The sequence below is a fragment of the Martes martes genome, assembly GCF_963455335.1.
Source record: "Martes martes genome assembly, chromosome: 14".
NCBI classification, from domain to species: domain Eukaryota; kingdom Metazoa; phylum Chordata; class Mammalia; order Carnivora; family Mustelidae; genus Martes; species Martes martes.
In genome coordinates, this window is record NC_137902.1 from 35,628,388 (window position 1) to 35,689,335 (window position 60,948).

General features: G+C 41.9%; 2 protein-coding genes across 4 annotated transcripts; one reads left to right on the forward strand and one right to left on the reverse strand.

Moving 5' to 3' along the window:
* The first annotated feature begins 12,283 nt into the window (after positions 1 to 12,283).
* On the forward strand, positions 12,284 to 21,482 carry ANKRD1 (ankyrin repeat domain 1). 2 transcript variants are annotated; one of them, XM_080822584.1, is made up of 9 exons: positions 12,284 to 12,611; positions 13,271 to 13,450; positions 14,340 to 14,477; positions 14,606 to 14,713; positions 15,930 to 16,028; positions 17,424 to 17,522; positions 17,695 to 17,793; positions 17,930 to 18,028; positions 20,600 to 21,482. In XM_080822584.1, exons 1-9 carry the CDS (start codon positions 12,396 to 12,398, stop codon positions 20,708 to 20,710), a joined length of 1,149 nt encoding a protein of 382 aa, XP_080678710.1. In that variant the 5' UTR covers positions 12,284 to 12,395; the 3' UTR covers positions 20,711 to 21,482. The 2 variants fall into 2 exon arrangements, with proteins under 2 accessions (XP_080678710.1, XP_080678711.1); XM_080822585.1 differs by lacking the exon at positions 12,284 to 12,611 and adding an exon at positions 12,620 to 12,709.
* Positions 21,483 to 28,012: 6,530 nt separating this feature from the next.
* RPP30 (ribonuclease P/MRP subunit p30) lies at positions 28,013 to 55,272 on the reverse strand. 2 transcript variants are annotated; one of them, XM_080822586.1, is made up of 11 exons: positions 55,155 to 55,272; positions 53,685 to 53,740; positions 53,041 to 53,097; positions 52,573 to 52,647; positions 49,431 to 49,502; positions 43,106 to 43,195; positions 34,436 to 34,552; positions 33,835 to 33,864; positions 33,389 to 33,426; positions 32,921 to 33,000; positions 28,013 to 29,013 (listed from the first exon to the last, which is right to left on the reverse strand). In XM_080822586.1, the coding sequence occupies exons 1-11, from the start codon at positions 55,234 to 55,236 to the stop codon at positions 28,904 to 28,906; spliced, it is 807 nt and encodes a 268-aa protein (XP_080678712.1). In that variant the 5' UTR covers positions 55,237 to 55,272; the 3' UTR covers positions 28,013 to 28,903. The 2 variants fall into 2 exon arrangements, with proteins under 2 accessions (XP_080678712.1, XP_080678713.1); XM_080822587.1 differs by having other exon boundaries at positions 28,371 to 28,977; positions 55,155 to 55,264.
* Positions 55,273 to 60,948: the final 5,676 nt, after the last annotated feature.

Below are 60,948 nucleotides of genomic sequence, written 5' to 3' on the forward strand. Positions count from 1 at the left end.
TTCAATATCCTGGCATAAATTCCTTTCCTGGATTCATGCCCATAGCCCTGGAAGAGTTAAGCCATCAATTCTCTAAAGTTTGATTGATTTGTCATTTTCTGATGCTGGAATGAGTTTGTTCAGGGAAATTTATGAACACATTACCCTAACTGGCAAGAGCCTTGAGTGCTTGAGGATTTCCTGAAGAGACACTCCAAGAATCTTCCGTGGCTTTTTGTTTTTCCTTAGGATGTGGTGTGATTTTCATGGTCTATTTGTCATAATGCTTCCCTGACGTAAAATACTCATACAGCATAAATAAGCTCTCCCCAAAATACTTTGGATCTTTTCAATCTGAGAATCTGAGCTTAAGCTCCCTGCCTTAAATATACTGCAGACAATTTATCCATTGGAAGAGACAGAAAGATTCTGTCAGGTCCAAATAGTACTTTTATTATGTGTACCTGTTTTTAGCATGCCTTAGTATACAGATTTGGTCTTTCGATGTTTCCAACGCTATGTTGTTGACTGCATACACAGTAATGATGTGCAGAACATCTTCTTGGATGTTGTTCATCTCTCTTTCTCCCATTTGGCACTTTTTGCCTCAGATTTATTGTGTCTGGTACTAATATTGCCCCTTCTGCATACTTTGGTAGACTTTACATGGCATCCCTCTGTCCATCCCTTTATTTTATTCCTCTCGATCTTGTGCTAGCACAAGTGTGTCTCTCATAAATAGTTGATAGCTTGGATTATATTGTTTCACCCCATATAAGAGCATTTGTCTTTTAAAAGAGACATTGAACTCATTCATATGTATCGATTTGGATGTATATCCTGCCACTTTGCTTCATATTTATATCCATTCATCTGCTGATGTGTTTAGCAAATATTTTCTCTGCTTTCTTGTTTCTCAGATATAGAGACTTTGTCCATTGCATCTGAGCTGTGGTTGTAACCCCAGTGGAGGTTGATGGATATGCAAATGTACCTTTTGATACCATGTCTTGAAGAAGGAATGCTTGTCTTGAAGTTAACGATACCTGAACTTGGCAAGTCTTCTCGGTGGTGACTGCCATCAGACATATGCTCAGTTCTGATGGGATTTAACTACAATAAAGGGCCTCTGGGCTTTGAATTCGAACTGGGCTTTGAATTCGAACTCTCCCCGCCCCTCAACATGCACACACACATACGTGCTTGCTATGTGACCCACTAATTTCCCCATCTGTAAAAATCTTATGGTGACTTACGGTGACTGAGGAGAGACCCTGGAGCAACATGAGGAAGCACGTTCCATAATTCTAGGCTCACTGTAACATCTTAACAACGTCTCTATAAAAATAAACCTCCATCTCTTTTGGTTTGTGGTGTGTTCCCTTTTCAGAGCTGGGGTCTGGTTGGTATGCAGGGAAGGGAGAAGGCATGTGAGCTATGTTATCTGCTTGTCATCACAAGAGGAGCCAAGTGGCAGGCCATGGGTTGGAACACTTCCGGAGCACTGGGGTGGGCCTCAGAATTCCTCAGTGAAGACTTTGCGATAAGACAAGGGGCCAGGGCCAGGTGGGAGAGGGGTGCTGAATGGCTGGGCTTCTGCTGACCAGGGCTCAGTCCTCATGCAATGAAAGATGAGGAGGGAACTTGGCTTCTCGAGCCACCAGATAAGGAAGGACATCATCTCTCTCTGCTAGATGTCAGCCACCAGAGCTACTCACCCCACACCATCCAGTGCCCCCTAACACGGGTTTGAGAAGACCTAGGTCAAGCTCTCAGCTAAGTAGGGAACACGTACACCACCAAGTCAAGCATTCCTCTTATTTCTCCCTAAGTGATTTCCAACCTCTCATTTTTTCTCCTTTTCCTTCATTTGCCATCCATAACTTACCTAGAAAAGAGGACAGCTGTACTCTGAAGGCAGGAGTTGCTTTAAGCATCACCAAGCTTCCCTAACCCTCAGCCCCCTCCTCCACCCCACCGAGTAGGGCTTTGTCCAGGTTGGTGGTTCTGATGGTTACTATCCCAAACTGAGTCCCCAGGGAGCAACCGGCTTGTGCCTCCAGAGGTCATTTCCTTGCCAAACATTCCTTTTCAGTGAGAGGACATTTTCATTCCCTGTAAACAATCCCCAGCCTGCACAAAGCAGAGAAGGGTGCCTAGCCCTCTTCCTGGCTCTCCACTTAGTACTGAGCTGATTCCAACCCCAGAGGCGTCAGTCTGCTCTATAAATTCCTTTGTGAAACCTGAGAGCCCCGGCTCCGAAGGAGAGCGAAGATCTTGGAGGGGTTACAGTTTCCCTCCTCCCTAAAAGGTCTGCTTGTGTTGGCAGCAGAAGAGTATGTTTTTCCAAACAGGCTCTTCCCTTTCTTACGTGAATTCAGTTCGGAAAACCCTGCCAGGCTCCTTCTGAGGGGGAGGGGTAAGAAGAACACCTTCCCTTGCAGGTTGACACAGGAAAGGGATGACATGCCTGGGGGGCGGGAAGGGGTGGGAGGGAGGCGGGTGTTTGTAGTTAAAAGGGTCTGAACCTCTTTCTGAAATAGTCACTTAATAGGAGGGCATGGCCCCACTTACCAAGTTTTAGGGAGGATGAAGGCTGGGGTCCTTCGACCTTCACCTGACTTTCGTTTCAGTTCCTCTGGTTTTTGAGGTGGCTTGGGGATAGAGAAAAGAGGAAGGAAGGAAGGGAAAGGAGGGATGAAGGAAGGAAAGAAAGAAACCTTTAGGTAGTCGCCCTTGGGCTGAGCCCCTCTCTAGTCTGCCGCACACCTGAGTCCCCCAGCACCTCCAGGGACTCTCCTCCTCCATTAGCCTCCAGGGCCATTTTTGTTCTATTCATCTTTTAGCCATTAGTACACATTCAAACCAGAATTTGGAAATGACGTAAGAAGCCATCAGCAGGTCGAATGTTCGACAACTCATCTTTTGAAAGCAATACACTCTTTTGGTGGCAGGAAAGGAGATTTAAGAGAGAAAGAAGTCAGCTGCCCCCTGACCATAAGACTTTCAATTTCACCATTTGCATGGGGGGACCTCACGACCCCTCATGACCCCGGAGGGTCCGCACATGCTCACGTTTCCCCTGGGATCCATGGGGTGTGCCTGAGCAGCTGTGTGAGGACAGAAGCCCCAGTTTTCTCCTCTCATCAGAAACATCTCCATGTCATTTCCAGCTCCACGGTGGCGTTGGAGGGAAAGAGGGTCACGGGTAAGCCCTTCAGGTTGAGGGACTCTCTCCCCAACCTGCTGCCTCTCTGGGAGCTCAGAGGCAATGCAGAAGGAGGGCTTGGCCAGAGGGGCCCCGGTGCGGGTGTTCCTGCCGCCAGGGTCTGCAAACCGCAGAGGGACAGGCACGACGCCGGCAGGCTCCCTGCTTCCGGCCCTTCCCTCCAGCCCCAAGCCCACTGCCTTCTTTGTGTTCGCTTTGCATTAGACCCAGGTTTACTGAGTGCCTACTATGTGCCCAGCGTACATCAGTGAGACAAGCAGGCAAACATCCCCTGCTTCATGAAGTTTATGTTCTAGGGTTCCTATTTTACTAAGAAGTTGTAGGTTTTTTATTTTTTTTAAGCTTTTATTTATTTGAGACAGACAGAGAGAGAGAGAATATGACCGGATAGAGGGGCAGAGGCAAAGGGAGAAGCGGACTCCCCGCTGAGCAGAGAGCCCAATGGGGAGCTCGATTCCAGGACCTTGGGATCATGACCTGAGCCAAAGGCAGATGCTTAACTGACTGAGCCACCCAGATGTCCCAAGTTGTACTTATTTTAAAGTTTGCAAAGGTACAGAAAAACAGTCAGTGAAAACCCCTATACTCTTCACCTAGAGTCAATTGTTAATATTTTATAGTTATGCTCTTTTTCTTTCTCAGTCTTTTCTCTCTAGATACAGATACACACACATAGAGTTTTTCTGTTGAACCATTCGAAAGCAGGTATCATGACATCCCACCCAAAAATAATTCAGAATATAAAAGGACATCCTCCTGCAGTACCTTAAAACCATTATAAAACATAAGAAAACTATTGTTAATAGTGACTAAAATTCAAGTTGTATTCAAATTTAATTGTTCCCAAAATATATTTTATGGTTTTTGTTTTTTTAAATTACAGGATCCAACCAAAATTCATGTATTTTGTTTGACTGTTATGTCTCTTTAAGTTTCTTCTAATCTAGAAAAGCCGATTCTTTTCCTGTTTGGCTTTTCAAGTTATTGACCTATTCGAAGAGCCCAACTGGCTATTTCGTTGTGGGTCTGACAGTCTGGATTTGTCTGAATGTTGCCTCATGACTGGACTCAGGTTAATCATTTTTGGTAAGGATATTGCATAAGTGATGATGTCCACTTCTTATTGCAACACTTTAGGCTAAATAAACATTGAGTGAATAATTTGCATATAAGATGTATTTTTTCCCAAGGTCTTATAGTCACAACTCTGAGACTGTGACAAGGGTGGCTCAATTGTTCACTACAACTTCAAAAATACATATATATGTATATTTACATACATATTCACATAAATCTCAGCCCTAGGATGGTATTCTCAACTCTAGATGGAAATTTTGAACAGATGGAAAGTTTTAAAAACTACTGAGACCTGGGGCGCCTGGGTGGCTCAGTGGGTTAAAGCCGCTGCCTTCAGCTCGGGTCATGTTCCCAGCGTCCTGGGATCGAGCCCCGTGTGGGGATCTCTGCTCAGCAGGGAGCCTGCTTCCTGCTTCCTCCCTTCTCTCTCTGCCTGCCTCTCTGCCTACTTGTGATCTGTCTGTCAAATAAATAAATCTTTAAAAAAAAAGAAAAAAAAACTACTGAGACCTGAGCCCTAGCACTTCTTTTGTTAATAAGTTTGGTCACTCCCGAAAATGGTGCCTGCTGGGTCTCTCCATTTTAAAGGTGCTTTTTGCCCCTGATTATCTAATAAATAATCTCTGTGTGATCCTTGTACTACGAGAATATCCTGATGCCCAGAGACCTTTCATAAAATAGTTTTAGCATTCATTGATAATTTTTGCTTGAGTCAATTATTTTACTGGAATAAACTTTCTAATTTTACCCTTCTCTCTACATTAATTAGCTGGCATTCTTCTGTAAAGAAGAGCTTCCCTTTCCCTTCCTTTCTCTATTTACTTGCTTACATATTTATATTAGTTATTTTATTATAAACTTCACAAGGTTTTTTAAAAATTTATTTTAGAGAGAGAGGAAGAGTGCACTGCATGCACATAAGCATGAGTGGGGAGGGGCAGAGGGAAAGAGTTTTCCAGCAAGCTCCCCAACTGATCATGGAGCCAGATCCCACCACTCATGGCATCATGCATACCTCAGCAGAAACCAAGAGTCAGAAGCCCAACCAACTGAGCCGCCCAGGAGCCCCATATTTATATTATTTATTTATTTATTGAGTATCACTATGGACCCAACAGATCATTTCATTCGTAAGTTACCATTATTCTTTTTCACACTCAGCATACATTAGTCATGAGTAACTGCTTGCTTTCTGACACAGAATATTCTAAGCTCATCTTGTACCTTCCTTGTTCCAAACCTGGAATCAGCAATTTCCCCAAGGGATAAGAGGCTATATGTATTTTTTTTAAGTGACAGAGCTATAACCCTCTGTATACAAGGAGACAGAAAACATGAAATAGTACCTGTGTGGGCATTTACTTCGAAGGGAATGGAGCACCAGATATCAGCTAACCTATCTTTGTGAAGAAAAAGTAATTTTTCCCATCCTCATCTGGGAATGAAGGATGGGCCTAGAAGTGGAGAGAGCTGGATTTGTACCCCGGCCCTGTGTGCGATGTAGGACAAGCCCCTTGACCTCTTCAGGTGTCACTTGCTCCGAGGTGTTTAGTTAGGGGACTGGGCTAGACAATATTGAAGGCTTTTCTACATTCCAAAATTCAGTATTCAAAAGAACTCGAAAATACCTAGTTATAAGAAGGGTTTTGAGCCAGCGGAAGAGGGGTAGTTCCAGGAGGATTTCAGTGGCTGGAAACTCATCTTTCAGCTCCGTCTCCCTTGATCTAGGAAGACTCACAGTAAAATGTGCTCCGTGGATGTTTTTGTTGGGGATGGCCTTTTCTGAAGCTAGAATGAGACAAACTGACTAAACTGCCAAGACTTAGGTGAGCCATGAGAAGCAATGTTGCGGTGAGATTTCACACGTCAGGATGTTTACAAAGGGAGGTTTTAGTCTTTAAAGTAGAAGGGTCCTGCCTGCCTCAGCCTGACCCTTCCTAATGGCCAGTGACTCAGTGACCACTCAGTGCTTTTACTGATTTTTACTAAATTTTTACTAAATTTACTAAATTTCTCTGCTTCCCAAAGAACCCATACTAAAGATGTCTTGCAGCACTTTCTTTTTTATTAGGAAACTCTAAACTATACCGAGACATTTTTTTTCTGATACCCCTTACCTGAAGTCAGAAATTGCATTTAAAAAATAATTCTTCCCTGCTTTAATAAATTGGCTAAAGAGGTTAAATGGATTTTCCTTCTATGTTTGCAGTCATAGAAGCACTTATCTCTCACCCCAAGTGGATGTCCTATGTAATTGGATGTGAAGTAATTCCAAAGTTGCTTCAAAATCTTTTCAGAGCGTTACTATGACAATTGGACTTTTTTTTTTTTTTCCAAACTGCTTCAATGCAAACTCTCTACCATGCCCTTGTCCATTCAGTGAAATTTCATTTTATGAAGTAAGTGTAGCTTTTCAGAAACGTTAGGGGCAGGAAGGGGAATCGTTATGCATTCACATTAGCTGATACTGAGTAAGAGACAGTCCCCTCAACCTTATCACTGGCTCAGAATGTTGATTGTTAAAGGTCCACCTTACTAAGACTATGGAAATTAATGCAGGGACCTAAAAAAGAATCCACTGTTCAGAGAAATAAGACTTTTAATATAAAGTCCCTGACAGCCCTTCCTATCCATTGATCAGTCTTTTTTCTACATGGATTCCAGCAAAGGCCAGAATTGGGGCAGAGATTCTCACATGGGAAGGAGGAGGGAAGAAGCCTTATCAAGATCTCTAAGGTCTGGGGGGAGGGCTTTGGAAAAGCATATTCAAAATGACTATTGCTTTGATTTGGTTTTGGCCTCAAGTTCCTCTTGACATTCCTATTCATGTTAACAGAAGGTGTGAGATTTTCATGGTTATCAAATGGGGGTGTGTCTTTAAAATGTCTGGGCTAGTGGAGGCTTTATGGACCATTTCCTCTTTTAGAGGCTTTGGAGAATCACCTCTGCCATCTGCATGTAATGCTGTAGTCAGGAATGTTTATTTCTACCTTTTGATTCAGTGGTTTGAAGACCTCCATAAAATTTTAGGGCCCCAGAGATCATTTCATTCAAAACTCTCCTTTGATAACTGGAGGATTTGAGGTCCTAAGATGGGAGAGGACTTGCTCAACTAGACACAGGGCAGGGCCAGGATTAAAAGCCAGTCTCCCTCTTTCTTTATTTCAGCTCTATAAAAATGCCTGACACATAGTAAGATCAAATATTGAATAAATAAAGTGTGTGTGTGTGTGTGTGTGTGTGTGTATTTTCCGTAATCATCGTAAAGGCAGAATTTTAACAATCAAGATTCAGAAACTGGGGTAAGGATAGCTTGACTGCCTCCTATACCTTCAAGAATATATGTACATTTATTTATATACATAGTCACTTAAATCTAGAGCCTGTGTTGGTATTCTCAAAGCTGGGTGGAAATTAGAATCAGCTGGAGAATTTTTTTTTAAATGCCAATACCTGGAACTTACGGCAAAGGTTCAGATTTCATTTACCTAGGGTGAGGCTGGAGTATTAGCATCTTTTAAAAGCTTCATAACCAATTCGAAGATGCACCCAGCCTTGAGAACCACTGCCCTGGGAAAGGTTAATGCACATCTGACCTGACCTAACTGGGCACGGTAACCTTGTGGTTACTTAGGGTTTATAAGAAGTCTATCAGCTGTGCATGTTCTGGAAGAGGCTACCACAAGCCCTCTAACCATCTTGAACTCTTATTAGTACTAAAGCATTCTTTGTTAATTAGCATGAACAATATTACAAATTATTTGTCATTGAAAGGATTCAAGATATGTGTTGCGGCTAGAAAAGCATATAACTATACTGCCAGGTGTTACTTAACTATTAAGCCCTCCTGTGTGTCAGACATTTTGTTATGCCTGTTGGAGTTCTAGGTCTATAGTGAGTACAAGGACTTTGTCAGATCTCGTGCTGGGCCATACATGGAATGTTCTGTCGCCTGATTAGACTAGAAACTTAGCTAAAATTTGCTACTAAGATGTGGTTTCATTGGCCTCAACTGAACCTTTTATGCTGTTTGTTGTATGAGGGCCTAAGATGGGGCCGGTTTCATTGAGTTTATAGAAAAGCCCGAGTGGCTGTGTTTGCCTATTGGCTGACATGGGTTCATACGTGTGGCAAAATTCAGGTTGAGACATGTAAATTAAATGTAAAGACATGTAAAGGCCCCTGCCGTAAGGTGTGGAGTTAAGACGTACCCTCTCACCTACCTCTCCCTCTAGGGGCCACCAATACCTGCAAAAAGAAAGCTTGTGCCCCATTGCTTACAGGCAGTGTGCATGAGCTTTGATTCCAGAGCCCTGGGCAGAAAACGACTTTAGTCTTACCTTTGTCTCTTGAGAGGAGATGAAGGCAGATACCACCATCCTGCTCAAACATGTCCCCAGTGTGTTCAGCTTTTCAAATACAGGTTATTCCATTCTCGGTTGGTGGGGGTGGGGAAACAACCTTGAACCTTCTTTGCTTCATTTTATGACCTGCCTTTGGCATTTTCAAGTGTGTAAACTGAGCCATGGCTTGGCCGTAAGGCTACTTGGATTCCTAGTCAGGCAGAGTCAGCCTCTTCTCTGAGCCAAGGGAGGTGAGTAGCAGCTGGCTCCGGGAAGGCTATGAAGAGGGATGGCAAAATGAGCAATTGTAAGTAGAACCTCGGAACAAGGTGTCTTCTGAGTCAGAATCTGGCTACGGTCCTTGGAGTCATTCCTTTTAGTATGGAGGTGGGTGTTCTAAGGACACGGAGTGTTAATAACAATAAAATGTTATGCGCTATAAGATGTCTTTGATTGGAGCAAATAAAGGGGCCTGTTTTGAAAAACAGCCTAAACATCCACAGATGGGAGAGTGGGTAAATAAGCAATGGTCTGTCCACACGTGGAAATCCATGCGGTTGATTAAAATAATGAAATAGATTGGTCTGTGCTGGTAGAAGACGAGGGCTCAGACACGTTATCAGGTGAAAAAAATCAAGTATCAAATCAACACTTGGTAAGATTGCAAATGAGCAACATTCTGGGTCTTTTTACTTTTTAACAATGACATGCACAGATTACTTACGTAGTTAAGAAAATATAATAAGAGAAATATCTTAGTAGAAGTACAGTGAAGTACAAGGTCCCCAAATTTGGAAAGACGAGATTGCCCTTGGAGTGGAGCTGTCACACAATTCCCGGGGTGGGGTCTGGGCATGTCTTTGGAACTTGGGGTGACAACAGTTAGTGCCGTGGGCTCTGTTCCTCTGCCTCTCACTCTCTCCAGCTGGAAACAGGGTGCTAATTCTGGTCCCATCGAAATGCAGAAATGCTGTGGAAACTGGGTGAAAGGCTCATGATGTAACTCCAGTAAAACCCAGGAACTATTTCCCTGCTCCCTCTGTCCACAGATGGCTGACGCTGGGTAAAGAGTGGTAGAACCACTGAGAAGCTTTTTTCTCTGAACTCATCTTGGTAAGGCAGAGTTGTGCCTAGGGTGAGAGTAAGATCCAGCCAAATATACACGTTTCAGAACTTCCCCCATGAGGTGCTTTTACAGGAGGGAAGTTTTAAAAACAAAACAAAACAAAACAAAACAAAACAAAACAAGAGACAGAACTTGCCTCTAGTTGAGAAGTTCCGTTCTCAATTTTGATAAGAACGATTCGAAAATACAATTTTGTCTTATGCGTTGTCAGGGAGCCAAATGCACCTAGAATCGCTTTTTGAAGCACAGATCCTGTCCTATGTTGTCACGCCTACTGGCCCAACACAGGGACAGTGGCGCGGAGAGGCCCAGCAGGGATTTTGCTGACCTGACAATCATGGCTGACCTGCCCAGTTCGCGCCTTTTCTCTCAGTTCAGCCCATTCCATGAACTGTCCTCCACTCTCACTCTCTGCAAAATTCCCTTCAAGACTTCCTGGAGGGGCATCGGGGGGGCTCAGTCAGTCAGGGGGCTGACTTTTGATTTTGACTCAGGTCTTGACTTTGGGGTCGTGAGATCAAGCTGGGTATAGAGTCTGCTTGAGATTTTGAGATTCTCTACTTTCCTTTCCCTTTGACCCCTCCCCTCACTTTCTCTCTCTCTCTGTCTCCAAAAAAAAAAAAAAAAAAAGACTTTCTGAAGCGTCCCGCACAGAATCGGTCATGTTTGAGAGGAAAAACTTAGGGAATAATGGGAGATTAAAGCTTGATGTGCCGTCTTCCACCCACTTCTGCTTGCATTGTTGGAGGTGATCTAAACAATGAGCGCCTTTTATCAGTTTTGGTTGGGCCCTGCCCTTTGAAAATCTCCTCTGTGCTCTGTGAGCTTTGGCTTCTGTTGGATGGGATCGAAACTCTTCAACCGAGTATCCACCAACCTGCTGTGTATCTGCAGCAAGTTACTCACTGTTTCTGGGCCGCAACCTCCTGTGTAAAATGAAAGCATGTGGGTCTTGCTTGAACTTTCAGGGCACTGATGGTGGTGGGATTCCATATTCAAGATCCTTAACCTGTGACCCTTCCCCAAAGATGTCTCCTAACACTATTCTCCGTTTGGGTCAAGCCTGGAACAAAAAGCCCGGAGAAATGGTAGGAAAAGCTAAAATGGCCATTTCTCACTTGGATGGAAAAACCAAGGAAGACGTAAGAGTTGTGTCTGCCTCAAAGAAAATACCAGGAGATTTGCTTTAAGTAAAACCCCTTTTAGGAAAGCACAGTAGGAGACCAGAACAGATAAAGGAGTTATTAGGAGGGTTCTTCTCTGCCAGTGTAGGCAGTCAATGTCTCATTCTGGCGGTTCCAGAAGATTTCCAGGAGCTGATCAGTTGAGGGGAAAAGAGGATGGCAGCCATGTTGGTGGGGCAGAGTAGTCTTGAGGGGTTACAGATACATAAAATCAACATAACATCCTAACAGTCCCCTCCATAAATACTCCCTCTCATTCTCCCCTTTGTTTCTCTTACTGAAAAAACTAAGGTTATAAATGGCTTTGAAGGTACAATCCTAGTCTCTTCCTGAACCGTAAAAAGACCTAAATATTGGAGCTCCTGGGTGGCTCAGTGGGTTAAGCCTCTGCCTTTCGCTCAGGTCCTGGGATCAAGCCCCACATCGGGCTCTCTGCTCAGCAGGGAGCCTGCTTCTCCCTCTCTCTCTGCCTGCCTCTCTACTTGTGATCTCTCTCTCTGTCAAATAAATAAATAAAATCTTAAAAAAAAAAAAAGGCCTAAATATTTTTAGATAATTTAACACCTCAGAATGAGAAACCAGAAACTGGGGTAGTCTTCACCCTTCCCCAGAGCAAAGCCCTCTGCCCCTCTAGCAATGTGTCTCAAACCTCGACGCATCAGAATTTTGTGAGTGCTTTGAAAAATACAGATTCCTAGGACCCACCAGAAATGGATTCAGAATGCCCCGGAATGGGCCCAGGAGATCTGCATTTTTGATAAGCTCGCACAGCTGAGTGTTCTAGCGATAGCCTCTGAGAACCTTGGCTCTATGACCCAATCAACACCATGCCATTTCTAAATAACTGATCTCCTCTAATCTTGGTGGGGACCATTTGTATCAAAGAGGCCCCAGTAAGTATGTCCTTTTAGATGACAGGAAGCGTGTCATGTGCTAATTATGGCCAGTGACACCATAAAATAAAAGTGCATTACTGAATGCTTTCAGTTTCTTATAACGATGGTAAGGTGGCATGTCATGGGGCCTTTTTAGCCCTAGACATCACTCCAGAGAATTCCAAACCGATATAGACAAGGGTCATTAGGACCCGGATCCTTTCCTCTCAGACTGTTTACCGATAGGAATAGGATGTCCTGAAGCAACACTTCCCCCAAGTGAAGTGTTGATAAGCCTGGTTATCAGCAAGATATTACTGGCAGTGTGCTATGCAGGGTATTTACATTTTCTTGATAGGGTTAGTCATATGAAAGCTGGCAAAGAAGGAAAAGGAGCAGCCTGTGGTGCGGTATCAACAGACAGCTGTCCCCTGGCTTCTCGATAAATAGGATGACTTGCATTGCTGAGCGGTGTGGTCACCGCCCAAGGAATGGCCCTCTCACATTTCTTCCTGATTCACACATTCAGGGGGGTTACTTGGCAGCCCCTCCCTCCTCTGCTTCCCAGACACTGAGTCTGGAATGAAAATTCACCTGCCTCTGAGTTGGCTGCGGGTGGGGGCAGGGGTGTTACTTGGGTTCCCAGGTTGGGAGATGACCTCACCCGGCCCTCGCTATATAAGGCGACCGGTGTGGAGGGGCTCCGCAGGGCTGACTCGAGGCACTCGTTCCACAGCAGCAAACACGCAGACGAACCAACCTCAGGCTGACATGATGATGACGAAAGTGGAAGAGTTGGTACGTAAGACACGTTGTTGTCTCGCCGTGAAACCTGGTTTAGTCTTGGTTTTTGTATGAACCCCGAAATGTCCTTCTTCTTCAGGCATAATGCACAGGTGCTCTGATGTCGTCCACAGAACAGGGTTGGCCTAAGTGATGAAATAAGTGGGACTGGGAAAACAAATCTGGCCGTCATGAATGTTCTCTGTATTTCCTATTTATTATCTTCTCCTTTGGTTTTCTTACTAAAGCGTGGATTCACAGGTAGTTATGAGGGTGCCTTAGGGAAGAAGTTCTATGGCAAGAATAGATGTCTGGAGACTTCCACAACTCAACGCCAAGAGTCAGTCAAAAGTACCTGAAATGGAAGAATTCTAAATAATCATGGAGGGGTTGTAGTTTTCTTAGGTGCAGTGTGATTAGGTGGATTAAAAGTGCATTTAAATGTATCAGCCTAAACTCAGCCTTGCTTTACCAAGAGAGGAGGACCATTGTCTGATGGCGTTCCTGGTCTCCTGCAGCAGCAGCATGTCCCAGCCTGGGATCGGAGAGCACAGCACACAGATGTGGCTGTCATCAGGCAGGGAGGACCAGGGCCCCCCCTGCAGCATCGTCTCTGGAGAATGATCCCAGGACAGGCCCTGCTACTTCTGACCTACAATTTTCTTTCCTCCCAGGTCACAGGGAAGAAGAATGGCAGTGGGGAGACTGGGGAGTTTCTACCTGAGGATTTCCGAGATGGGCAGTATGAAGCTGCTGTTACTTTAGAGAAGCAAGAGGACCTGAAGACACTTCCAGCCCACTCCCTGAGCGTAGGGGAGCAACAGTGGAAAATTGAGAAAGAGCGAGAGGCGGAGGTAAGGACCTTTCTTGGAATCCACTAGTGTGGGAAGTCAGGGATGGGGTAAGAGAAGGAGGTGCCAGGCAGGAAGGAGAAAAGAGAGGAAACAAAATAAATGCAACCATTCCAGAGGGGTTTCTTTGCCAAATTCAAGCCCATAAAGAGACAACTTCTATAGGACAGGTTGTAGGAAGTAATTCTGTAGCAAGACAATGACTTCTGGATTCTGAATCAATGATTCAAGGTTCTAGGACTACGTTCTGATTTAAAGACTTGGAAAGAGAAACATGACCAGTGAATTTCTGATGTCATACACTCTCTAGTTAATCCAAGGCAAGAGAGACTTTTTCTCAATCACATGGCTTTGGCTGTGTTCATTATCTGTGCTGACAAACTCTGTGGTGCCGTGTGAATTTTCATTCCTTACTAATTGCAGATAAAACATGCCTTAGTTAGCAGTAGTCCCAGGAAAGCCTACTTCATGAGCCCTGCTCTGTAGGCTGCCTGAAAGAGACTGGCATTGATAATTTCAGAACTTAACCCTTATTGTTGGATTCTTTTGAGTTAAATAAAGAAATTCGGCAGAAATCCCGGGTTTGTTTGTGGAAATGATGACTCGATGCTCAGTTACAGACCACATCCTAACTCCAATGAGTCAAAGGCTGATGCTACAGGCAAGGGAAGTGAAGATGAAAATGTAGACACCCAAAATTCTTGAATAAGAAGTCACTAAGTCAAAGTCAACGATTAGTTTTAAAGGTTGTTGTTGCTTTTTGTTTTTTACTATTTTTTTAACTGTTTTGCTCCAGCTGTTTCCCCCATACTTATCACAGACCTTGCAGATTTTGTTTAGACACAACCAGAATGCTGGTCACCATGTTTTGAAATATGGATTTCTTTTTTAGCTCAAGAAGAAAAAACTAGAACAAAGATCAAAGCTTGAAAATTTAGAAGACCTTGAAGTCATCATTCAGCTGAAGAAAAGGAAAAAATACAAGAAGACTAAAGTCCCAGCTATAAAGGAACCAGAACCTGAAATCATTGTAAGGACGGTTTGCTTTGGTAGTATTACATGTCTGGCATTAGGCTGCCGGGGAATAAATATCTGTGGAGGGTTTGATCGGATGTCGGAAAGCTCACGGTAACTCCCGCGCTCTGCTCTTGGCTTTAGACGGAACCTGTGGATGTGCCGAGGTTCCTGAAGGCTGCCCTGGAGAATAAACTGCCAGTAGTAGAAAAATTCTTGTCGGACAAGAACAATCCAGATGTCTGTGATGAGGTAAGGCTTCTACAAAGCGCTGCAAAATCCAGCTCATTCGTTTTGTGCTTCTTCTGCTTAACTTCTGCCTTGCTAACACGGTGCCAACAAGCACTCCACCTGGAACAGTCTCTCCAGCTGTTGTCCCAGATGCCACTAGCATATTAGGGTAGTGCAGCAGTCCAGAACAAAGAGGCTGGGTTCGTGCTGAGAATTGCAGCATTTTTTGCACTCCCATATTCTTCTGGCTGGCTTTTTAGTTTGCCTTTAGCTTTTTATGTTCTTGGGGTAGACTTTTAATAAGGCAGGACCAACAAGTCCCTTTTAGACAGACACACAATAGCATCATCCTTTAAAAGAAAAAAAAAGGATTTTATTTATTAGAGACAGAGAGAGTGAGGGTAAGCACAAGCAGGGGGAGGGGCTGAGCAGGGAGCCTGATGCAGGGTTTGATCCCAGGACCCCGGGATCATGACCTGAGCTGAAAGGAGATGCTTAACCGACTGAGCCACCCAGGTACCCCAGTAGCATCATCCTTGATTGGACCTAAACACATCACCACTACTCAGGGACTCTGTGACTTGAGTTCAAGTGCTGGCTCTATCACTACGTGACTATTTGATTTTAGCAGCTACTTTGCATTTCCTAGACCTCTGTTTCCTTATCTGTAAATAGAGGGCACTGGAGTGAACAATGCCAACAGTTGTTCTAGGCCAAATAGTCAATCCATTAATATGAAGCCTTTTTACCAGAAGCACTAATCCTTTTTGTATCCTTTCCCCCCTGAACTGAATGGAGAATCATTTCTGAAGTTGAACTGAGTCCCCCATTCTCTTAACAAAGAATTGAATACTTTTTGATATTCAACCCAGCAACAGTCCCAGATGGGAGAAAACCTTCTGGTCCACATGGCAAATTCTACACAAACAATGAAGGCACAAAATTCAAGAAAGGGAAATGTCAGCGTTGAGGTAGTTGTGAGCTTGAAGTTCACATCCCTCCATGTAGACCACTGAGCACTTAGAAATGTACCTGCAGGAAACTCAAGCCTCAGTTGCAGGATCACTGTTCTAGTTCTGAAATTTTAGTGAATTTGACATTTCTAATTCAAAAAGAAGTACTCCAGTTTCTATCAGTGAGGTTGTAGGAGTCCTCAGCTTCCTACGTCTTAGAAAGGATTTCTGCTCATTTTTATATGCATCACTATCTCTCTCTTTTTAAATCTCTCTTCTGACAGTATAAACGGACGGCTCTTCACAGAGCATGCTTAGAAGGACATTTGGCAATTGTGGAGAAGTTAATGGAAGCTGGAGCTCAGATCGAATTCCGTGATATGGTAAATATATTTCTTTGTTTGGAAATGGGCCAAAATAAGGAATCCATATGAAGCTTGAGAAAACCTACGATGAAAAATGGGGCTGATTGGATTGAAAATTGATCTGAGAAAACCAGGCAAAAGCTCATTTCTCCATACAAAGGGAAGTTGGGAGACAGGGCTAGGTCATGTGGAAAGTATTTTCCATACATACTGAAGAGGAGACGACTGTTCCAGGGAAAAGAAGGAAGTGAAAGCCACTGCATGCAATTCAATATCCCCATCAGAGAGTTGGGTCAGTATCAAGTCAGTAGCATTACTGAGAAGTAATATAGTCAGCACTCGCCTCTCCGTGTCCCTGTCCTTCCATTATACACGGCAGTCTGCTCGTGGCCCCTTGGCAGCCAGCGATGTGTCAGAATTCTCTAGCTGTACACCTTGTATGATAGATGCCATCAATGAGATCAGGGGCTAAACTGCATACGGAATGAACTGCATCCATGGAAAGTAGCTGCTATTCAGACCTCAATAATTCAACTACTGTGAGTTCTACAAAGACCAGCATACAGCATATTTTATGGACTGAAGATTGAGCTGGGAAATGTCTTATTTATTTAAATGCAGCTCAATTTGACTTTATAGCAAAGTGGAAGAGAGATATTAAAAAAGTCCAAAGAATTTGCACAAAATTGAACCCTGAAGACAAACACACCAGAAAGCAATAACAAAAAAAAAAAAGTTTGCATGAAAAGACACTAACATTCACGAATGCATGATTTGGAAGGCCAGGAACACGTCAGAGAGGGGAAGAGGGCATCTCCCAAGAGTCAGGGTAGTGTGTGATGACCTTGAGTGGGGACACTTGAGGGACACTGGTTGTGTTGGCATAAACGACAGCACAGAACCAACAAGAGATGAAGAAAAAAGCACAGGGACACAGAAAGAGGTGGCAGATCCAGATTAAAATCTCTTGGAAGGGACTACTTTTATTCTGCCAGAATTTTAAAATGCATTTCTCTAGAACTTCTGAGTATATTTGGAAAAAGTGGCTAAAAGTTCCAGGCAGATGTGGGTTTGGATATCTATTCTGATACTTACTAGCTGTTCTTCCTTGGGCAAGAAACTTGACTATTTTGGAGACTTGTTTTTCTCATCTGCCAAACGAGCACGATCACACTTCCCTCATAACATTGCTGGGAGGACCAGTCCACCGGAAGTGCACAGCACCTTGTCGGCATGCCGAAATTCTCAATAAACTGTAGTTCTCAGTCATTGTAGTCATAGTCCGGAGGGGGACAGCCCACTGCTACCATGGATGCTCTAGCCAGTGTGGTGTTCCCGGGTCTCAGAAACCAAGTATTAACTCCTCGGACCAGTTCTTTACATTAACTCATGTCCTTTTACCTTCTGGTATAGCTTGAATCTACAGCCCTCCACTGGGCAAGCCGTGGAGGAAACCTCGATGTCTTAAAATTGCTACTGAATAAAGGAGCAAAAATCAGTGCTCGGGATAAGGTATTTATTCCCCCCGCCCCAACTCCTCTCCCAAAGCCACCTCACCATTTGGGTCAGCGGGAAGCTTATGCTGTGTGGGGCACCATAGTGGCCCCTTGTCCCCCTCGCACATGTCTTGGGGTCTGGGACAGTCTCTGTCCCTGCAAATCAGTCGCATTCTTCAATTTCCCAGTTGCTCAGCACAGCGCTGCACGTAGCCGTGAGGACTGGCCACTACGAGTGTGCGGAGCATCTCATCGCCTGTGAGGCGGACCTCAACGCCAAAGACCGAGTGAGTCCTTGGGCAAAGTTCCACCTCCAGCAGCTCCAGCCTCACTTATCTGGAATCACTCCCCAAACCCGGGCTCTTGTGGGACCCACTTCCTGGCCTCAGGCCCCACTTTAGCCTGTGATCTCTGCTTCTCTAGGAAGGAGATACCCCTCTGCATGACGCCGTGAGGCTAAACCGTTACAAAATGATCAGACTCCTGATTATGTATGGGGCCGACCTCAACATCAAGAATTGTGTAAGTACCCGAAACAAGCAGCCCCGCTTGTGGGCTTTCTGATGCACGAAAGCATATCTGCTCTACTTGAAAATGGTCCCATAGTGGTAGGATTTCAGGGTTGGGGGTGGTCTTGTGATGCTTTAAATGCCCCTGTCTATTCCCCTAATGACATTGCTAGTCCTTGGCAAGGACTCGGGTCACCTGGTCAGGGATGGGTGGAGCCATCATGACACAATCACAGTGTCCGGAGATTCTTTTAAGATTTCCTCTTGAAAATATGAGACGGTCAAATCGCTCACCTTCACAAACCTAAGCACAGTCTTCCCTGGACACCCGTGGCCGAGCAAGGCCTGGGGTTGTCAGGAATAAAGACAGGCACCATTCCTGAAAGGATTAAATTCCACAGCAGTCAATGGGGCCAAGAGCCAATGAACTGAAATTAATCAATATCGAATCCGAGTAACTCTGAGTAGTCCTCCCTTACTCACAACAGCAGGACATGCTACCACTTTCTTCCAGGGTTAGCCATGTTTTTGCCTATATTTTTTGAGATAATTTCTATGCATTCTCCACTGTGGTTTATCTGCATATCCCTCAAAATAATTTCCTATATTTAGGCCCTGAAAATGCTCATATAAGTCCCTTCTACAAGTACGTGTTAATTTAGCTTCATCTGCAAGCCAGGGAAGAGAGCCAACTTTTCCTCATGGTCCCAATTCCCAGACAAACATCATCTAATATAAGCTTTAAAAATATCACTGGGAGGAATGGATATAAATTACCAAAGAAATAATTTGAAAGATTTGGTAGAGAATCACTTTACAAAGAAGGAAAACCCCAGTCATCTATTGTGAATAATTTCTTCCCCTTATTGTGTTACTATGAGACTGAGAGGAATATTTTATCATAAAAAACCCCTGAAAACTGTCTTGGTGTTAGGAACAAAGGATAGAAGCAATAAACAGAGGCTGTTTGGATGGGAAAGTGTTAATAGTAGGATCCCCTCATCCTTCATATTGGGATTGGTCTTATCTAATAATTTAAATAAATTAGTGGGAAAAAAAAGTAGATTTAATGAAATCTCCAAAACTGCAGAAACTATGACAATTATTTTTAGGCAGCAAGACATTACCAGCCCAGAGAACTAGCCTACAGATTTGGGGAGACTGTAAGTAGCCAGAAAATTATAAATTCTAATAGAGAGGAGGTAAAGGAATTCATGGAAGAATAGTCCAAAATATACCAATGGGGCTCATGGCTTTGAATTATCAGTTAGAGCCCAACATAAGGGTCCTAGAACTATTAATGTCATTGATCCAATGGCTGGATATTCCCCAAAAGACCACTAAGCCACTGGACACCATCTTGAGGGGGACTGGAAACAACACACAGTACATTATTCTGTTGTCCAAAGCTCTGTCACCATGTGTACTGGTAAGTGTTTCTCAAGGAACATGCTATAGAGGTGGGGAGTTCCAAAATGAGGGTTACAGGGCCACTAGTTCAAATAAGCACAGGGGCCAGGCAGATCACCTAAATTACATAAATGTTGGCTGCGGGGGGTCTGTGCACATAACTTTTAAAGGTGGTGGCTCTTCCCCACCCCAGTCCATTGTTGCTCTGTGAAGCCCTAGGTATCATGCTGGCCAACTCTTCTCATTTTCTCAGAGAGTTCACAGATTCGGTTGGGAAATCTCCTAATTTCTGACTGTTGCCAATTAATTCCAACTTTTAAGAAATCTGAGTTCTGTCTGGGCCCAAACAAAAGAGGTCTCTAGACTGATTTGCATCTTAAAGCTGCCAGTTCACAGTCTCTGAGTTAAAGGGACTTTGAAAAGAACAGGGGTAGGAAATTTTAAGACTTCTCATATTTAAAGACAAGAATTGAGAGGTGACATGGTATGCATTTTTGTAAATGTCTCGAGACCTACCCATAAGCGGAAAAGCATTTTGGTCTCAAAAATTATTTACACGTTGTTGATGTCCCCTCCAAGAAAAATGAAATTTCCCAGGAGATCCCAGTGTGAAAACTAGCCCTCTCGAAGCAGTAATAGTTCTGCACAGCACCTGAGGACTTCACCAAGGTGTCCAAACAGCTTGTTTACCATCAGGTTTTATCAGGAATCGTTTTCCCAATCAATAAGAACTGGCTTTTGACCACTTTCTCCCCAGGCCTCTTCTATAGGATACTGGATATATAGTGAGGCATTTTTTGAATTTCAAAGTGACTTGGAATGCTCTTCCCATTTACTGTCTAGGAACTAGGGATTGACTTTTTTTTTTTTTTTAAACCAATACCTGGGGCAGTCCCACAGGGCGGGGGGAAAAAACCCAACAACAAAACCCCAAAACATTGCTCATCTGAAATGCCATAAAGCATTCCTGTGAGAAACACTGAAGGGCTGATTTGAATATAAACTGCAAATCACTAATAGTGGAAGGCATAAAACAGGTCAACAACATAGACCCATCCATTACCTCATTAAACACACACACACACACACACACATACACACACACACAGAGGATGTGTAGAATTTATGGATGCCTTCCATCTGAAAGTCAAATTTCCTCCTGCATTTTGATTAGGCTGGGAAGACCCCAATGGATCTGGTCCTACACTGGCAGAATGGAACCAAAGCGATATTTGACAGCCTGAAGGAGAACTCCTACAAAACCTCTCGCATAGCCTCCTTCTGAGGGAAATGGCACCGCTCGCATCCTGTTGTTCTTCACCGGCATTTTGAAGGCAAGGCCCCAAGGAAGAGCAACTAGTCCTAACACCCAGCTCCTATCCACCTGTTGTAAAGCTGCACCCAGTGAAGTCTGGAGAAAGCACAGGCACATAGTTAGGGGAATTTCCCTTAGTGAATCTCACTCTATTTATTTTAATTTATTTCCGTTTATTTATTTATTTATTTACTGTGATGCCACTGGAAATTCTGATCCTTCACGATGACCCACTTGGTGAGCAAAGCTTCATTTGTATATAACACATATAACTCCCCGTAGATTTGCTCTTAAACCATGTTAACGAGCAATGCTGCTCGTGCCTACTCATGTGCACCTCGTTGGTGGACGATATTTCAAGGTGTTTTTTTAAAGGACAAGGGTGATTATTACAGCCTTCTTTCCTCCTGAATTTTTAATGCTGAAGTTTGGGGCAGTAGGAGGCATGTAGGGAGAGGAGAAGAAACTGTAGAATGAGAGGGATTCTGTGAGGAGGACGGTAAAGCCAAGCCGTCGGACGCCCGGGCCTGGTATTCCTTACCAAGTCACACGTTGTACCAAGGTGAAGAGAATGTCATGAGTGTAAGTGGCATGTTCGTGGCAGGTGCAGGCCACTGGGCCATGATGAAGTGAATTTGCTGAAAAAAGATGAAAGTGACCGCAAAGTGTAAATGTGTAAATGTATATTATGTTGTATGTCTATTTTATATTCATAATAAAAGCAAATTCTAAACCTCTTTCTAAGTGCTTCTCTAAGTATGGTGGGAAAGAACCATGTGAAAAGGCCATTTAGATGGAGTTTTTTGTCTTCCAAGTTTTGGGGCTTGGAAATGTCCTGTAAAATAGTACCTCTCACAGTATTGACCATGTATGCAGACCACCTGAGGATCTTGCTAAAATGGTTTCTGATCCCTCCCATTCGTTGCAGGGGCAGGGGCGGGGAGGCGGACTCTGCATTTCTGAGAAGCTCCCTGATGATGCAGAGGTGGTGGTAGACCAGAAGCACACTTTGAGCCGCAAGGCTGGGAAAACCATCACCAAGATAGAGGAGTTCAAGTTCTTTTGGCCCCAGTGGTGGGGAGAAAGAGACCCCTGGTGGGCAGAATGATTACTGCACGTTAAACAAGTTATCTTTGGACGTTCCCATCAGCCCTAATCGGAGGCTTAATGATTATTGTGGACACCGGCTCTGTGTCAGAGGCTGCCCACGAGAAAATACACCTGGTTAATGATTTCTGACCTCCAAGGGGAGCCATTTTGTTGCCAGGTGCTAGGCCAGGTGCTAAGACCTGTGATGAGAAAACCAGATTGTCCCTGCCCTGCTTTCCGGGAACAGATGAATATTAAAGAAATAATGTCCGAAATAAATAGATAGTAATGATCTGTGGTAAGTCCAATGAAGGGAAAAAACAAGAGTGCTGTGAGTCTCAGACGCAAAAGCACACTCATTTGAAGGGGAGGGGCAAGGTGGGGAATTCTACAGACTTCACTGAGGTGCTGACTTTTGGGGGTAGTCCGAAGGATGAGCTGCAGCTATTCCAGACCGCAGAGAGGCCACCGGAAAGGGCACGGTCATGGGGAAAGTCTGGCACTTTAGGAAATGTATGAAGGCCAATATAAAACAGTAGCACTAGGGTCCCTCCCTCCAAACCTCTCTCCAGACGGAAGAACACACACGGCCTCTTTGCTATGCCTCTAACACTGAAAGCGTGCGCAGGCATGGTCCCTAAGCAGAAGGTGTTCTAGTCAGCTGCTCCCGGACACCTAAGTTGTGAGGATGGTTTGAGATATCTTTGAGCCTTTTGTATCTAGTCTCCTAACCTCCCAAGGGCATCAGGAACTTCAGTCCCTCCATTGTCTCCCTCCTGCTAGGGTCCTGGCTCTAACCAGTCATGTCCTTAAGGCTCGGGTCCTCCCGCTTCTTCCTCTTAAAGCACAAGTAACATTTTTCTTGCTGGTGTCTCCCACAGCATAACTTGGCAGGTTATTATGTGACCAAGTTCTCTCTTTATGATGCCTTCCTCAAACCCCCCTCCCCGCAACAGCTGGGAGGGTACAGAAGACACTTTTGAGTCACCACATGAGATTTCCACCAGCACAAAGGTAGAGGGCGAAGGTGCTCCATGAAAGGTACCCCATGAAAGACAACATGGGGTAAGTCCCATTTGAACAAGGCCAACTCCATCACCTCTGCTAATGGAGAAGATAAACACTTCAGGCAAAGCTTTCACCTCACAGCTGGTCAACTTTAAAGCTCTTTGTCTTGCCACCTGAGCCAACTCTTTGCCCACAATCTGTCTCTCATCTTGGCTCTTCCTCAGTAAAGAGAACGTCCCATTGACCAACAGATGCATGGTAGTTTTTCTCGCTTCTCTTTTCCTCACTCCTTTATCCCAATCAACCTCCAAGGCTTCTTACCAAGTATCCTCCCTAAGTGGCTCTGCAGTCTGTTCACTTCTCCCATCCCAGGGGCCACTGCCGTAGCTCAGATGGCCACAGTGTCCTCCCGTTACTCTAATGGCCCTTGCCGGGCTCCCGGCCTCGGGCTCTTTTCCCGCCAGTCTGTTAAGTTGCAGTCAGTTATTTTTTTAAATTTTTTTTATTAAACATATAATGTGTTATTACAGAGTGGTTTTTCTAAACTGCAAATCTGGTCAAGCCATTCACCTCTTTAAAATTCTTCAGTGGCAGGGTGCCTGGGTGGCTCAGTGGGTTAAAGCCTCTGCCTTCGGCTCAGGTCATGATCCCAGGGTCCTGGGATGGAGCCCTGCATCAGGCTCTCCGCTCAGCGGGGAGCCTGCTTCTTCCTCTCTCTCTGCCTGCCTCTCTGCCTACTTGTGATCTCTGTCAAATAAATAAATAAAATCTTAAAAAAAATAAAAATGAAAAATAAAAAAAATTCTTCAGTGGCTTCCCGTTGCCCTCAGGATGAAATGAAAACTCCTTAACATTTTTCAAAAATCCTTGAAATCTGACTGCCTTCAACTCTCTATTCTCATCTATTTCTCATCACTCTCTCCACTAAACTCTGAATTTCAACTCTGTGGACTTTTCAGTCCCTTAAAAAATCCAGGTATTCTTATGTTTCAGTTTATAATGGACTATTTAGTCCTATTATTGGTCGTTTGGGTTGTTTCCATTTTCCCGTTAGACATTGTTGCAATGAATATCCTTATCCACTACCCTTCATACCTAACCAGCTATTTCTGAAGAAACACATTCACAGAAGACTCTGTAAGATTAGTATCAAATTAATCCCTTTCCATTATATTATTGATTTTCCCCCAAATTATGAGAATTCTCATCTTATAAATCTTTTCTCTTCCAACCTGATCAGCGAAAGATACATTTGTGGTGAATTTTCCTAATTACTGAAAAAGTTCACCATCTTTGTTTATGGAGCATTTTTTGGATCCATCTTTATTGCCCAGTTTCTATTATGTCAGGTTCCTTGGAAGCAGAACCTGAAATGAGGATTTTTGTGTTAGTGATTTATTGAGCGCGCTCTATAAGGCGATGAGGAAAACAGGACAGGGCAGAAGAAACAGGCAAAGATGTGCTTTCAGGAAGAGTCTCTCCTCAGCCTTATCCCAGCTCAGGAGCATCAATCATGCTTCGGAGGCCAGAAGGCTGGGTGATAATGTCCTGCATCAGGCACAAGCCATGGGCCAAACTGGGTTGGGGGTAGGGGGTGGGGAGGTAAAGCTTCCCAGGCCTCTTTGGGTAAGGTGAGTTTCATCAGCCCAGGGCAGTGCTCTGGGGTGAGTGAAGAGAAACCATGAGTGCTCAAATTTGAATCAGCTGGAGAAAGGGTACACCAGCCTGGTGAAAGGGATTTGGTGGACACTAACAGCATTTATCAAATTGCATATGTTTTTATTTGTTTTTTAGATTGGTGGGCGGGGGGGTGGTGTGTGTGGCAAAGTGAGGAAAGAATCTCAAGCAGGCTCCACGTCCAGTGTGGAGCCTGACGCGGGGCTCAAGCTCACCACCTTGAGATCATGACCTGAGCCGAAATCAAGAGTGGAACTGCCAACTGACTGAGCCACCCAGACACCCCTCAAATTGCGTATGTTTTAAAAAACAATTTTTTTAACGCTTTTACTAAGGATGCTAAACTCCTCTGCTCATAAGATGCCTCATAAATCTACTCTCTTAGTTGTACTTTTCTAACATAACATTATTTTTATAGAGGCAAATTAATTTTCATGTTTTCTGGCTTTAATGACCACATTTAGTTTCTTTCCAACCCAAGGTTATTTTAGACAAAGAATGTACCTACCTTTTCTTTACTAATTTTACAAACTTTAAAAAAATTTTAATTCTTTAATCCACTTGAATTTAGTGTGGTGTACATTGGGTAGAAGATAAGGATTAGACTAATTTTTTTTCCTAAATGATAGAACAATAGCTAATGCTTAGTAGGTACGTTCTGTAGGACTGGTCCTTCTTTGAGCCTCTTACAAATATGAATCTGCTTAACCCTTGCAGTAGTGCCATCGGTAGGGAGAAAAGAAGAAAGTGAGTCACAGAGTGATTATGAAATTTGCTCAAGGTCACAGGTACGGAGTACTGGCAGGTTCAGATTTTAATATGCAGAGTCTTTAGTCTTTGCACTTACTTTGTTTGCTATACTGCCTTTCCTGCATAGCTAACCAGTTATTCCAATACCACTGAATGGAGAAATCCACAACTTCTTGTAAATGGAGTTGTTCTGGCCTCCCAAGTCTTTCACTCATCTATATGAATTTCTGCACCAGTTACACAGTTTTAGTTACCAGAGTCCTGTTGTACTCTGTAATACTGGGTGCACAAGTCCCTTCCACTGTTTTTTTGTTTTTTTTTTTGAAGACTGTATTTTTTTTTTAAGATTTTATTTATTTATTTGTCAGAGAGAGAGACAGACAGAGTGAGCACAAGCAGACAGAGTGGCAGAGGGAGAAGCAGGCTCCCTGCGGAGCAAGGAGCCCGATGTGGGACTCGATCCCAGGATGCTGGGATCATGACCTGAGTCGAAGGCAGCCGCTTAACCAACTGAGCCACCCAGGCGTCCCGAAGACTGTATTTATTTATTTGAGAGAGCAGAGACAGAGAGAGCATGAATAGCGAGGAGGGGCAAAGGGAGAGGGAGAGGGAGAAGCAGCCTCCCCATTGCACAGAGAGTCCAGATGGGGGCTCGATCCCAGGACCTTGGGATCACAATCTGAGCCAGAGGCAGATGCATAACTGACTGAGCCACTCAGGTTCCCCCCTCCCATTATTTTTCTATGAATTTTTGTAGGTATCCTATTTATTCTTTCAAATCCAAACATATATACAAAGAAACCAACATATGTGGATGGTTTTAAATTTTGTTAAATTTATAATTTGGGGGAAAATTTGATGAACAATGTCTCATCCAAAAAAAAAAAAAAAAAACCCCAGAGTGTCTTCCAGTCATCTTTAATTTCCCTATTAAAGAGTTTTCTTCATAGAGGACCTGTGTTTCTTAATTTGTATCTTTGGAATAGTACCATCTTTTAAAATGACATTTTATAGCAACTTACTATTAACCAAACGATTACCTTTTGTGTCTTTAGCTTGTAACTGACCATCTTGCTGAACTTTTCTTTAAGGTACTGACATTTTGTTGCAGGAAGTCAGTAATGCATCATGTTCTAACAAAGATAAGTATTAGAAGGAAACCTGCCTGTCACTCTCCACTGAGAACCAGCCATCATGCCCACCTATTCTGAACAGGATAAGTGTCTGTTCATAAGCTGAAAGAAGGCACATCTGCAAATATGTAGCAAAGGTACATAAACAATGGAGCACCTGTATTTCTAAGCTTTTCCCAGTTGCTTCTTTTTTGAAGAGGCCAGACTCATCTGCAATAACTTTACTTCCTAATATAACAGAGGCCCTCGCTATTATATCCGGTACAAGTGAGGCAAACATACATGTAATATAACCAGTTGACTGAAATAGTAGACCAAGGTGGGACCTCAAAAAAAGATGACCATATGCCCCCTTAAATATTCTGAGTTTAAAATCTATAAACGCACACTCCTGGGCCGATCTGTAAAGATCACATCTGTTCTTGGGATTATGGACCCTCTGATGGGACACCTACGGTTGTCTTTGATTGAGTTCCTGTCTCTTTAAAGGAGAAAGACAACTTAAGACTTGAGCGAAGCAATCCAAGTGTGGAATTTTTACTGGATCCCCCTAAATCTTAGTTGTCCTGTTCACACCTATTGTGACAGTTTTTTTTTTTTTTTCTTAATGGCTCATCTTTTCAAGCCTTTCAAAAGCATAAACTTGGATTTCCTGGGAATTCCTTTTTTGTGCTTCCTAGTGCAACAGTTTTCATATTTAGTTAATATACATGTAACTTTACAATGCTAACCACAATGGCATCAACAGACTGGTGAATAAACATACATTAACCATTGGTGAATCCAAGTGGGGTGAGGGCAGAAGCAAGCCAGCGCTTGAGGGAGTGGCGGACTCCTGTGTGGGCTCAGCAGCAACAGTGGCATCAGCATCATTTTACGGAGGGAATGGAGTTGGCTAATCCATCAAATTGCTCAAGTGGAAGTCAGACAAGAATGCTTTTAGAGTCACCATGTTCAATACATACAGTATATAAACATACGTGTGTGTGTATGTGATATATTCTATTTGTAAATGTTTGCCATGGGTTTTTACCTTTTTTTTTTTTAAAGATTTTATTTATTTGACAGATAGAGATCACAAGCAGGCAGAGAGGCAGGCAGAGAGAGAGGGGGGAAGTAGGCTCCCTGCTGAGCAGAGAGCCTGAGATCATGACCTGAGCCAAAGGCAGAGGCTTTAACCCACTGAGCCACCCAGGCGCTCCAGGTTTTTATCATTTTTAAGACCAGGAGTGGATTTTAAGTCTTATCAAATGTCTTATCCATTAAAATGATTCTGATTTTTCTAATTTGATTGATAAATATAATAAAGTACAGTACATTAAAAAGAACTGAAATATCCTTACATTCCTAGAATAAATCTCACTTGTTAGGCATACTGTTTTAATGGTCTCACTTTACCAATATTTTACCTAAGCATCTGTATCCATAAGTGAGACTGATATACAGCTCTTTTAAAAAATTATCTTTTCTCTCTCAGAATGGTATCCTTTTTCTCACTGAAATGATTCTTTATATCAACATAACATGAATCCAGATATTTGCAAAAAAGGCCACTTCCATTTATTTTAATGATTCTGCTACTTAAAAAAAAATCATTTCCAAAGTTCGTTGAGTACAATGGTTTGATATTTTTAATACTATTAGGAAAATCAGTATTAGGTTTTCAGGGACTTCCAACTCAAAGGAGGGAATTCTATTTCAAGAATATCATGGAGGTAAGCAGCAAAGGAAGAGGCCACATGTAATTTTACATGCACTTTCTCTCTCCTTCCACAAAATTTATAGCAATTCCTTTCAGAAAGAACTCTGACTTGATGAATACAAAGAGAGAAGTTTACAACAAAAATAAATCACCTAAAGGCCAATTCCCTGTATGCCTTAATAGGCCTCAAAATAACCCCTTTTTGAAGAGTAAGATTAAAAAATAATAAGCCATGTATATCCAGTAAAGCAGCAAAGCATGTATTTTTTTTAAAAGATTTTATTTATTTATTTGACAGAGAGAGAGATCACAAATAGGCAGAGAGTCAGGCAGAGAGAGAGGGGAAGCAGGCTCCCCGCTGATCGGAGAGACCGATGCGGAACTCAATCCCAGGACCCTGAGACCATGACCTGAGCCGAAGGCAGAGGCTTTAACCCACTGAGCCACCTAGGCGCCCAAAGCATGTATTTTTAAATGAAGAAGAAACATTTTAAAGAGTCTCCTGAAATATGGAAACATCTTATTCAATTATACCTGCTGTTTTATTACTTAACACAAAAAATAAACTCATCTCTGATTTTTCTCTTAAAGTATATCTAAGTTCATTAAGTGGGCAGTCTTTTTTTTTTTTTTACTGCTTCACTAGGTTTTGTTACTTTAACGGCTTGAATATAGAATTGTTTTTATAGATTACTGATTTCTAGTTCCAAATGAAAACAGTAAATCATAAAGGTTTTATTTCTATTGCGGCGGATGGACTATCAAAGGGAAGATGGGAGAGTCGACAGAGACTGGGGATTGTGTTCAGCTCTCACACTTGGCTTTCTTGCAAGCTGGAAGAGAATCATCATCTGCTTCTGATGGTCGAGGTTTCTTCACTGTGGAAATAATTCCAAAAGCAGTTTTTCTAGTTTCTATAAAACAAACAGGGAAACCATAGGCCTTAAGTTAAGACCTGACTTTAAAAGATGTGGTTTAAGAAGTATCACCATGTTACTTTGACTTAACAACATTAGTAAATGATAAAGCCAGAATAACTGCTATGGATACTGATGTCATTCATTGTTAGTACCTTGTCTTCCCCAATGGATACAAATACCAGTATATTATTTACATCTAATTCATTCTAAAGGGATTACTCAAGAGTAAAACTGCAGGACAGGTCTCTCCAATGGTCTGTCCATGGTACCTTAGGCAGCCAGGGCCCAAGTCCCAGACTTTGGGGCAGCAGATGTTTTAAGTACGGTGGAAAGGCACACGAATCAAGACAGCCTGGTCAACAGTCAACTGTGTTCCTCCCATGGTGATGATGTGTGCTTACTTCATTTTACAGCATGTACCGTATCTGGGTCCCTCACTAGGTCATCTATGTACCTCTAAAGAGTCAGTCACATTGTATTAACACCCAGCAATGCCTGGTTATCTAATAGGTGTTCAATAAATACCTGTTGAGTGAATGAAAAAAAATCAAACTCACACATTTATTGACCTCTCATATACTGGTGACAATGGATAAAGAATGGGAATTGTGAGATGTTAGGTCAGGCTGGCAGCAGAGTTCAACTTAAATCTATCCAATTTCAGCTAAAAATGTACTACTGGGCCAGGCCCTTTGTCATCTATAAAGGGTACTGAGATGCCTACCACAGAGATAAAAGAACGTGAGGGGCAAATGTAATGGGAATGGAGGCACCCGTAAGAAGAAAATCAGCTTGGATGAATCAGGAAGGTATCATAACAGAAGTAACACTAGGAATACAGAAAAAGAAAAAGATGGGATTCCTTTGCAAAGGCATGCAGGAAAAGGTAAGAAGAACCTAGTATGTTTAGGGGACAATAAGCTGGCGTGAAGGAGGAATGTGAAAAATTTAGGGGGAAATGGGGCTTGATGGGTAAGCTTAAGGCCATAACGCCATGAAAAGATCCAAATTTAGTCCTTATGAAATAAGGACTAGGGAGGAGAGAGAAGGAGAGATCCACTGGCTACAAAGAAGACAAAATCAAAAGAACTTCGATGAACATAAATTCAGTTAAGATTTCTTGTTTCAAGTAATAAAAGTAAAGTCAATTCTAGAGTTACATAAGTATGACCTTCTCACTTATCAGGATTAATTTACCAAGTCTACTGAATCTTTGCCAATTATTTAAAGTGTTCTAATTTGTAAAAGGGACAAACTTCTCTCAAGGTCATTAAAATGCCAACTTCCTCTGTCCCTTCTCTACAACCTCCTTAGAATTGCTATTCACTAGTTTCTGGAACCCTGAATCTTCATGATAAGATTTCCAGACCCTCTAAGAACCTAGCAACCGTCTTCTGGTAGTGCTCCAGTGCACTGCTGTCCTTCTGAAATGGGGCACTCGGGATAATACACACACCAGTTGGGACTTCATCAACGCAGAGGGTAATAATAGTGAGACTCTGAATCCCCTTGCTTCAGATTCCTTTATTTCTTCTAGTGTAACCTGAGGCTGAATTCACAATCTTAGGAACCCACCACACTGCAGTCTAATATTGATCCCAATGTCAACTAAAAGCAGGGTAACTGTAATGTATCCTCCAGATGTGCTATTAATTCTGCAGGGACAGCAGCCATAAACCAGGACTCTCACACAGTGGGAGGGTAATGCTACCTAAAGTCCATAAGGCCTTCTTTAGTTTAGCTTCGTAAAAGCCTAGCCTTATACATACCCTCTGCTGAACAGCTGAGTTTTTTTAAGTCAAGTGCAGAACTTCATATTTTTCCCATTATATTTTCTTATTAGCTTCCTTTTCACATTTTAGTCTATTTTGGAACACCAATTGTTACCCAAAATCTTTTTTTTTTTAATTTATTTTATTTGACAGAGAGAGATCACAAGTAGGCAGAGAGGCAGGCAGAGAGAGAGAGAGGAGGAAGCAGGCTCTCCGCCAAGCAGAAAGCCCGATGCGGGACTCGATCCCAGGACTCTGAGATCATGACCTGAGCCAAAGGCAGAGGCTTAACCCACCGAGCCACCCAGGTGCCCCTGTTACCCAAAATCTTGATGACTCCTTATGTTCATTTAAAACAGACAAAAATAATGGCAGCACAACCAAAGCACAAACCCACTATTTCTTACTTTCAAGACAATCTTGATAAAGTCCTAATGAATCTGGCCATTCCCAGAGCTTATGTGATAGGGTCTAGCCTACATAATACAATTACCTCAACTAAAAATGTTGAAAACAGAAGCAAAATCATCTAATTTACGGTAAGTCAATACAGGAATCAGTTCTCCCAAGTGAGGATCAGATCATTAAAATCTAGACACAACACACAAGGCCTCAATAACTCACCTATTCATATGCCAAATAACCTAGTCTACATGTAGCCCTATTCTGAAGTTTAAATTTATCTAGGTGGTATCAAGCGAACTGCTTCGTGACCACTACTACTAGTGCTAAAAATCACAGAGAGAACAAAGATAAAACAGCAGATCGAAAGTATAAATATTTTTCTTTTTTTTTTAAAAGGGAAGGAAGAGAGACAATATGTTTTGAAGAGTTTATTTACTTGAGAGCGCACGTGTGTGCAGGAGGGGCAGAGGGAGAAGGACAAACTGACTCTGTGCTGAGCGCAAAGCCTAACGTGGGGCTCAATCCCACAACCCTGGGATCAAGACCTGAGCCAAAATCAAGAGTTGGGGCACTTAACTGACTAAGCCACCCAGGCACCTCTAAATTTTTTCTTTTTTAAAAAACCTCATCTTCGGGGTGCCTGGGTGGCTCAGCGGGTTAAGCCTCTGCCTTTAGCTCAGGTCATGATCTCAGGGTCCTGGGATCGAGCCCCCCATCAGGCTCTCTGCTCAGCAGGGAGCCTGCTTCCCCCCTCTCTCTGCCTGCCTCTCTGCCTGTGATCTCTGTCTGTCAAATAAATAAATAAAATCTTTATAAAAAAACAACAACAACAAAAAACCCCCCAAAACCCCTCATCTTCGTTCTCTAAAAGTCTTGGCATAGCAAATACTTCTGGTTTAATTTTTATCATCTGATGAATATGAATTTCAGTGGCTTCAAGTAGTGGAATTAAGGTGAGGAGGTAGATTTATGTAAATGAAATGTGAGTAAAAGATATTCAGTCTGCACATAGTTAAGCATGAAAACAAAAAAAAAAGGGAAAAAGGATCATGAGTTGTAATAAATATGAAAAGACACTATTTGAGTTTTTTAGTTGGGTTTTTAAAATGTATTTTGTGTTCCTGATGTGTTCCTGATAAATGGTTTAACATCAATTTTTTCACATTTCAGTTCTTGCAAACAATGACTTCAGCAGGGGAAGCATGCCTCTCTGGAGAGGGAGGAGGAGGAAGGTAGACGGGCCCACACATGTGGAGCTTGGAAGACACATTCAGTACTCAGTTTTGTAACACAGACCACATTCGGTCCACAGAGTACACAAAGTCAAGTCTGAAGCAAATGGTGAGAAGCATTGGTGGGTAAAGTTAAAATATGCTGAGCAAAGATGAGCCTAAAGGAGGTTTGCAGAGCAGGATAGTAAAAGTAAATAGGCTCCATTGTCTGATTAAAAAAGACTGGCTTGGGGTGCCTGGGTGGCTCAGTGGGTTAGGCCTCTGCCTTCAGCTCAGGTCATGATCTCAGGGTCCTGGGATCAAGCCCCGCATCGGGCTCTCTGCTCAGCAGGGAGCCTGCTTCCCACCCACCCTCCCTGCCCTGGCCTGCCTCTCTGCCTACTTGTGATATCTCTCTGTCAAATAAATAAAAATCTTTAAAAAATAAAAAAATAAAAAAAGACTGGCTCCTAACACGAGCATTTGGTGTTTTTATTGGAAGAACTTGCTCACCTCCATGCAGAAGCACCGCTCGGCAGTTGGTGGACACGGCGGCCTTGGCGTCACTTTCAGACAGCCCAAACAGTAGTCCTCTGGTGGGGCCATTAAAGCTTTCAACCCAGCTTGTCAGCCAAGGACAGGGGACTAACAGAAACCCAACTGCCTACTCCAGCTCCCCTGGCCACACAAAGAGGGACTTTCACTCTCCAGCAGTTCTAGCCTGAATGCAACGGGCATCTGTGAAGAGACTCAATCTAAGCTTTTATGATATGGAGTCCCTTGTTCCCCTTTTTCTATTTCACCCTTAATGCAGGAAACAAAAGGATGAAGCTCTCTACAACCTATGTAATTTATTCTTGAAGCTTTACATTGGTAAACTCACAGTAAAAGGTTAAAAAAAAATCTTAAACTATAGTATCACATAAATTTCCAAATTTCCTAAAAGAACAGTTCAACAGCTTCCAACTCAGAAAAGGATACAAGTTTGCCACATCGTATGGGCCTCTTATTTCTAAGGGCTAAAATAAAGGGAACAAAAAATAGGAGAGAAGTTATTCACAGCATTTCAATGATTTCATTTGCAGTAAATTAATAGGATGCTTAAATATCCAAAAACTAAAGGAGTTAACAACATCAATTTAAGTCCTTACAATTCTGATGGTTTTCTTAAGTTTCCAAAAGTTTCTAAAAGAACCCTGAAAGCATTCTGTAACAGCATAAAGAAAAAAACTTCACATAAACAAAACCTGCAGCCCGGAAGAAATGGGGATACATTTTACTCTTCAGCAACTGCAATGGGCACAGGCGATTCAAAATGCAAATATGCAATAAGCATTCATGACGTTACTATTAATTTTTCCTCTAGAAACATGTTTCAAAGTTTTATAGCTTGAAAAGTGAAAACAAAGTACTCATGCCAGACTTACCCTTTCTGCAGCGCTAGATAGAATCACATTCTGCCAAAGAGAAAGTGTTCGGTATTAATTTCAGATAAATGAAAAAAAAAATGGAAAACTCTTCCAATACAAATAACCAGTTATGACTTGCTAACATTTAAGTTTCTACAAATACCATTCTTCTAAAGATAAGGTAAAGAATCAAAGTCAAAGAAAGACCTTAGGATCAACAGCAGCCTACAGGACAAGAAACAGTAAGCCTTCCCACTGGATCTTACTAAATGTGAATTCATTTAAAAAACTACTTGAAAAAGTCATATAATCGTAATTCAACTAATTGATGACAAACAATGTTATCCAGACCATTCTTTTCACAGTAGGTGAACTTCAAATTCCTTATTAGTAGATAAAGGGTTTCAACACATCTTCCTCCCCCACCCTGCCATTCTTCTTCCTTTGATATTTCTCCTTCCCTTAAAACTTGCAGGGTTCATTGACATGGGAGAATTTGTTTCCCGGCTTCGAGAACTTTCTGCTTTAGGGAAAAGGAATCAGTTAAACAATTCCAGTATATTAATAATAAGAATAAACTGCTGGATTTGAAAAACGCCTCAAAATTTAGGAACCATACCTTTCCTTTGCAGACCTGCATCAAATTGAGGGCATTGGAAATTGTGTACCTTCTCATTGTGGAATCTTTGATAGCAGGGCTGTAGATGAGTTCAAAGCCCACGCCTCGGTCAATTGCCTTTACAGGAGATAAAGGAAATAATCTGTCAAGGAGAAACACACACTGTCCTACTTTCTTTTCACTAAGAATCTCCCTCACCTCCCTCCTCAACCCCACCTTAGACCTCCCACATGTCAAGGTACAGCCTGAAACAAAGGCAGATTCATGCCTGAATGGCACCATCCGCAGGAGAAGGCCGATGTTTGGCTCTATCTGATCAATAGTGGATCTTAGCTGTGGGGAAGCTGACTTTATATAAATAGAAATCATGAGGCAGCTACAGAGAGCAAAGTCCCAGTGGGGTGGCAAATGGGCTATTCCTCCACGAACTATTAAAAGGAAGATGGAGATGTGCTCCCTACACTTCCAGTAAACTGTTTGCAAACACAGAAAACAACAAAAATTAATTGGACCCAACAATGTAAGAGACAAAGAAACGAAGAGCTGAGAAATGCTTGAAGAACAGGGGTGGGAAGGCCCCTCAGGTGAATCAATTATTACATATGTTGCATGAAGGAAGTATCATGTGTCAAGTGCATGCTAAGAGTCTTATGTGTGTATTTAACCCTAATGACACCTTTATGAGGCACTGTGACAGAGACTGCTCACTGACCCCAATATCTGTTCTCCCCTTGTCCTTCACTACTAGAGTCCTGAGTTCTAGCTGGGCTCAGGCATGGAAAAAGCCTGGGCTCTTAACTATTTCGCCCAGCTCACCTCACCCACTAGACAAGCTTAGTCTTTTACATAAGAAAAAGAAACTTCTTTCCTACTTAAGGCATTCTTTTTTTTTTTTTTTAAAGATTTTATTTATTTATTTGACAGACAGAGATCACAAGTAGGCAGAGAGGCAGGCAGAGAGAGAGTGGGAAGCAGGCTCCCCGCTGAGCAGAGAGTCCAATGTGGGGCTCGATCCTCCTGACCTGAGCCGAAGGCAGAGGCTTTAACCCACTGAGCCACCCAGGCGCCCCAACTTACGGCATTCTTAATAGCTGGGCACCCAGAAGTAAGAAAACAGCCTGGAAGGGGTGGAAACAGAACTGAAATCCACCACTACACTGTCCATCTTTTCTGATGACCAGCTCTGTATCTTCATCCATTCACAATAGGTATGTGTTCGGCCAACTATGTGTGGGAATGGTGAGCAAACGCTGACATGGTTCCTCCCTTTTCAGAGCTTTTACTCTAAGGGGACTACCAAATAATTACCAAAAAACCTAACACTTCAACTGTGGTAAGTGCTATCAAGAAGTTTAGGAGTAGATGACGAAGGAACTAAGTAAACAGGCACTTTCAGAGGGAGGAGTACACGGAAAGGCTATGGGGTTGGAGGGAGTGTGGGAGCACAGAGAGGAGGTCATGGCTGGGGACAAGAGTGAGGGGGCCCCCTGTGGTGGGAATGGAGGCTAAGGAGGGTGGGAAGGGCCAACTGTGCCAGTCTTTAGGACTGCAGGCACACTCATCTTAGCAGTGGGAAGCATCTGAAGGATGCTAGCATGGCAGGGGGAAAGTCCCTGGTTGGTTGTAGTGCTCTTCTGAATGAACACAGGAAGGATGGCAGGCACAAACTGGGCAGCACCTGGCAAGTGAGTTTCTATTACCCTGAGGATGAGCTGGGAGTGGTCAGCTGTGGCCGCTGGAGGTCTACTTCTTAATGTTCACAAGGAACGGAAAAACTGGTCTTCCAGAACTGGCAGCCCGCCTTAAACTAATTCAGGTGTACATGGAAGGCCCCTACTTTCCCTCCCTGAACCAAGACTCCCTTTCTCCTATCCCCTAATCCTCCCTTCATTAACTTTTCCTCTTGCCTTAAGGTTCTGAGGTTTTATTGTAGAATTACTTACATATCTGATATAAGTTTAGTTAAAATTTACATGAGATTTTCCATTTTGCATCCTTCCCTGACAACTTCTTCTCACCTCTAAACCTTGGGCTTGTGTTGATTATTTCTGGGAATGGTGTCTGTGATGATACTCTTAGTGCCAAAGTTAAATGTGCACCTCGGTCTCCCTGCCTGTCTTGTACACAGCTGGAGAGCAGCATCATGATATTTCTTTGTAACACATAACTGCCTTTTATGCAAAAAGTGTTAAATGTATTTATATTCTGAGTAGATAAATAGTAGCTTATAGGAAAGAGGTTATGTAATAATGCTGCTCACTACAGATTATTCATGTAAAAGGAACCAGGATAAAAGTGGCGAATTATTCAACAGTTAAACCACAACACTTCCTTTAGCCAGATTCTCAACTATTCCCTTGGCTACTTCTCTTACCAAAATTACTAATTAGTTAAAGAAGCTGACATTTTTTCTTCATCCTGCTATTTGCTGAACTAAAACACAACTAAACTAAAACACAAGGCAGTAGGATGGAGAAGGGGAGAAGATGTGGATGTACCAGGTCATAAAGTATCCCTAACTGTATCTAAAATTTTAGCCACCTCTGGGGATGAGATCAAAATAAAAACTCTCTTTCACAGGGGGAGGGAGCGAAGACAATAATCAGCTTAATTAGTCTTTAAGAAAAAAGTTCTGATTTTGCTCTTAGTACATTAATCAAGTTCACTTTTAAACAGCTGAGAAAAGTCTGAGACAGAGAAATTATACATAATGTGCTATTGAAGGTTGTGAATATTTTTTTCATAATACTACACTTTAAATTTTTAGATGGATAAAATATAGACTCATTACCTGGGCCTGTTTCTAAGACCATTCTAATGTAAATTGCCTTAAGCTTGTCAAATGATTGTTCCTAACAGCCTCTTCATAAAGCATGACAGCGCCTGCCTGATTGGCTTTTGTTCACATCTCTGACCAAGGTTCTGGAATAGGCAGACGATCAGACTTCTTTACTAATGAGAAGTAACAGTCATAATGATGCTACAAAGGGCAGGTGTGTGATACGTGAATCAAGAAAAACTGGTAGTAAAATTCCAAAAACTAAGCAAAGCTGAAGATGACAGGAAGAAAATAGAGAGTTGATTACCAGGCCAACATACAGATTCTCTGGTAATTTCATAAAAATTCTTTACTGAGTTCAAAAGGATTCAACACCCTTTGGTGTAACATTATTTAAGGTAATTTGTTCATCTAATTCACTAATGAAAGTAACATAAAAAAGCAATAAAAAGTTTGACGTGTATGTCTGCTCCCATCTGCCCCATTCCCACCTCTTGTAATTACTCCTATTAATTTCTGTGTCTTCTTTCAGAGAGTCTTCATATAAACATAAGTAAATATGAATACATATTATTTTTCCTCCTTCTTACCCAAAAGGTAGCACACCATATTCTTGCTCTGACTCGAGGGCTTTTCTATGTCAGCTCCTAACTCCTGAATTCTGTTTTATAGTGGCACAGTATTTCACTGGAGAGATACAGCAGCGTGTAATTAACCATGCCTCCATCAAGAGACTTTGGGCTGTTTCAATCTATCTGTAGAATAAACACTCAAGCTGGGTATTACGGGTTGAACTGTGTCCCCCCTCCCCACCCACCTGAAAGGTATGCTAAAGTCCTAACCCTCAGTGCATCAAAATGTGACCTTACTTGGAAACAAGGTTGTTGTAGATGTAATCAGTTAAGATGAGGTCACTGGTCTAAGATACACTCCTGATCCCAAGACTGGGGTCCTTACAACATGACAACCATGTAAAGACACAGATACACAGGCAGAACATACTGCGAGATGAAGCCAGAGACTGTGGAGTCACACAGCTACACACCAAGGACCCCCAAAGATTATTTACTGACAAATCAGAAGCCAAGAAGGGGCGGAGAAGGATTCTCCTACAGCTCCTACAGGGAGCGTGATCCTGATGATATCCTGATTTCAGACTTCTAGCCTCCAGGAGCGTGAGACAATAAATTGCTGTTGTTTTAAGCCACCCCGTTTGTGGTGCTTTGTTTTGGCAACCCTAGGAAACTAATACACAAACAAGGTCAGAAAGGGAAAGCAGTTGTAATTCGGATGGTTGTTGCCAAATCACCCACCTCCCCATAGGGATCGTTCCAATTTACACTGTCCCAGCAACGTACGACAATGCCTGCTTTCCCGCAACCTTATGGCAGAGTGTACATCAAACTCCCAGGTTTGTGCCAATCAGTTAGGTGTTTTTCATGTAATGAGGAATTTAAGTATCTTTCATTTTTGAGGGCCATTTGTATTTCCTTTCCAGTGAAATGTCTTTTCACATTCTTAATCCATTTTGGGGGGACTGTTCATCTGCGTTTTTTAGCTTCTCATTTTCCAGGAGCTCTATTAGCCCTTTAGCTTTGAAATATGTGAAAATATTTTCATCAGTCTTTTAACCTTCTTTCTGTTTTTTTTTTTGCCATACAAAAATTGTTGATACTGGCAAGTTTGCTAGCACTGGTCTAAGCACTGGATCGATAAAGCACTCAACACATTTAGGTTCACAATATGTGTGATGAAAAATAAAAAGTTTATAGAGCTCTCACACCCAACTCAAGTATATATGGCATCATTCCTGGAACAACTTCACTGCTTCAGACACTATTTGCTGGACACTTCTCAGTGGGGACTAATTGGACCATGAAGACAGAAATAGATTACAGTTAAAGGGAGTGCTGAGAGGAAAACATCAGGGAACATAACACATATAAGCACTGAAATAACTCCATAAACTTGAAGTCATTGTTGAATGGCAAGAACACTGGGAAAAAAAAAAATCAAAGGGAAAATCAAAGGAAGGTAAAGATATGTGCTGCTTAAAAAAATTGTTCTCAAAACCTGAATTCCTAAAGATCATGTTCTAAAAGATAAGATTATTCTATGCTTAACAAAGAGTTGTGCTGTAAAGTAATTTTAAATAGCATTTCCCAGTGGGAAATGACAGCAGATTTAGAATCAGAGCTCGAGTACAATTCTGAAGTCAACTTGTGAGAGAAGTGTGAACCACAAACTACCTGAGTCTCGATCTTATCTGCATAATGGAGATACTTCACATCCACGCGCCCTATGGCTGCTGGGCTGGAGCAGCTGAGAAAGTGCCTAAACCATAAGATAAGTAATGAGAAGTCACCTGACTGTCTAAGAAGACGAGCTGAATTCAACTTTTTGAAATCCAACTATCACATGATGAAGTTGTGATTTCCGTACAGGTTACTTAGACTCCAGAAGAGGTTTATAGGAGATTTTAGAGGGAATTACATAACTGATATTACGGTGCCCCAAGCATGTGGTGAAGATAACTAAGGGGGATGCAAGCTCTAAGTTGTACAAAGGAATGCTCTGGTGTGCTGCTCAAGCTCCTGGGCCTCCTTCATGACCCCAGCCATCGTCGTCTTCTAACTTTACTGAGGAATAACTGACAAATATAACTATACATATTTAAAGTATATAATACAATGATTTGATACACATATACATTGTGGAATGATTACTAAGATCCACACAACTGGCACATATATCACCTGACATAGTTAATGTAACCTTTTTTTTTTTTTCTGAGAATGCTTCAGGTCTATTCTCAACAACTTTCAAGTATACAACACGGTACTATGAACTACAGTCATGCAAGTACATTAGACCCTCAGAAGTTATTCTTCTTGTAACTGGAAATTTGTACCCTCCAACCTATCACCCCAACCTTTTGAGCTGATAACTGTCACATGGCTTAAGGCTTCTAGGAAGAAGACTAACGAATTAAGTATCTTAATGTTCCTGCTTTTCACCACCACAAAATAAAGGGATACATATCCTTTCCAAATTAAGATTTGTGCCCAGTACAGTGATCCTTATAAAGTCAACCTATCAACTTTTCATGGCCAAAGACAAGTTTACTAACAAGTCCAAAGGAGCACATAAGGACCGGGACCTAAGATTAATTATTACTCTCATTTACCACATTTTCTATCCTTTCATGGTGAACATATTTCCACATTTTAATGTAAAATCTTACAGCTCCGTATCTAGAATAGATATTGTTAGATACAAATAATACATACATATCATACAACTCTTACTTACCCTGAACAATAAGCTAGCTACCTCTTATATGTTTCCAGCTTACTCTTTCAAATGAAAAATGGGTGGTGAATAAATGTGGACTTTTGTGCTTCCTGACCAATTCACACCACAGCCTACTTCTACACTAGATGAAGACTAAAAATAATCCTGCACAGCCCTTCCTTCCACGCCATCATCTAGTTTTTATTAAACAACATATGTAAAATGTTCACACCAGATTTTTAAAAAAGCAGACACTGTGTTAAATACTGCATATCCCTCTCGCTTGTCAAATTTTTACTTTTCAGAATTCTTAAATTGAAATAGATGGGAATTAAGCCAAAAATATCCATCAAACAGCAGTTTTCCTGTACCTACAGATGGAACTGGAGGGTGGGCGGTCCTACTGCCACTGTCCCCACTGCCATCCTCCTCATGCTGCCCCAGTGCCCCACTTCCCTCCATGCCCACACTTCCTGCCAGACCCTGACAGCCAGATAAAGACTGATGACAAGCAGGATTTGGCCATGGTCCCCAAGCTGCACCTTGATATGCTAAATTCAATATATATTCATTCGACTGACAAATTCTAAGGAGCATCCATTGCAGGCAAGATTTTGCGGATAACTAAAAAGACCCAGCCCACAGCTGGTGCACTCTAGAAGCTTACAATCTGGGTTGAACAGTAGGGCACATTCATAAGGAACTAACTGAAAGCCCTTTCCAAAAAAGCCACTGAGAAGCCTACCACTGCTGAAGGACAGGAGGAGTTATGTGCTGTGCACTGCTGTCCATCTGTTCCATGGACTTGGCCTTAGCATCCCATGCTACTATCTCCTCCCAGCCAAGGGCACAGTACTGTAGGTGGGTTTACTCAGGCAAAGAAGTCTAGAAAATGGCCTTCCTTATTTATTAAGACAAAGTGAGAGGTAAAAAAAAAAAAATGTAAGCTAAATAGCAATTTACAGAGTGGCTGCACCACCTAACTGCAGAAATTGGACTGGTAGTTGGAGGCTGGTTTAAAAAGCCTTTGCAAACTTCTAGAAACAGAGCTTACTATCTCTGAAGAGGAACAATATGTGAGGCCAATGAGACTGCCATCACCTCGGGTACTGTATTTGTTTGTGCCTTTTATCGCGGGTAGCTGGAGCATCTCAGAGATCTCTTTTGACAGGGTACCAACCAGAACTTTCCCCACCCTGTGACTGACAGGCTGAACGGCTTCTCCTTGCCAGCCTGCATTTACCACACTGTACAGGTGAGCTACTTTTTTAGCTCACCTGCACAGGTGAGCTACTTTTTTAGCTCACAGATCTCCAACCCGAAAATGTGATGATTCAGGAGTGTTTTTAGGGTTTATTTTTTATAAGTACCAGCAAGAAGACAGGAAACATGATTGAGCTTTGTAAATACTGTTTTATGTTCAGTAGCACTCTCTGTATTTATCAGAAAAGAGCTGGTTTATAGTTTTCCCCTTACATATATGACTTTAAAATTTTGAGTCCTTTTCAAGTTCTTTAGTAGCATATTTTTAGGGGTGGAACATAAGCCAACTTAAATTTTTCCACATGGATTCAATTTTTGCACACCACATAGATCAATGTTCTCCTTTCACTGTCTCCCCCTCCTCCTGGCCTCGAGCCAATTCCTTAGCAGCAGCGACAGCGAAAGAAAGCTCGAGGAAGTTGTGATTCCACAGAGACAGAAGAAGAGGGGAGTTATTGATCTTGAAAAAGTGCCTAAGTTTTTAATTTTCCAATTCTGACAGGACAGGGTATGGAATCTGGACTGTCTGTGAGACCCTCGGTCTCCTTCGAGAGGAATTCTTGAGAGGGGGAGACAGGTTTGGAAGCTTCTGAAACAGCATCCTGACCCTTCCCCAGAACCCGGCTGCCCACACAAACCGTTGACCACCGTGCTGACCCAGCAGCTATGGAGGTGAAGCTCTACCACCTTTCTGATGAAGACTGGCAAAAAGGTGTGACAGATGGAAGATAAAGGGTTGGGAGAAACAAGAGAAACTACGTAGAAAGGTAAGGAGAATTCCACTGCAGAAGCAGGAACAAAACTTTCCTGAACACATGGCCACCTTCTAAGGTTATTATAAAAGTGACCCTGGGCTTTCGCATCAACCAGCGAGCTTCAGGGTAGATCTTCATCCTATTTGGACCTCGTCCACTGGGCGTTCCGCACCTGGCTCCCTCTTCTACCTACCCGCCCGAGCTCGCTGGTGCCTCAGGAACCTTCTGTTTTTTCCCCCTACCTCTTCTTTCTAGACTGCCCTATCCCCTTACTGTTCAATGCTCAGGCTCTAAGTGTCTGTGATTATAGCTATCCTTTTAAAAAATATCCTTCATTAACTCTGGCTTCTAAGGTCTTTTAAATGCATCTTAATAATTTACTGGATAATTTTTGTTTTAAGTTCCCTTTCTACCTCTAGTCAGCTTTCAAAAATGAAAATCCTCTTTCCTAAACTGCCTATTTATCACCTAACCTTCAGTTTTTCCTTCTAAAGAACACTAGGTCCTTCTGCCCCTTTTCCAATTCGTTAATGTGGGTTTGTACAGATTCACATGTAAAAGAGAAAGTACGACACTCACCACATTAATAGGCGGTCTTTTGAAGTAAAATGGTAGTTTCTCTGTTACAGTTATGCAGACTAAATCCACATCTAAATGTGTACAAGCAACCTGTCAAGAAAAAAACAAAAACAAAAACAACAGGTAAAGAGGAAAGAAAGAAATGGCACACATTAAGAATGGGAGACATAGTCAAATCTGATTTAAGGAAATATAAATTATATATGGTTCAGTCCACAGGCATCATAATGGTGTTGAAATGTATCTGTCAATGATTAGCCACTCCTTCACATTCGGTTTGAGTGGTTTAACTGTAACCGAGCTGGAGCACAGTGATATGTCCATGGATCATCTCTCCAGACAGAGCCTGGAGACCCTCTAACCCACGGTTGCTACAGAAGGGTGGGATGCTAAGAGAGGCTCAGTTTCCGGAAGGCTACATCAGATTGTTCCAGAAAGTGGTAACTAACTGTTCCGAAATCCAGGAAGAAAAACAAGCCAAGGAATATGTGCATGGTCCATTTATTCCACAGATTATTTATTTTTCTGCCAGGAACTGTCCCAGGACTGTGGCTTCTATCAGACTACTGAGGGGCTAGGATACTAGCATAGTCCTGCTGATGGCATTTTGTTCCAACTAGAAGAGAAATAGTCTACGTAATGGGTGTAATGCATAAGATGTCTCCTTAGAGGGGAAAGAAATGATAAGCAGCAGCAGCGGGGTGAGGAGGAGGAGGAGGAGGAGAATGAGGGTGGTAGTGGTCAAAGCACAGTTGTTACAAATCAAATGATGCTGAATGTATTTTTCAACTTTTAAGTTCCCTTCCCTTTGTTCTAATTTTTGTTCTTGCTTATTGATCAGTACTTTGCATTTACCTCCAAAAGAGGTTTGAAATGGCTTTCAAAAAAACGAAACAAAAACATACAAAAGAAAATAGATAAGGAAAACAGAATGAAAAGAAAATCAGAGGAGCAAAATAAAGCTGGGAAAAGATTACAAGCATAAGAGTATATGCCAAAACCACTGCTAGAAGATGCATATCTGGCTCTGATTTGGCCTTTACTTGATTTACAGTGACAGAAAGAACTGTCTGTTTTGTAGTGTATTGAAAACAAGCCTTACTGACAATGCTGGTGTAGACAGGCTTGATGAACAAATTCAAAATGCGAGGTTGGCTATGCTGGCAAACTAACACCAGGGCTCTGGCCAGAGGGGAAGGGCAGAGTAAGGAAGAGGGGTAAAGGGCAGGTAATAATATCCCCCATATGATCAGCTTGGACTTTTAGCAGTGACAGGAATGTCACATCTTGCCTCTCTTCTTCAGAATTCCCACTTTGGTCATTCCTACCCCCACTCCAGGGCTTTCGGAAGAAACAAGCAGTGATAGAGGCTGCCTGGCTTTAGACGGTCCTAGTAACTTAGTAAGCCTGGGAAGTAACACTGTTTTGGCAGAAACACTTGGCTCATAAACAATCTGCCCCATCCCAACTGCTACAGCTGTCCACCTCATAAAAGACTCACTGAGAATTTGATAAGAATGGATGAAAAGCTCTGAATAGAAGATATGACAAATTCAGCTTCTGGTCACCATTTTTAAGCTATCAGAATAGCAAAGATCCAAGAGTTCAGTAATCCACTGCTAACAAGAGAACAAATAAACAGACACTCACAGGGTCTTTGAATCAGTACAGGGTCTTGAAAAGGATTTTAGCAACAGGTGCCAAAATTTTAAAACGCACCCACCAGCAATACACCTGTAGGAATGTATCCTGTGGAGAGCCTGTGGAAATATATTCTATAGCCTTATACCCAACAAATGCTCAAGAATATTAGTGCGAGGAGAGTCATTGCAATACCAATCACCAAAGACTAGACACGACTAGATATCCCTTTATTTTACTTCAATAAAATACAGTCCCTTTATACAACAGAGTATGACGACTCCAAGGGACTGAAGTACATCTATAATTGATATTATGGAACCATATATACTGTTAGGTGAAAAAAAAAAAAAAAGCCTGGTGTTAGGAAGGAAGGAAGGGTGGAAGGAGGAAGAGGGCAATTAAGGAAGGAAGGAGTACGTATATAATTACTGCTGAGAAGATACACAAAAACTATTAGTAGTGGTCACCAAAGGAGAAAAGGGAGTTTCCGATGGGAAGAAAAGTGTGCATTTCAATGCACGGCCCTTTGTCCTGTTTGAACTTATTATCATTGTCTTTCATTTAAAAAAAGGCGGATTCATTTTTTTAAAAGTCTGTTAAGGATTCTTCCTCAGAATAAAGCTAAATTAGGTTCTTTTTTAACAGATATATTGCTCATTTTCCCCCTCTTACATAACAGCAGCTAATTAAAAATGATCCCTTGTGTTGGTGTAAGTATACATATTATAATAAACGTTCATTTACAAAGGACAGCTCCACTTGGCTCCCTCTGACACCTCAAACTTAAAATGTTTCAAACTGAATTCTTTTGTTATTTAACTTTCTATTAATCCAAGTGTTTAACTGATACACTTAGGAAACTATAAAATAACAGCTCATTTTACATTATAATGATATACTTCCTAAATCACTAAAACAGATTACGTTCAAATACTATTTGCAGTTGAGAACCTGATTACAGTGGTTTGGCCAAGTTGCATATCAAGCCATATCGACTCTTTTCACCTTTCAGGGACTCCTATGAGGATTTAAGGAAGGCACAGTCTCCAAACTGCACATACCCACAAATACATTTACTTCTGATTCTACAGAACTGGGAGGATGGGAGGGTAGGGGTTCAGTGTCTCACAAATCCCCTACATGGGTGTCGGGTTAATACATGTTAGTACTTTATGAGAAGTAAGATGTAAGGGAGACCCAGACTTACCCAGAGAAAAGCAAGATGTCCATCAAGCGTGACTCTCAGTCTCAAGTGTGTGCATATAAACTCCTCTGAAGAATTTAACTAAACTGGAAATTATCAGGTCTTACTCCCGGTAATAAACTCAGTAATAAGTAGGGCCTAATAACCTGCATTTAACAAACAGCCCTGTCAGTTCTGAAGCTGGTGGAGCCAGCTTGAGGAGCAATGCCTGGAAGGTACTCCCTCTCCTGAGGAGCCTCCGGTGTTGCATACACGGTCTCCGACAACACTCTTTGAAGGCTACTGCACGGATTTCGGAAGGAAAAAAACAGACCTTCTATTTCCCTTTATTTTTTAATTCATTCTCTCAAAATTTGTTTTGTGTGTGTATATTATTTAAAAAATCGCACTGACATAATGGAACATACACATAATTTATAAGAAAATAAACAATGTACTGGGGATAAAGACTCAGTTTTTTTTTAAATCGATGGAGTACAAAATCAAAGTACTTCAAAGCGCACTGGACTAAATAACTTGAATTTTCCTCATCCTGTTCAGTTGCTTTAAATCCTAAATGTGAGTAACTCAGAAGTTCCCGAAGCTTCTATGTAATGCCGCCTGCCAAATTCTGCAGCCATGGACTCCCTTACAGTCTTTCATCTCTGCCTTAGCCCCTAGGGTAACTCTGAAGAGGGAGGGTTTATCCATGAGATATCTTCCAGATACTCAGAATGGAAAATCATATGTTATTTCCCATGGAAACAATGCTATTTAAGGTGGTTAGATTTTAAACTACTAAGTGTTAACATATGTGTGTGTGTGTATTTGCTTTTATGACTCATTTTAGAGACCTTAGTTTTAGAATATCACATCTACAGGGATGCTTGCTTAAATTCTAGATTATCTACTTAAAAACCAAACAAATAAAATCACTTAGAGAATACAACCTGCTAAGCAACACATTGCTTGCATCTGACCCAGTTCCAAACCATGATATACTTGTAAAACCTTTAGGATTAAAAGAAAAATGTCTCTTAAAATTGATTTTCTATAGAAAACAGGGAGAGTGCTAACTTTAACTGCTCCTTAATGAATGGGCAAGATGTGGACAGATAAAAGGAAGATGTTCCAATTTTAGAATCTGTTTTCATGTAACTTTTCATGTAACTCTCTGCATAGTCTGTTCCAAACAAATACCTTGTATGTTATTTATAGCTTTATTCTATCTTCAGGAGTATTTCCGACAGTTCTACCCACCATACAAAGCATGTGTTCATGCTTTTGAATTCACACTTTTGAATAATCGGAGAAAAACAAGTACAGCTGACTCATTAGCAACCTAGGATCGAGGGGTGCCAACCCCTCTCTCAGAAAATCTACGAATAACTTCTGATTACCCCCAAATTTAACTTCTGTTGACCAGAAGCCTTACTGATAACATAAATAGCTAATGAACACGTTTGTAGACTATATACTGTGTTCTTACAACAAAGTAAGCTAGACAATAAACATTACTAAGAAAAACATTAGGAAAATACATTTATAGTATTGTATTTATTGAAAAAAATCTGCACAAAAGTGGATCCATGCAGTTCAAGCCCATGCTGTTCAAGGGTCAACTGTAATAAGATAAAATTGCTAAATGAAATTTTAATGTATTCTAAAACCCAGAAGTCCTGGCTCTGCTATATACTACCCAAGATTTAAAGCAAATCATTTAGCCTAAGTCTCAACTTTCTCTTCTAAAAAATGAGGATAATAAAAGTGTATCTGTTCTGTTTATTCCCAGGATTATTGTGTTAAAGAAATAAATATGTAGAAGTTTCTAGGAAGATATATAAACATATGCTTCTCCACCATGTTATACGACTATCAAAATGTAAATTGTGTGCACTTCAGAATCAATTAAAAAAATAAATGGGCAACAAAAAATTAGGTATACTGCCAACTTTCGGTCTACATTATAAGTGAGTTGCTATTACTTAGTCAGAAAACTAAGCTGATATTCAATGAACATGGATATGCTCATATTCCTCCTTGGGGTTTCAATACTGAATGAGAATCTCCTATGGGACTTGAAAAAAACAAAACAAAACAAAACAAAACAGATATTCTAACCCCAAACCTAATGGATCTGAATCTCCAGCGGTGAAGATCTGAAAGTGCCTGGTTTTCACTAGTTCCACAGGGGCTTCTGATAACTAAGAACCACTTGATCCCACACACCTTTTTCTGAGACAAAATTCTTGATAATTACTATAGTTGAGCATTTTATGAAGGGCATCACCAAAGTAAAAAAAAAAAATCACAGACAATTTCTGCTATTTCCTTGAAGAAATATAAACAATTAAGAATTGATAGTTGCCCTAAAAACTAAATTTAATCACACATCAGCCTCCTTAGTTAACAGCTCCATCTACTGGATAAACCAAAGGAAAATCATCCTATAACTTTAGAACACATTTTGCTTAAAAATGAGTGCTGTGAAATGTGTAAGCCTGACGATTGTGAATCGTCCTGTACCCCTGCGGCAAATAATACAATATATGTTAATAAAAATAATAAAGTAAAAAAACAAACTGGCTGTAAAATTAAAACATCAAAGACCAGTACATTTTTTTTTCTGCAGTATCCTTTTGGTGAGTATAGTTTTGGTAGTTGGCTATTTTCTTGAATCTAGATAAAAACAACATTCAGAACTTCCTAAAAGTAGCTATGCCTATTTTACACAGTAAAACATTCCTGAAAAACTGTATTACAGCTGATTTTTGTTCTTTCCTATAGTCATTTAAAACGTGCAGAGTGAAAAAAATAAAATACCCAGTGTGCTCTGTTTCAACTTGACAAAATGACCACGCATGTTCAACAACGTTCCCTCCTGAAAAGTCATAGAAATGGCAATTTTAAAAATACAAAAGGAATTAAATTCATAAAGGCACAAAGAACACAAAGGGCAACAGAATCAGCGGATGGCTGATTCTGAAGAACTTCTGGAAGACTAAAGGCCGACATGATCTTGCTAGCATATGGACCACACCTCAGAGCACGCAAAGGAGAAAGCCAAAGCAGAGAGGAGATCTCTTATGCCACAGCAGAACTCTGCACCTTTCTTCCCTCATGGGTAGCAATGCATAGTACAAAGAGCAGAAACTGAGGTGATTTCAGAGCTTTGAATGAGACAGAACAACATTCACCTAAGAGACATTTCAGATGAATGAATGAATAAGTGAATGAAGCAGAGATAAACAGAAAAAAACCTTGAGACTCTTTCAATCTGAGCCTAGCAAATATCCAGCAAGATGAATAAAACAAAACAAAACAACACATGCCACCTAAGCACCCCCTTGTGAAATTTCAGAATCCCAGGCATGCATGAAAAATCTTAGAAGTTTCCAGATGGAGTGAAACAGATCACCTGCAAAAGCAGAACATCAGACTTCTTACATAAAATAATAAATACTATTTTCTTTCACTATCTGTTACTTACATACTCACATGAAAAAGTTTTTCTGTCTTTGGAAAAACTGCAACGATATCATACAGCCGGACCCTTGAAGACGTTGCTCTCTAGCAGTACAAAAAGAATGTTATTGTACAATAACCAAGAGTGTACACATGGAATTCTGACTTGTAGTCTAGCTACATTTATTTTAATCACGTAATATTTCTTACATGCCATTTCTGCTTTGCTTTGTATATGGATAGAGAAACCCGCCTAAGCATACGAGGTTTTAGGTCCCGCCCATCACCCTCCTTCCCACATTGTTACCCTTTAACTGCATACCAAATTGTGCTTGTGATATAAAAATCAAATTGGATAGCTGGTGCTCTTACACATGAGTGGAGGAGGTTAACAGATATTTCTGAGCACCTACTGTGTGCAGGGCACTGGGGATATGAACTCATTCAAGGCATATGTCTGGGCTCTCAGTGGAACTCACCATTTTTTTATGAGACAAGAAATACACACACTAAACATGATACAATTAGGCTCACAATAAGAATACTGTTAAATATTAATTAAAATGCTAGATGTGCAAGAAAATACCTGATAGTCCTCTGACAGTAGGAGAGGGATAGATCAGTTAAACAGTTATTGCTTAAAAATGAAAATCTCAAACTTAACACCATATGTGTATGTCTATGAAAAGGCTGGAAAACTATGCAGCTGAGCCCTGAAGATGGGTTCACACTGCATAGGTCCACCCATACATTCTTTTTTTAAAAAATAAATCTAGTACAGTACTGTAAATGTTATTACTGTTACTGTTACTATAATGTTACTGTTATATTATTAGTAAGGCTTCTGGTCGGCAGTAGGATGCCATTAGTAGTGAAGTTTTGGGGGAGTCAGAATTTATACATGAATATTTAACTATGTGGGGTAGGAGTAATGGGGATCTGTGTCCTCATCCTTGGCATTGTTCAAGGCTCAACTGTATGTTCAAACACGTTTTCTGAATGATGGGATAATATGTGATATTTCTTCTTTGCCTGTTTGTACCGTTAAAGTTTTTACCTCTGATTTTGTAAAAAGAAAAGGCATTCTAAAAATCAGAGCAGGAAAGAGGAGGGGTGAAGAGAAGCAGAAGCAGGCACGAAGGGCTGCTGGGCAGACATGCTGATACAGGGCAGACGCCAGGTCTTAGAAAAGTTAGGACCTAGGATTCTGTGCCCTCTGCTTGCCCACTCTCAATTGAAAAGGGAGAAAAAGGGGTTACCAGGATGCTCATGATAACAAGAGAGAATGAACATCTTTGTGACCCATCAAAAGTCAGCTCCCTTTAGGTCTACCTGGGCCCAGAGAACCAGAACCCTGCCTTGCAGTTGCATAAAATACCAGAACTTGGCTTTCCACTTTTGTTTTTAAGCAATGTTAATCATTATAAAAGAGACCAGCCCTTCCTTGATGACTCCTGTTCTACGGCAGAGGAATCCACTCCAGCTCAAGATAAAACTCTCTTTCTCCCTCCTTCATTAGATCCTTCCCATCAGCAGGCATACTCCTCTCTCCCAGCTACCAAAACCCAGAGATAGCAGGTTCTTGTCCGCCAACCTCCCTGTGCCTTCTGTTCCCCTATGGAGTCAACTTTGCAAGCAAAGTCAGCATCACACACTGTCTGCATTTCCTCCCGTCCCTATCACTTCCATGGAGGTGGTTTTTTGCTAAGGCAACCAATGACTTGTCAATATTCCAAGACATGTCTGAGCCCCTCTCCTGCTGGACTACTCGGGCTCGAAGATGCTGCTGACCCTTCCTCACATTTCCCTTCTCACTTTGCCCATTGTCTTCGTATTTGTCACAGTCCCGCCTCAGTCTCCAGTTCTAGCTCCCCTTCTCTACTCCACCACTAAATGCTGAAGTTCCTCAGGACTCTGTCCGAGAACTTCTTCACACGTCCACGCGTGAACCAGGGATTCTCATCCATTTCCATGACTTTGTTTACTCTCTACAGAGCGACCGCTTCCAAATCAGTATCTTTAATCAGATCCCTCCTCTGAGGGCCACACCCCTTTTACCAACTACCCATTTTACAAACGCCACTGGAATCCTTACAATAACCCATCATGTCCCAAACACAATGCCTTCAAACCTGCTTCTCTTTTTATGTCCTCTCTCAGGAAAAGGTACCACCATCTACCTAGTGGGCTGATCAGGCAGTGCTGGGAGCCACCACACTACATCCAATCAACCATGGAATCCTGTCAATCCTCAGCCCCTGCCAAGCCTCTTAAATTCCCTCAACCCCTCTGATCTAGTCTCTATAATGGAAACATCGTAATTTCACTTCCTCATTTAAAACTTTCAAGGGCTTCCCAGTGCTCACTCAGACTAGCTCCCTAACCTCATCCCAGGTTAGCCAGCTCACAAGGGTGAGCCCTATTGGTGTTGTTTCATTTCCTAGAAAACACCATGTTTTCTTGGGACCCAGAACCTGTGCCTAAACCATCCTGTCTGTGGGAACACTCTCTCATGTGGTCAGCACCTACATAACACTTACTGATTCTTCTGGTCCCAGGTGGAACATCACCTTCCTCAGAGTATCTTTTATTTACTACCTCCAACTCTTCAAATATTCCTCACATTCTTCATTATCTGTTTAGTGCTTGTCTTGTCAATTAAACTATAACCTTCCTAAGTTCAACAATTCTGTCTGTCTTATTCACAGCAATATCTCCAGCACCCACTGTACATCTGGTTCATGTGAGTTCAATGAAGAACAGTTGTTAAAGGATTTGTTAACTGTGGTACCCCTGTATCTGTGCCAAGAGTAGAAGAGACTGTTATGTTATATGAATTCTGAGGATAAGGAGAGTAGGCAGGTATCCTAACCGGGGGCGGGGGATTCAGGGATTCAGAAGGTGGTGAGGTTCAGGCTGCCTGGGTGGCTCAGTGGGTTAAGCATCTGCCTTCGGCGCAGGTCATGATCCCAGGGTCCTGGGATTGACCCCCATATTGGGCTTCCTGCTCTGTGGGGAGCCTGCTTCTCCATCTCCCTCTGCCTGCTGCTCCCCATGCTTGCATTCCCTCTATCAAGTAAATAAATAAAACCTTAAAAAAAAAAAAGAGTAGGAAGTGAGGTTCAACATTAACCAGTTCAACTTAAAAGGCCAAAAAGAAGAAAAATTAACTTACCAAAACATTACAGTGAGATGGATCTGAAACGATAATCGTCAATCTAGTTAAAACTTTGATCGGTCTTGATTTTCCCTATAATCAAAAACATTCTATCAAAAAAAGTTCAAATGCCAATGACTGACTTTCCTCTTTACCAGTGGGAAGTAGTCATTAAAAGGTACCAGCAATAAAAGATAGCGACGATCAGTAAAAGCTAGTCTTCATTACCAAGGAATTTATAATACAACTAGTAAAATAAAGATGTACATGCGTTAAACTACATAAAGAGATTAAAGGTTATAGGACTTCAGGAAAAAAGATCATCAAAGAAGTACTGAATTCATAGTAAGTGAATACTTCATGGAAGAGCTGAGTCTTGTGGAAAAGTAAGACTGGGAGAGGAAGGAACAGTGCCTGTTAGAAAACCCTACATAAAATTGGGCATATTTGAATAGTATTATGGTTCTTAAACAACAAAATACCCACCTGTACAATTGGCAAAGTTGTAAAGAGTTCAGAAACAGCTACTGGTTTTTCAATTTCCTATAAAAAACAATAAACAGTCACCCTAGGTCATACATGTTAAAGGAATGAAGCATAATGGAAAACTTACAAGGGGTTTTCAGAAAAGTTAATTTCTGGTGTAGAGAAACACTTAAGTTTAAAAAAAAGTAAAAGGAAGAAAGCTGGATATCAGAGAAGCGGTTGGGAACATCAATGGAGAGGAGAGGTGAAAAACAGTTTTTAGACTGAAATAATCTAAAAGGTACAGCTGTTGGGCCTGAAGAGAAATAGACACATTCACGTGCATGTTTAAGAGGGGAATTAGTAATGAGTCCATGTCAGTAAAATAAAAAGGAGTAATACTGGGATTACAATTCAGTCAATGACAACGTACTTTCAAAAATTACTGAAAGTTGTTTAATTAACATCACCTCAACTTTAAGAATCTTTCTACCATGCCCTAATACTTCACAAAAACTTCGCACTGACTCAACTGTTAACATGTAAAATAAGATAGTACACAAGAGGGTGCATTTAAGAAATATGCTCATCTGTAGCTTCCACATTACCAATATAAACATAGACAATTTTAAATGCTGGATATTAACTTCAGAAATTGTTATTACCTGTTTCTTTTCCTTGAATTCAACAACATGATTGATGGCAACAACTGAATAGCCAACTGAAAAGAAAAATTGAACATTCTTGTTAAATGGGACAACCTTTTCCCTGTATGCACAGGCTCGGCTCAATTCATGTCAAGATTAGGGGTCAGTAGGAACAGTGGTTGTGGATATGGGCTCTGGTGTCAGACCACCTGCCTTCAAATCTACGGGTTACCACTTACAAGTTACTGAACTTCAAGCTTCAGGTCTTCAACTATCAGATGGTGTTAACAGAACTTACCTCACACAACTGTCATGAGAAAACAAGATAATAAGCACAGGATGATTGAGAGCAGTGCGTGGCACAGAGACAGGGCTCTGTTTGACTTCTGTGATGTATTATTAGCATGATACTTTTTTTTCTTGCTCATTTCTTTTGCTTTTTACCCTCTCTACTTCCCTCAGAGGCCCTTTTCCTAGGAAGAAATGGAGTAATCACTCCTTCACACCACTGCTCACCTCCCCTTTCCAGCTGCCCACCATCAGTAGATTGGGAGCTCTCTGGAGGCCAGGGCCTTGCTTTATCATCTCAATACAGCATTTTTCTGGACATTCGGACTACCAAAAACATGTCTGGATGGTGACCCCTATTTTTAAGTTATTTAAATACCAATGGGGACGACAGGATACTAGTATTAAAAGATCATGTATATTAACGCCAGAAGAATGGCTCACTCTCTCTCATCTGTTTGATTTCCTTCTTTCCTTCCTCTCCCTTAAATAGTTAATGAGCATCCATTATTCGACAGGCTCCACAGAAACCTCCTCATTTTTAAACTTCTCTATCCCCACACTTTACAGTGGAAGGAAGAAGACAACACTCCTGATTAACCCCAATCATTAAAAAGGATCTTTCAGGGCTTTGGCTTCCCTTGGATTCAAATATGCCTAACATTCTTGCCATGCTGCTCCCCTCCCACTCGCATAGTACGTCTTCCCTCCTCCCCCTACCTCCTCTTCTTAATATTGTTCCCACAATGTCACCCTCACGTCCCTTCCCCCTCTTCTTTGAATTTCCACAGCTTTACCCGCCTGTGCTCAATCCCCCGAAATGCTCTGACAGTGCCGTGAGGCAGAAAGGGGTGATACCAGAAGCAGTGGCGTAGGTGACTTGCACACTTGGAAGCCCAGGCTTCTGCCATCCATCAGCTGTGGGGCTCTATGCAAGTCTCCCATTCTCTCAGAGCCTCAGTTTTTTCAACCGGCAGGCGAGAAGGAGCTGGACCGTGTAACAGCTCCCAGGTGCCTTCGAGTTTCCCGCGCCCGGGATCAGAGCAACACCGCGGCGGCATCAGCTACCAGGGACATCCCCGAGATCTCAGGAGACCTGGACGAGGACAGGCCCTCGAGTCCCTCTTCAACGTGGCCCGATGGTCTGGGGAACAGCGAGACTGGGCAGGCACCGCGGCCTGCAAAGCCGGGGAGACTCACGGTGAGCGGCGTTCTCCACCAGCCCGCGTAGCGCCTTCAGGTCGGAACCCGCTCGCAGGTCCAAATCCGCGAACACCGCCATGCTGAAATCACGTGACCGTCGCGCGCCCGTCTGCGCAGCCGCAGGGCCCGCCCCCTCTGGCATGCTGGGAATTGTAGTTTACCTGCGCCGCCCGCCCCTCTCTCCATTTAAATATTCGCTTTAAGGTTCGAAGGCACTTGCCTCGCCTTCAAGTACCAGCAAAAGTTACTGTGTTGAAATCCACGGCCTCACTTCAGTCCTTCCTTGCCGCCTTCTGAATGAGAATGTTTGGTTTCCCTCGGAGGCGTTCACATCTCCCACCATTCGTCTAGAAAATACTGTAGAAAGTGATTCTTTCGCGAACCGGACACTTTTGCCAAGAGCTGGAAGGGCTTTTGAAACAGTCGTAAGAAACCCTTTTCCCTCCGCCTTCTGAAGTCCATTCTGTTCTTTGAAACGGGCTGATCCAGAAGACGGAGAACTGAGCAGAAGACCTCAGATCGAGGGTCTCTCGGTCCCGTCAGAACGGGCGGTCCCCGGCGCGCGGCTCTGTCTTGCGGTCCCCGTCTCCAGCCACGAGATGGCAGGGCTCTCTCTCGGACGAGCGGGGAGCCCCAGGACTGGGTTAGCCAGACAGGTCGACAGGGGAGATGCAAAACTGAAATCTGTCCGTTTTCCATCTGAGAAGTGAACAAAGTGGTACATATCACACATATTGGATGTTTCCGCATTTTTGGACTTCATTTAAATGAACTCTCGAAGATTGATAAATTATCCGACAACGTAAAATTGTGGAACTACAGTTTACATCGGGGCTTCTCAAACTGGACCGGGAGTCTCACCTCTACCCCATCCTCCGGTCCCCTCCCCCGGCCTCCAGTTCTTCGGAGACCCTGTACGTGGTCCTTTGTGCGTTACCGGTAAGCAGCAGCTCTGGCCGCATACAACTGGTTTGACAACAACCGAATCGCCCTGTACTCCGCAAAATAAGAAGAGCCCACTGACTGGGGGGTTAAAGATCCAGACAGTACCGAAGTGCTGTAAACGTTTCTAAACAGTTTCAATTTCTGTACTTAAAACAAACAGTACCTAGATAGTCTCTGGTCTATAGCCCACACCGTAATGATTAGTCCTTCTTTACATGCTTTCTTTCCTGATTTCAGAGGGCAGTTTTAAGAGGGCTCTGTTCCATGTGGTAGCATGCAATTCTCCTTTTGGTTACATTTAATAAAGAAGAAATATTTTGCTTTTTTCCAATACTTGATATTTCCTAAAGTAAGAACAAGAATTTTTTTTTTACTTCTGTAAATAGAACAAGGTCATACAAAGCAAACTCTGCTTTTCATCAGGAAATCTAGGGTTGATTTTGCAAGATCTTACAGGCATCTTCACCTATGACCACAGTATCTAGAATGGTCAGAAATATGACCAATGTGTGGTGAAGGTGAATAAGATAACTGATTCTATGATGTCAGCATTAGACTGAAGAGGGCTTCTTTCTTTGAAAGTCATGGTGCTTTTCTTGTGAACTGTACCATTTAGACTTCTTTTCACATTTTCACCCCCAGGCCTAGGTGAGGAGGAAATGAAAGGGGGAGAAAGAAAATGAATAGAGAAAAGTCACTAAACACTTTATTGAGGGCCAGCTAATTCGGTGAGTACTTACTTGGATATCTTATTTAATTTTCAAAGCAACTGTGAGTGAAGTACTGGCTTTGTTTTTGTTTTTGTTTTTGTTTAGCAACATCTGCATTTTACATCTGAGAAACCTATGGCTCAAGTAATAGGGAGAGATCTATATATACATCCAGGCAGTTTGGCTCAGTTTTCCCTTGCTGTATTGTCTCCTGGACAAAGAAAGCTGTGGAGAGAGTTGGAGGTTGGGAAAGGAGGAGGGAGAGATAGGATGGGATGGTGATAGGGGAGAAGAACAAGGAAGAAGGGTCAGAAGTTGGCCTGCAGGGGAAGCTGAGGCAGCAAGGATCTGGAGTTTGAAGGAGACCCTGAAAATATCTGCCTGGAAAATAATAGTACCGCATAATTACTCTGTGTGCTTTGTGTCCATTATCTGATTTATCCATTTTTGTATCCACTTTGTATCCATTATCTGAATAATCATCACAACCAGCCAATGAAGGAGATATTGTTATTCCTATTATATCTGAGGTCGGAGAAGATGGATGGCTCTTTAGTCATTTCCTCTTCCTTGGGGAGTTTAGAAAGGGTGACTTTTGGTATCCAAAGCAACCCTTAAGCCCTTCTTGGTCTCCCCAAAGGCCTATCTTTCTTGAGCTTGTCCCCAAAAGTCAGTGTGTGTTCAGCTAATCTTTGGCCTTATCCTCTTTTCACTTGGTTCTCCTTTCGTAAATGAGCGCTCCTGTGGGCCCCTGTCCTCTGGCAGCTTATGGTTGAGGTGGGGGGCAAGAAAGCAGTATTATCACACGTTTTGCACAGGTGTGTCAGGTACATCTGGCAGGGTCTTCTGTCCCAGATTGAGGGGGATTTTGGGGGATTTGGAGGAGATAAAGGATGTTTTCCTGGAGGAGGGGATGCTTGATTTAGATTTTGATGGATGGAATTGAAAAGTAACAAGATGCAGAAGTCTGGGGTTTATCCACAATGGTCACAAAGTAGATAGTGCTCAGTCAAAATTTGCAGATTTAATCAATGAACCCATGAGCTCTTGTTCACCTTCATACCCACATCATCACAACTGTAGCTATTGGATCGTATTCATTTATTTAAACACACGGCCAGAAGTTCACTGAACTGTGCCTATGGTATGCTGGCATGATACACCAGCAACCCCCAAAGCACCCCCTCTTACATTCCCAATGATGGAGCACTTAAAGGAGCCCTTGTGCAGATTGGAAAATGGAACCCTTCCTCTAGGCAGACTTGTATTTGCCCCCATTTGCCACATAGCTGGTGAAGCCAAAAAGTGTGTGTATCGTATGAGTGATTGGCTCAGGGGATTATGGAGGCTGACAAGTCCCCAGATCTGCAGGTGGCCCTCTGGAGACTCAGGAGAGCTGATGTAGCTGCCGTTCTGAAGGCCAGCAGGCTCAAGCCCCAGAAAAAGCTGATATTTCAGCTTGAGTCCAGTGACAGAAAAAAACACAAAACAAAACCCAAAAAACACTGTCCCAGCTTGAAGGCAGTCAGGCGGGAGGAATCCTTCCTTACTTGAAGAAGGATCAGACCTTTTGTTCTATTCAGGCCTCCAACTAGGGATGAAGCCCCCACCTTATATAGGGTGGTTAATTCTGCTTTACTCAGCCAACTGATTCAAATGCTAATCTCATTCAGGAAAACAAACAATGTTTGATCAAATATCTGGGTACCCTGTGGACCGGTCAAGTTGATAGATAAAATTACTCATCACCATGGTGCTGCCTTGGAATTAGAGCATATTAAGTGAAAACAAAAATTGCTCAGGCAACTACAACTTCTTAACTGAAGGCAAGTTTACAAAGAATGTTTATTGAAAGCAAAAGAAAGAACAGGTCCTAAACAGAAATTAGCGTTTACAAACATGGTAACTATAAATGCTATTGCTCAGGATGTTGGAAATACAGCTTGGAACTTGCAGGATAAATGACCTTTAAAAATCAAGTTATTTTGGGCATTTTCTATTTTGCAGTTGATAATCAAGTAGATATATAAAAGCTATTTGTGTTGTTGAAAATTTCGATATGACTAAATATCATCTGGAAAAGTGCCCCTCAAAAGGCACATCATTAGGAAGTGGTTTTTTTGTATGTATGGAGAAGAATTTTGAAAATTTTAAAGTAGATTTGTCAGAACTGGTAACCATGACTACAGATGGGATTCCTGCAGGGGTCATTTTTAACATCAGACTTATGGAACATAAGCACAATGTGACAAGATTTTGTCAAGACACAAAGTCTTAGTCAATTTATTGTTCTATTGACTAGAAACCATTTTGAGCTCTAAACTTAAACACTATACAAAAATAATAGTCATGGTAGTTAACCATGCAGTTCATGCTCCAAATAGCTGTAAATGGATATAGTGGTTGTTGAAAACATCTTGAATTGCAGAAAGAGATTTCCATGCTAATGTTATCAAGGAAAATATGTCCACCTTGGCTCATCAGGGAAGACTGGGTCAGATATAGTCTTTTTGGTTGATGATATATCTCCTTTAAATATTCTGATATCCCCCATCTCCCTTTAAAAAAAAAAATCACATAAACTGATTTGTTCATAGATAGCAAAGTTGTGTCTTTGGGAAACTCATCTGGCTAGCCATAACCCAGGTCATTTTCTGCACAGAAGCTGGTTTCCAGCTATGAAAATTATGGTCTAACCTCATACTGAGCATCAAAACTATGATCTAAAAAAGGTACTCTGATTTAAACATTTTAACTTTATGATAATACTGCTTAACTTGTCCTTTCCAAGTCATTACTATGAATGAAAATTACACAAGGAAGTTTTGCTCTTTAAGGACCTATAATCTTGCATCTTAGCCTGGAAAACATAAAATAAATATATTATACTTTATAGAAAATATCTCATGAATCATTCTTTAAAACAATGTTCCACAACAGTATTGTTGCCCTCTCTTCCACCTCCCACCCACCCCTGGGTGGTGGGGGGGCACTTGAAAATTTATGTGAGTATTTTTTTAGACTTATTGTTGTCACAATAATTGAGAAGTGAGATGGTTGATACTAGCTTTGGCAAGAAGTGTCCAGGGATGCTAACAATCCGGCAATGTGTGAGAAAATCTTGTAGAATGAACATTTGCTCCTTGTCCAGCATGGATAAAGCTTGTTTATCTTTTTTTTCTTTTTCTTTCTTTTCTTTTCTTTTTTTTTTTTGCATCTAGAACCTAAACAGGTTTCATATATAAATGCTCAGCAATTTTTTTAAATAATTTTTTTATACGCACAGAAGTTTCCAGGAATGTAACTGTTGAGTAAACAGAGGGAGGCCTGTGCTTTGCTTTGCTTGGAATTATGAGTTGGTTAGAACTGCAAGAAAACTAGAAGAGTTGTTCCTCATTTCAAATATCATGTCATTGCAGTAATAGTGCTGCTGTTATTTGGGTTGACAATAGAGCACCCCTGCATCACTCTGCATTTGTAGCCTTCACGTTTATGGTGACGCACACGTACATATTACCTTTATCGACATACATCATCTTAAAAATAAAATCTAATACATGTTAAACAAGTAAGTATATATATTTAGCCTTTACTTACTAATAGTACATGTAAATTAGAAGTACTGACAATTTTCAGTTAGTTAATTTAAATCTAAATTTAGGATGCCTCGGGGCTCAGTGGGTTAAGGGTCTGCCTTCACCTCAGGTCATGATTCCAGGGTCCTGGGATTGAGCCCCATGTCGGGGTCCCTGCTCAGCCAGGAGTCTGCTTCTCCCTCTGCCTCTCCCCCTGCTTGTACTCTCTCTCTCAAATAAATAAATTCTTTAAAAAAATAAATCTAAATTTAAATTATTAGAATCTAAACATATTTATTAAAAAAATATCCCCCATAGTTATGGAACCCTGTCCTCTTTCTTCCAGCTTAACTGAAATGTTAGCTCTATGAATTCTTTGGTTTCCCCAGTCAGGTCCAATGCCTCTTTCCTGTGGACTCAACCTTAGTTCATACCTATTTGCATATCATACTACAACTTGTCTTATTAGACTCAGTAAATGTTGGCTCAATCAATGAGTGAATGCTGCTTTTATCAGTTTTTCTTTACATTTCTTTAAATTGAAGAATTTAATTTTTCTCT

Excerpts from the sequence above, each read along its gene's own strand:
- ANKRD1 (XM_080822584.1), top strand. The coding sequence starts at position 12,396 with ATGAAAATTCACCTGCCTCTGAGTTGGCTGCGGGTGGGGGCAGGGGTG. Across the intron at positions 17,523-17,694 it reads AAATCAGTGCTCGGGATAAG|TTGCTCAGCACAGCGCTGCA; the intron begins GTATTTATTCCC and ends TCAATTTCCCAG. Across the intron at positions 18,029-20,599 it reads ACCTCAACATCAAGAATTGT|GCTGGGAAGACCCCAATGGA; the intron begins GTAAGTACCCGA and ends CATTTTGATTAG.
- RPP30 (XM_080822586.1), bottom strand. The coding sequence starts at position 55,236 with ATGGCGGTGTTCGCGGATTTGGACCTGCGAGCGGGTTCCGACCTGAAG. Across the intron at positions 33,001-33,388 it reads CCATACGATGTGGCAAACTT|AGGACTACTGTTTGGGCTGT; the intron begins GTATCCTTTTCT and ends TGGCCCCACCAG. Across the intron at positions 29,014-32,920 it reads AGCGGTGCTTCTGCATGGAG|AAACTAGAAAAACTGCTTTT; the intron begins GTGAGCAAGTTC and ends TTTGTTTTATAG.